Source organism: Sycon ciliatum, chromosome 5 (genome assembly GCF_964019385.1).
Source record: "Sycon ciliatum chromosome 5, ocSycCili1.1, whole genome shotgun sequence".
Taxonomy (NCBI): Eukaryota; Metazoa; Porifera; class Calcarea; order Leucosolenida; family Sycettidae; genus Sycon; species Sycon ciliatum.
The window spans coordinates 21,165,984-21,237,493 of record NC_088647.1 but is presented as its reverse complement, the minus strand read 5'-3'; the positions used below and the strand labels follow the sequence as shown (position 1 = coordinate 21,237,493).

The following is a 71,510-nucleotide window of genomic DNA, read 5'->3' as shown; positions in this document are numbered from 1 at the left end:
ACTTAACTAGACTTTTAATATAGCTAAACATAATTGCGTGAAATGCAATTGCACAGTTGATGATGTTTACGATGATGGCAATGTTTGATGTTGATGTTGATGATGATAATAAGAATAAGATTGCTCTTGTCGGCAGCTAGAGCTTGCTCAATTGTCCGTTGTCAATCCAGGAGTTGAACTTGTCCGGGTAGCCTTTCCACTTGACCAGAGACTGTCCGGGGCGTTTGCGCAGGACTTTCTCCACGCGGAACTTGGTTTTCCTTGGTTTTCTGCAGTTGATGTTCGTAGAAACTGCCCTGAATAGGCTCGTTCATGAGATCTCGAATGTTGTAGGTGGGTGGTTGGGTGGGTAGAACTCTATTCACGACGAACACCTCTTCAGTCCAATTGGTTGTGTAGCCCTTTGTTCGAAATGAGCTTTGCTCACAGCAATTCTCACTTCATCGTTCACAGCATAGCGTCGCCGCGCTGTGCGTGCATCTGGACTTTTGCTGGGGTGATCCTGTACAAACGATGCATTACGCTCCTCGGACGCCTCGGCAGGTTTCATACCAATACTGCGGTACGGTGCTTGCTGGTGTTGTAGTCATGTACAAGTTTGGACTTTGGGTAGCACTTTGATGTAGACATTTGTTGATTTTGCTGTAAAGTGTTTCAGCGTTCTGTTGAATCGCTCTGCAACCACCGCCCCTTGCCGTCGTTATGAGTGCTGTGCATGCTAATACCGTTGTCAGCAAGCCACTGCTTGACTGTTGCGTTGTAGAATTCTTTACCCTCATCGACCCACAGCTTGCGAGGTGAGCGCTTGCTGCTGGTCACGATGCTGCGAAACGCATCTCTGACAAGTGCGCCCGTCTTGTTCTGGAGCGGTACAACCCACCATGCATAGGGACCGAAAAGATCGATGACGGTCAGCAAATGTCGAGTGCCATTGTCATTTTTTTTTTTTTTTTTTTTGCAAACGCCTGCATGTCCACCAGATCTTCACTCCATTATGATAATTATGTCATCCAACTCGTGCACTATCACACGTCTGCGGGGGAAGCGTACACGTCTTGGTCTGTGCATTTCACTGGCTTTAAACGCTCCATCCACACATCATCGTCATCCTCACTAGCACTGACACTACTGAGTACTGTCAGTGCCTGGGGCAGCAGCAGCAGCAGTTGCACCGCTGTCACTCCCAACACCGCCAGTCCCACCACCTGCGGTGCCGTTTGTGATTGAATCACTGTCAACGTCCAGGATCACGGGATCCTTGTGCAACCTATTGTCAGTGAAGTCACAGTTAGTGGCGTGCAAGTACTCGCAAAGTACCTTCAATAGTACCCTGCTCCGAGAACAGTCTCCCTACGAGAACTGCATACCGACCACACACGGCAGTGCATGATAAAATTAAAAATAATAATAATAAAAATATTGACTGGTTATAAAAATGTTATTGAATAAAGTCATGTATTATGATGATGATGATGGCCTGTGTGTGTGTGTGTGTGTGTGTGTGTATGTGTGTGTGTATGTGTGTGTGTGTGTGTGTGTATGTGTGTGTGTGTGTGTGTGTGTGTGTGTGTGTGTGTGTACATCTCCAATAATATACATGTAGCTCAAAGTGAGACAGGCGAGGATAGACATAATAGTTATCAATCAGAGAGCATTTGTGGAATTCCAAAATTCGTGAATGTTGACTGGGTTTGCTGACAACGCTTGTAGTGCACCACGTCAATAGCATGCAGTTCTTGATAAAAGAACTCAACTAGAGTGCAGTGCAGTTCATGACCGTATCCTCTCAGCGACACTTCTTCGCACAAGAGAATGAGCATTGCAACCAACACGATGATCATACTAATGTTGTTACTGGAAGGGGTGCTCTTCACCTTCTTGAACACGCAGGATAGGTTCTTCATGAGGTAGCGTTGAGCAATGTCAGACTTGTCAGTAGCAGTACTAGGGGCTGTCCCATCAGGGGTTGGATCAATTGGAAACAACAGCTTCACTACATCAAGTAGTTCTTTCCGCCCGCAGGAAGCCATGTCCTTGGCAGCAATCCAGATCAAGTTGGTTATGGGGTGACTTTCAACAACTGCTTGGTCATATCCAGGTCTCCATTGAAAGGTTCCACCATGTTCGTCAGCGAGGTTGCGATTCCTAACCGCGCAGCACACCGCATCAGCGCAACCATTGGACAATGTCCGTCCTCATCATGACCTTTCAAAATAGACCACAATCATGTTCATCATCTTCTTCTTCTTCTTCTTCTTCTTCTTCTTCTTCTTCTTCTTCTTCTTCTTCTTCTTCTTCTTCTTCTTCTTCTTCTTCTTCTTCTTCTTCTTCTTCTTCTTCTTCTTCTTCTTCTTCTTCTTCTTCTTCTTCTTCACCAAAGTAATAACAAGGATGAAGACAACAATTACTTGTGACTTGACAATGCCTCTTTGAGAAATGATTGAAAATTAAGATGTCAGTTTATTTTATTTTATACATGTATAACAGAAGCAGCAGCAGCAGCAGCAGCAGGAGCAGGAGCACCCTTCATCCTCCTTCTCCTACACATGGCACTTGAGAAACGATACAGCACACATTTCAACTCCTGAGGAATTACTTCCACACGAGGTTCATAGCACCCGTAAGATTTGATTAGTCTTTGCATCAGCTCATTTTTTCCTCAGAATTAAACTCTCGGATATTCAGCTTAAACTTCTTCACCTGAAAAGGGGTAAGAGGCTTTGTACGGATTAGAAGTTGGCAGAGCCAGTCTTTCGAAAATTGCTGCGGTTTGCAACTCATTAGCTTGCTGGATCGTGCCCACGACACATGGCTCTTTGGAAGATATGGCTGAAGCTTCTGGCAAATCTCGTCGTGGTCAGCACAGATGCATGTCAGAGCTATGGCATAGTTCAGGCTCTTGTAAGTTGTAGCCATTCTCCTTCTTCATGTACTGCAACGGTTCCAGCACACCGTGAAGGTTCAGCAGGACACCGGTCTTTTCCATGAAGCGTACCAGATGTCTATCGACGGCAGTCAATCGCTCCCGAGCGGCATATAACTGAAATACCGCCGCTAAAAGGTACTTTCAACCATATCAGCTCACAGGTCTGGACAATTGGTAAAATGCATTGTTTTTCAGTTGTACCTCCACTACATAACATTACAATTGAAATTGAAGTTAACGTTCGAGAACCTTCGACGGTACGGGTAATTCATTTCTAAGTCTGCTGCAGTGGTGGCGGGGTTGCTATACCCTAATGGTTTCAAAAACATCCCAGACAGTCAATCTTATTAACACCACACCCACCACTTTAAAAGCACTTATGTCGCCGAGAGGCACTTCAAAACCACTAAGTCATTAACCCAATTAAATGGGACACCTAGGCCACTTAAAACCACTTCACGTTTCAAGTGGTCACTTAATTACCACTTATCCAATTATAAGGTCAAGGGGACTAATTAACAACCGACTCCGTCGACGGAGTCGACTCCATCGGTTGTTAATTAGTCCCCTTGACCTTATAATTGGATAAGTGGTAATTAAGTGACCACTTGAAACGTGAAGTGGTTTTAAGTGGCCTAGGTGTCCCATTTAATTGGGTTAATGACTTAGTGGTTTTGAAGTGCCTCTCGGCGACATAAGTGCTTTTAAAGTGGTGGGTGTGGTGTTAATAAGATTGACTGTCTGGGATGTTTTTGAAACCATTAGGGTATAGCAACCCCGCCACCACTGCAGCAGACTTAGAAATGAATTACCCGTACCGTCGAAGGTTCTCGAACGTTAACTTCAATTTCAATTGTAATGTTATGTAGTGGAGGTACAACTGAAAAACAATGCATTTTACCAATTGTCCAGACCTGTGAGCTGATATGGTTGAAAGTACCTTTTAGCGGCGGTATTTCAGTTATATGCCGCTCGGGAGCGATTGACTGCCGTCGATAGACATCTGGTACGCTTCATGGAAAAGACCGGTGTCCTGCTGAACCTTCACGGTGTGCTGGAACCGTTGCAGTACATGAAGAAGGAGAATGGCTACAACTTACAAGAGCCTGAACTATGCCATAGCTCTGACATGCATCTGTGCTGACCACGACGAGATTTGCCAGAAGCTTCAGCCATATCTTCCAAAGAGCCATGTGTCGTGGGCACGATCCAGCAAGCTAATGAGTTGCAAACCGCAGCAATTTTCGAAAGACTGGCTCTGCCAACTTCTAATCCGTACAAAGCCTCTTACCCCTTTTCAGGTGAAGAAGTTTAAGCTGAATATCCGAGAGTTTAATTCTGAGGAAAAAATGAGCTGATGCAAAGACTAATCAAATCTTACGGGTGCTATGAACCTCGTGTGGAAGTAATTCCTCAGGAGTTGAAATGTGTGCTGTATCGTTTCTCAAGTGCCATGTGTAGGAGAAGGAGGATGAAGGGTGCTCCTGCTCCTGCTGCTGCTGCTGCTGCTGCTTCTGTTATACATGTATAAAATAAAATAAACTGACATCTTAATTTTCAATCATTTCTCAAAGAGGCATTGTCAAGTCACAAGTAATTGTTGTCTTCATCCTTGTTATTACTTTGGTGAAGAAGAAGAAGAAGAAGAAGAAGAAGAAGAAGAAGAAGAAGAAGAAGAAGAAGAAGAAGAAGAAGAAGAAGAAGAAGAAGAAGAAGAAGAAGAAGAAGAAGAAGAAGAAGATGATGAACATGATTGTGGTCTATTTTGAAAGGTCATGATGAGGACGGACATTGTCCAATGGTTGCGCTGATGCGGTGTGCTGCGCGGTTAGGAATCGCAACCTCGCTGACGAACATGGTGGAACCTTTCAATGGAGACCTGGATATGACCAAGCAGTTGTTGAAAGTCACCCCATAACCAACTTGATCTGGATTGCTGCCAAGGACATGGCTTCCTGCGGGCGGAAAGAACTACTTGATGTAGTGAAGCTGTTGTTTCCAATTGATCCAACCCCTGATGGGACAGCCCCTAGTACTGCTACTGACAAGTCTGACATTGCTCAACGCTACCTCATGAAGAACCTATCCTGCGTGTTCAAGAAGGTGAAGAGCACCCCTTCCAGTAACAACATTAGTATGATCATCGTGTTGGTTGCAATGCTCATTCTCTTGTGCGAAGAAGTGTCGCTGAGAGGATACGGTCATGAACTGCACTGCACTCTAGTTGAGTTCTTTTATCAAGAACTGCATGCTATTGACGTGGTGCACTACAAGCGTTGTCAGCAAACCCAGTCAACATTCACGAATTTTGGAATTCCACAAATGCTCTCTGATTGATAACTATTATGTCTATCCTCGCCTGTCTCACTTTGAGCTACATGTATATTATTGGAGATGTACACACACACACACACACACACACACACACACACACACACACATACACACACACACACACACACATACACACACACATACACACACACACACACACACACACAGGCCATCATCATCATCATAATACATGACTTTATTCAATAACATTTTTATAACCAGTCAATATTTTTATTATTATTATTTTTAATTTTATCATGCACTGCCGTGTGTGGTCGGTATGCAGTTCTCGTAGGGAGACTGTTCTCGGAGCAGGGTACTATTGAAGGTACTTTGCGAGTACTTGCACGCCACTAACTGTGACTTCACTGACAATAGGTTGCACAAGGATCCCGTGATCCTGGACGTTGACAGTGATTCAATCACAAACGGCACCGCAGGTGGTGGGACTGGCGGTGTTGGGAGTGACAGCGGTGCAACTGCTGCTGCTGCTGCCCCAGGCACTGACAGTACTCAGTAGTGTCAGTGCTAGTGAGGATGACGATGATGTGTGGATGGAGCGTTTAAAGCCAGTGAAATGCACAGACCAAGACGTGTACGCTTCCCCCGCAGACGTGTGATAGTGCACGAGTTGGATGACATAATTATCATAATGGAGTGAAGATCTGGTGGACATGCAGGCGTTTGCAAAAAAAAAAAAAAAAAAAATGACAATGGCACTCGACATTTGCTGACCGTCATCGATCTTTTCGGTCCCTATGCATGGTGGGTTGTACCGCTCCAGAACAAGACGGGCGCACTTGTCAGAGATGCGTTTCGCAGCATCGTGACCAGCAGCAAGCGCTCACCTCGCAAGCTGTGGGTCGATGAGGGTAAAGAATTCTACAACGCAACAGTCAAGCAGTGGCTTGCTGACAACGGTATTAGCATGCACAGCACTCATAACGACGGCAAGGGGCGGTGGTTGCAGAGCGATTCAACAGAACGCTGAAACACTTTACAGCAAAATCAACAAATGTCTACATCAAAGTGCTACCCAAAGTCCAAACTTGTACATGACTACAACACCAGCAAGCACCGTACCGCAGTATTGGTATGAAACCTGCCGAGGCGTCCGAGGAGCGTAATGCATCGTTTGTACAGGATCACCCCAGCAAAAGTCCAGATGCACGCACAGCGCGGCGACGCTATGCTGTGAACGATGAAGTGAGAATTGCTGTGAGCAAAGCTCATTTCGAACAAAGGGCTACACAACCAATTGGACTGAAGAGGTGTTCGTCGTGAATAGAGTTCTACCCACCCAACCACCCACCTACAACATTCGAGATCTCATGAACGAGCCTATTCAGGGCAGTTTCTACGAACATCAACTGCAGAAAACCAAGGAAAACCAAGTTCCGCGTGGAGAAAGTCCTGCGCAAACGCCCCGGACAGTCTCTGGTCAAGTGGAAAGGCTACCCGGACAAGTTCAACTCCTGGATTGACAACGGACAATTGAGCAAGCTCTAGCTGCCGACAAGAGCAATCTTATTCTTATTATCATCATCAACATCAACATCAAACATTGCCATCATCGTAAACATCATCAACTGTGCAATTGCATTTCACGCAATTATGTTTAGCTATATTAAAAGTCTAGTTAAGTTATGGAGAAAACAAAATTATGTAGTATGTAGAAAAATAATAACATCAACATCATCATCATCATCATCAAGATCAAGATCAGTAACTCATTAGACAAATGGAATTGATATGGTACAGGGTGTGACTAATAATTGTGATTGTCAACCACAACCATCATTGTTCAGTCATCCAGCAGTGCGATGCGGTGGTGCCCATGTGCAAGTGTGCTGACACCGTCCGTTCGGATGTATCGTTTGCTGTCGAACGGCGACAAAGACGACTTGGTCATCGTCTCGGTGAAGATACGATGCGAATGGCTGCGCAGGGTGGTCATTGCGTGTGACATCCTCGTCCTGTCGACCAGACACTGACGGTAGTCCGCGATCGTGAATCTTCTCGTCACCGCTCTCTTGACGCCCTTTGCACGCTGACCACTCTCCTCGCCATCGTACGCGTACATTTTGGATCTGAGCGCCACGAACTCTGTCATGAGCTTCCCTCCGAGCTCGTCCTTAAATTTACCTACAACCTTCTTATTACTCTCGCTGTACAGAGGACTGTCGGGGCTAAAGTTGCTGGTGTCGTACTGATCGGCCATACTCTTCATGTCCGCATAGAGGTCCTCCGTGCGGAACAGCAGCACCAGCGAGTCCGTGTCTGTGGACAGCAGGCTCATGCGGTCTCCGTAGCGTGGCTGGAGCTCGTCATAGTAAAATCTGTACATGAGCTCCTTGCTCAGCTCCAGGATGCTCATGCCAACGTACACCGGCTTGTTGAGGTGGACCGCAAGCTTCCTGTTCTCGACGCCCACAAGCCCGTTGTCGAAGAGGACATGGCGGACGTAGGTGGACTTAGCCACAGCTGTGAGAATGGTATCTTCCTCGTCTTCCACACGCAGCAGTCTAATGGAGATCCTTCTTCTCACATTCTCCATTGTCTTCCCAAACACAGCGTTATTCATTAATTTGAAGAAGTCCTTCTCGAAATCGTTCTTCGCCTTCTTCCGAAGCTCCGTGTTCAGCTGGATGTAGGGCTTCATCCACGGAGCTTGGCGGAAACTGAGCACGCGGTGTACAGCATCGATCCTCAGACCTAGACGACTGTACAGCCTGAGGTTACGGTAGTGTGCTACGTAGCGCTGCTTCGGCATGAGGTTCGGGACCAGTTTCGGAGCACTCAGTCCGGAGACAGGATCTGCTGCAATCAAGTCGCGCTGGTATGGCGACATCATACTCTCGGTGATGGTTACACGCTCCGGTGCGGGTGGGTAGTCGTTCAGGCGATCGTGGAACTCTGTGGGCACTGACAGATCACACTCCACCATGTACCCAGTGTCTGCGTCATCTGGCTGGGTGAGGATCTTCTGCAGGAGTTCGTCACTGGGGGCACACCACTGGAATTTTGATGTCGGCAAGTGCTGCGACATGGCCCAGCCGTACAGGTTGTTCGCGTCGAGGTATTGAAGATATGTTGACGCCTGCTCAGGGTCGTGTGAGCTCATGTACTTGTTGTTCGCCCTGGCGTGGCGGTGTGACGCCATTGTAACACCGCCACGAAGACCGCGCTCGACGAACAGATGCATGTCCACGTCGTCCAGCAGAGTGAGCGAGATTCCTGTATGTTTCAGAAGGGCGTCCCACGCGAATCCAGGCAGGGTGTAGTAGTGTGTCGGGTCCAAATCGTACGTGGCCATTGCAGTGCATCTAAATTTCTCAAACACATCTGCAAGAAGGTGCACATCGGTCTTCAGGTAGAGATCATGGTAGTCGCCCATGTCGGTGCATGTGCCGCTTGGGTTATACATTCTAGTTGGATACCCTGCAGATGCTGCAGAGCGCGGGACAAAGGAGATACGCTACTGGATGTCACACAGTCAAACACCCAGGAAGAACAAGTGCACGCTGTCATTCACTTCCAACCCACTCCATGCCAATCAAGCCGTACTGAGAATGGACGATACCATCACAGGCGTGTACAGAAACTACAACATTTATGATTCATTCCGTTTTCTTTACCAAGTGTATTGATAAATTATAATAAAATGTTTTTAATGAATAACGTCATGTATTATGAGGATGATGATGATTTGAGTGTGTGTGTGTGTGTGTGTGTGTGTATGTGTGTGTGTCCACATGTCAAATAATATAGCTCAAAGTGAGTGAGGCAAGGATAGACATAAAAGTAATCAATGTGAGCATTTGTGGAATTCCACAATTAGTGAATGTTGACTGAGTTTGCTGGCAACGCTTGTAGTGCACCACGTCCAGACCATGTAGTTCTCGATCGAAGAACTCAACTAGAGTGCAGTGCAGCTCATGATCGTATCCTCTCAGCGACACTTCTTCACACAAGAGAATGAGCATTGCAACCAACACGATGATCATACTAATGTTGTTACTGGAAGGGGTGCTCTTCACCTTCTTGAACACGCAGGATAGGTTCTTCATGAGGTGGCGTTGAGCAATGTCCGACTTGCCAGTAGCAGTACTAGGCGTACTTCCATCAGGGCTTGGATCAACTGGAAACAGCAGCTTCACTACATCAAGTAGTTCTTTCCGCCCGCAGCAAGCCATGTCCTTGGCAGCAATCCAGATCAAGTTGGTTATGGGGTGACTTTCAACAACTGCTTGGTCATATCCATGGTCTCCATTAAAAGGTTCCACCAGGTTTGTCAGCGAGGTTGCGATTCCTAACCGCGCAGCACAACGCATCAGCGCACCCATTGGACAATGGCCGTCCTCACCATGATCTTTCAAAATAGACCACATGTTCATGATCTTCTTGTTGTTGTTGTTGTTGTTGTTGTTGTTGTTGTTGTTGTTGTTGTTGTTGTTGTTGTTGTTGTTGTTTTTCTTCTTCTTCTTCTTCTTCTTCTTCTTCTTCTTCTTCTTCACCAAAGTAATAGCAAGGATGAAGACAACAACAACAATTACTTGTGACTTGGCAAGGATGCTTTGCGAAATGATGGAAAATTAAGATGTCAGGGGTTTTATACAGCGGCAACGGTACCCTTCATCATCATCTTCCTCGCCCTACACATGGCACTTGAGAAACGGTACAGCGCACATTTCATCTCCGCAGGAATTAATTCCACACGAGGTTCACAGCACCCGTAAGATTGGATTAGTCTTTGCATCAGTTCCTTCTCCTCAGAATTAAACTCTCGGATATTCTGCTTAAACTTCTTCAGCTGAAAAGGGGTAAGAGGTTTTGTACGGATTAGAAGTTGGCGGAGCCAGGCTTTCGAAAATTGCTGCGGTTTGCAACTCATTAGCTTGCTGGATCGTGCCCACGCCACATGGCTCTTTGGAAGATATGGCTGAAGCTTCTGGCAAATCTCGTCGTGCTCAGCACAGATGCATGTCAGAGCTATGGCATAGTTCAGGCTCTTGTAGCCACTCTCCTTCTTCATGTACTGCAACGGTTCCAGCACACCGTGAAGGTTCAGCAGGACACCGGTCTTCTGCATGAAGCGTACCAGATGTCTGTCGACGGCAGTCAATCGCTCCCGAGCCGCATATAGCCGTGGGAGAATGCATCTCTCTGTAAAATTCACCTCCGGCAACAGCACGCTATCAAGAACAAGTCCGCATACAGTACACACAAAGTGCCCCTCGTTCACAACTTGATGATTATGAAAACATTTGCCAATGTTTGGACTAGGAGGAGGGGCATCAGGACAAGGGTCATCGTCATGCTCAATGATGGCGCGTTGACGCTCCTTGTACGCACGCAGTATTTCAAATTGCTCTTCAATATCCATTATGCTAACTGATCACATTTTCCAGTAAACGCTGCATCATATATCAATTTATAAATGAGTCACACCTCCTAAAAAAAAACCCCTATGACATCATACCATAGAGGTAGTTCTAATTAGCCTGGGAATACCTAGAAGTTTCCAGAACACATTCCCAGACAGTGACTCTTGTCAACAACCACACCCACCACTTTAAAAGCAATTATGACGCCGAGAGGCACTTCAAACACCACTTAATCATTAATCCAATTAAATATGACACCTGGCCCCCTTCAAATCCACTTCAGATCTCAAGTGGCCACTTCATTATCACTTATCCAATTAAAAGGTCAAGTGGCCACTTAATTAACAACCGCAAAGTTCAAGTACCCATTCATAACCACTTATCTGTCCCAGGACCCGCTCGGTCACTACTACTGTGCAGGTTCACTTGGAGCTCGAGATGCTCCAGGAGGCGGATCGTTGCTTGCACTATGGTGTGCCGCAACCAGACCGCACACAATAATGAGGCAGGTGGCAATGTACATCACTACCTTCACCGCCCATGTCCGGAAAATGCAGACACTTGGTGTATATGCGGAGTGAATAACACATGCCGAACGGTAGACATGTGTACCGCCAGCCACTTCCGGATGGATGCCGGTCGAGTGACACATGTCCTGCATGGCCAAATAGCACATTGGCTCCATGAGGCTGGCAACATCGCCAGTGGCCGTACCGGGTCTCCAGCTTGCAGGGACCTGTGGTGATATAATCGTCATATTCAAGTGCGCAGCGATGGTAGAGATGACGCAGGATGCGGAGCCAATGGCTGCTTGGATGGTCATTTGAACTGGACATAGTTTATATCCGTAGATCTCAGGTATATGTATGGCTTACTCAGCTATTGCACAACATGGTCATGGACCTTGGGAGTGCACAGGACGTCTACGGCAAGACTAGGGTGAATGTACATGTAGGTCATCAAGTTCTTCCTCGACGGTGAGAACACAAAGACATCACATATTCACTGATTTCCTTCTGCGCTAGGAAAGCAGTTTTCTATACAATATACATAACTGTATATTTGTTTACAAAGAGGCGTCTTTTCGAGGGTAGAGGGCTCAACACGATGCGGAGCACTATGATGATTTCATTGCGTAAGGAACTCAGAGTTGCAACAAACTCTAAGACCTCCTTGTGCCTGTTGTGCATATACCTGTTCTGTATATATTTTATACTTGAAGTACATTTATGCAAATGTACTCGTAGGCGTACCAAGTAAGGCACACCGTGAAAGGCCACCGACAGCCGAGCAGGTTGGTAGTGTGGACCATTGGCTGCACCATTACGGGATTGGCACGACATGCATCCAGCTGCTTCAGCTCGTCTGCCAAGCCCTTGTTGGTAACGAAAGCCTGGTACATGGTGGGTCGGGCACAAGGCACACGTGCATGCAGTACCGGCGTATCCGCCATATCAGTACTAAACAGTACGAGACTGATCTGGTTGCTAGCTATGGTTGCTAGCTATAATATAAGTAGATTCCTTCTGGGTGCGTAGATATTCCAGGATACGTACGATGAAATGCTATCCACAGTAGTAAATTACAGATATGGTTACTTGGACCTGCCGTTGTACGGAAAGGGCCGCGCTGATATGCACATATCATATGGGCAATGAATTGATCCCAGTTATGGATGCGGCAGTAATCGTGCAAGGCCTTGGCTGGACAGACCAAGAAGGGGGGTGGTCCCTCGCGGTGCCCGAGGTGGGCACCAACTTGAGTAGTGGAAGGCAGTATACCACAAGTCATAGCGTACACAAAGGCAAGTGTACATGACATTGCACTCTTGGCACTACGCTCAGCAGATAGCTGGAGCGCGCGTGTCCGTATGTGCTCCAGCCACCTAAGGTCAGACTGAGGCATGGCAACAGTAAAAGTGTTATATGCTTCACCACTTCGAGGTTGCTATCACAAAAGGTGCTTGAGCAATAGGAGTGGCAGTACATTGTTGGCACTGCACAAATGACAACCATTTGATGTTTATTTTTCATTGCTCACAGAGGTGCATCATCCACCTCTGACATCGTGATCATGCTTCCAGAACCATGTATCTACATACAGGTAAACCTGCCTTAACCGGACGCCCGTGGTGCAGCGGAAACTGGTCTGATATGACATTATTCCGCTTGACACAGGGATGCACGTTCGATCCACAGCCCTTTGGTGCAGGAACATTTCCCGGTCAATACGGGATTCTGCTTGGTATAGGAACAAGCAAACACAGGTAGAACTGTACTTGCGAAACAACAATATGAGCATGGCAGAACGGCATTAAGTTATGGGCGTGACTCTGGGCATGAAACAAAGCACTCGCCGGTGCTTGCAAAGCCACGAGACCATCGTTCATCACCAATGAACTAATGGTTAGAGTGTGGCAAGGCCCCCAACAGGGCCTGCCCACTGGCGTGACGGAAGCCATCATATCTACAATGACCGCACAGTCCACCAACATGGGTGGATGCGAGTTAGGCACAGACATTGGAATGGCACTCCTGCTTTTCATGAAATTGCCCTGACCACACCAGGAAGGCACGACTCAGGGCAAGAAACAAAGCACTCGCTGGTGCTTGCAAATCTACGAGTCCATCGTCCATGGATAATGGATGGATGGATAGAGTGGTTAGAGTGCGGCAAGGCACGCGACAGGGCCTGCCCACTGTAGAGACCATCGTCCATCGACAGTGGACGGATGGTTAGAGTGTAGCAAGGCACGCGGCAGGGCTTGCCCACTGGTTCGACCATCGTCCATCCGCAGTGGATGGATGGTTAGAGTGGCTAGAGTGTGGCAAGGCACGCGACAGGGCCTGCTCACTGTAGACTATCGTCCATGGACGGTTGACGTATGGTTAGAGTGCGGCAAGGCACACGACAGGGCCTGCCCAGTGGTGTGACCATCGTCCATCGACAGTGGATGGATGGCTAGAGTGTGGCAAGGCACGCGACAGGACCTGCCCACTGGTGAGACCGTCGTCCATCGACAGTGGACGGATGGTCTGAGTGTGGCAAGACACGCGACAGGGCCTGCCCACTGCCGTGACAGAAGCCGCCGCATATCCGCGTCGTCCATCGATGGGTTTGGATACCAGATACTTGTAGGTACAGAGATTGGCAAGGCACTCGTCAAGGCCTGCCCAATGACGTGACGGAAGCCGTCTGTTGATGTTGCTACGCGCTAAGCGCAGAGGCTTGGCAAGGCACTCGAAAGAGCCTGCCGAACTCGTGAAGGCCGCCCTGACCCAACAGGGAAATCGTGACTCGGGGCATGAAACAAGGCACTCGTCGGTGCTTGCAAACCCACGGAACCATCGCAGCGTCGCCATCAGCATTGGCCGCCGAAAAGGCCGAAATTTCCATATCGGCACAAACTAGTTACTTCAGCACTTACCTACACGGACAGCACGTCGATCCGGTAGGAACTCTTACTAGTCCTAGGCCTGGACTGCGAGCTTCAGCTTCGGAGTCATTATTACACAATAGACACTGCCATAGCGGCAGTAGAAGACTTACTGAGTCTCAAGGATACTAGACAAAGGAAAAAGGTAACCTATCAGCAAAGAAGCGAAAGAAAAGGCCAAAGAAAGCAAGAGGTGCTAGGTGCAATCAAGGCGTGCATTTGCATTTTTATCTTTAAACCGCTGGAAATTTATGGAAAACTAGAGCGATTTGAGGCCAAACACACTGTCACATTCGAAGCCGAAGCTCCGAAGTGTAACCAGTTTTCCAGAATACTCACGATTTACCGTACAAAAAGTGGGACAAAAATTATGGCCGAAATGTCACGTGTCCGACTGGCAAAACTTTTGCGACCGATTTTTGCGGGAAATTCAAAATCTTCACCACGTGGTGATTTCCGAACCTGCTGACGGCTTCCTGACAACAATTTGAGTAATTTCACTTTGGTTTTCTGCACGATGGGGAGAGGAAAGGAGCTCAGTAAAGATAGTAGGGAATTTGTTGTTCAGATGAACAAGGAGGGTCTCTCGTCGCGATCTATAGCTGGATTGACGGGTCTCTGCGATCGTACGGTACGCAGAATTATTTCTGCGTTCAAAAAAACTGGCAAAGTCGATACGAAGCCCCACACTGGCCGCCCAAGGAAGACTACCCCCAGGTTTGATCGCAGGCTGAAGGTGCTTTCAATGTGCAATAGGTTCAAGACGGCAACAAAACTGAGAGCTGAGTTGGCGCAGGAGGGTGAGAATACCGTCTCAGTGCGAACTGTGCGTCGCAGGCTGCAAAACAGTGGATTGCGAGGGTGTGTGGCGGTGAAAAAGCCTTTTATTTCCAAGGTGAATAAAGTAAAGAGGCTGAAATTTGCTAAAGCCCACAAGAATTGGACGTGTGAGCAGTGGAGCCGAGTTCTGTGGACGGATGAGTCTAAGTTCAACCTGGTAGGGTCTGACGGGGCTGTCTACGTCAGAAGACGACCAGGAGAAGCCCTCGCAGACTCGTGCACACGCAAAACGGTGAAACATGGAGGCGGCAACATCATGATCTGGGGAGCGATGTCCGCCAAAGGCAGAGGCCGCCTGTACAAGGTCGACGGCAAATTAAACGCGCAGCAGTACTTGGGAATACTGCAGAACGTGATGCTGCCAAGCATGCAGGATGCGTTCGGCGATGCTGGTGGCATATTCATGCAGGATAATGACCCGAAGCATACAGCGCGCGCGACAAAGCAGTGGCTTCAGGAGAACAATGTCGCCGTTATGGAGTGGCCACCGCAGTCGCCGGATATGAATCCGATAGAAAACCTGTGGCACATCCTTGGCCTGAAGCGCCATGAGCTGCAGACCAGGCCCACCAGCACAAACCAGCTGTGGGATGTCTGCAAGAGTTCATGGAACCTCATCACTGCCCAAGAATGCGCGCGCATAGTCAACACCATGCCGGCGCGCATGGAGGCAGTGATCAAGGCCAAGGGTGGAGCCACGAAGTGGTAAAACTGCGTGAGTTTCATCAGATCAGGATTTTTTAGTGGTGCTAGCCTTAATTTAGTTCAATCCTAGCTGTATTTAGGTAGAGTAGGCAACCTTACCGTATATACTGGATTTCGGCCATAATTATTGTCCCACGTTTTGCCCTATTATCTTCACGTAGATCTGCTTTTACTAGTTGTAAACCATATAACAAGCAAAACTTGCCTTTTCTATCAGGTATCTAATGTCTTTATCACGTTAGCTAGAGTCTAGGTAGTAACAATCAACTGAATCACATTTTAGCATGGGTGGGACAATAATTCTGTCCACCACTGTATTCTGTGATTCGTGTGCTGATAGGTTATTAGCCTAACCTTTAAAGGGGAAGTTAAGGCAAAAATCAAATTTTCACCAGTTGTAGTCTTCGGGGTGCTGAGTCGAATGGTCTTGGTCCGAGAAAGCTGAGACGCTCCCTTCCTACTTGAATCCCAATCGAACTCGCGCACTTCCACCGAAACTGGGTGACTGCGCCCTACTAGATGGGGATTTGTATGCAAAATGTCACTAAAAGCGCCATTTCGTTCTTATAAAAGCACGGATGACCGCGATTGGCCCATATGTTGTAGTCTTTTGGACGCTGAGTCGACTGGTTTTGGTCCGAAAAGGCTGCGATGCAGCGTTCGCCCCTAATTCCCAATCGAACATGGTTGAACAAGCGGTCACGTGCTCCTGCGTACACCAGTCACCTGGTCACCGTGCCTGCAGGGTACAACTTACTAGCCTGTTTTGACCTTTTTTGGGTGCAGTCCTGTCACTCGAGTTGAACCTTGGTGTGAAAGTTGTCGCCTGCTGGCGCGGTGACCAGGTGATTTTGGCACCCAGGAGCACGTGACCGCTTCTTCAACCATGTTCGATTGGGAATAAAGGAGGAACGCTGCATCGCAGCCTTTTCGGACCAAAACCAATCGACTCAGCGTCCAAAAGACTACAACATATGGGCCAATTGCGGTCATCCGTGCTTTTATAAGAACGAAATGGCGCTTTTAGTGACATTTTGCATACAAATCCCCATCTAGTAGGGCGCAGTCACCCAGTTTCGGTGGAAGTGCGCGAGTTCGATTGGGATTCAAGTAGGAAGGGAGCGTCTCAGCTTTCTCGGACCAAGACCATTCGACTCAGCACCCCGAAGACTACAACTGGTGAAATTTTAATTTTTGCCTTAACTTCCCCTTTAATAGCAATGAGCGTCAACGCAATATGAGTAGCGGCAACTCGCCTGACGCATTATACTTGTACACTAACCGACCCAATATCATTATCATTCGGTAGTAAACATACTCTCTGTGCTGCTAGTACTCAGTAGTACCCGTCAACAATATCACTGCAATGATCAGCTGTCATACTCTGCACTGCCTGGGCATTGCCGACGCTGTCGGTCTGTGTTGCATGCAGAACTAGTAGAAGATAAGAGGGCGGTGACGCCAAGCCAAGCCAAGCTCAACATCACACATGTACATGACTTGTTCATGAAGCCGGGAAAGTAATCTGGAATTCTACGTGGTCTATCATCATGCCAGAACTATACACACTGCGATCATGTTTACTCTCGCTCTGAGTCTGAGCTCCATCGCATTCTGGACAACAGGTCGGACACCATGGATACAGTGCCCGTCCAGGCTATGCACCGCCGCACAGCCAGCAGACATAAGGATCATTTTCTCGTGTTGTTAATTTCAGAATCAACAGCAGCTAAAAGTATACTAAGTATAACGTCATGAGAGATCAGTGAAATCACTGCATTGCCAGTGGTGAAGCGAGGAGTGTTCTGAACGCCGAAGAGAGCAGCGACTGCGTAGTGCGAGATCATCAATAACAGTTGCCCTCTAAGTCTTACTAGTCTTAGTTGGAATGAGCGGGTCATGTAGGATGTTGTTCTCCCCCTCCCACGGTAATGAATGATGGCAAGTGTTGAGGCACGTTTGAATTTGCAGCAGACTGCTAATTGATTCAAAAAGACACTGATTGTATTGGAGAGTAGTTTCCGGAGTATTAGCTGTACTGTGTACAGAACCACCATCTAAGGACCGGAGTTCTGCACGGTCCCCTGTAGACTGAGATTACTAGTATCCTCCACCAGGACAGCGCATACGAGCAGGCGGTGATCATGGACGGCGCTGCTGGACGAGACCAGCCTGAGGGAGTGAGGGGCATCTTGGCCTCGCTGGACACGAATTCACTGGGCTACCTGGTACAGGACGATCTGGCTATCATGTGCGAGCAGATGCAGGTCGATCAGGGCCAGGTGGAGTTTCTCATCCAGCTGCTGGACCGCGATGGGGATGGCCAGGTAGGATACTAGTACTGGTAGCTAGGCTCTGTGACTCGTGGAGCAAAAACCTTCATCGCGTTGTAGTTTGAACTGGTTTTAGCCCTATAGCACGAGGTTAGGTTCGCTCAACCTACCCTTCACACCACCACAGTCCACCACCACTCCTACTACTACCACATAGACACATTCTCTCAGTTGTTCATTATGGTACTTACCAGTATAGTAGGCACTCAGCTAACGTAAGCCCGGGGAAGTGAGAGAGGTGGGAGTGGGGCTAGCTGATCCTTTGCTAGGTTCCGCATAGACCTGCATCCCATCATACTGTATAACATGTTATGTTAGGTGTCAGGCACCTGATGGATTGCACATGTGCGTGCGACTTCGAATATTTAGAAATTTACCAGTATTCCGTTCATATCAGCATTATTTTGTTCACACTCTGATCCACTCTGATTTAGCCACCCGCACTAGTACCAAGTACAAGTATTACATTCACTGGGGGCAGGGGTAACTGCAGTTGGATCCCAGGACGGATACCCTGATGCCGTCAATCCTTTTTCTGCACCTTGTCCTCACCCACTTACAGAGGTGTGGTGAGCCCACAACTGGGATCATTTTCAAGTCCACCCAGAGTTTTGGGGATTTCAGGGGTTGTGGGCCGTTGGGCGGTTCAATAGCCAATTGAGTCATCTTTCTAAGATTCATTTTGAGTCTCTCTCCCCTCTCCCGGGGCAACCCACGTGACTAGTTTTGGCAGTGAGCAACAAGTACAAGAACAAGTGTGTGTACATGGTGTGTGTGTGTGTGTGTGTATGTGTGTGTGTACATGGCGTGTGTGTGTTGCGAGGGAGGGAGGGGGGTCCCACACACATGTTATTTGTCCTTTACGACTGGCAGGTATCCCTTGCAGCTCGGTCACTGTCGCACAGCCCAGTACTGATTAGCAACTGGACTCTCCTCCTTCTTGTCTCTCTGCCTGCTGTTACAAATGTAGGTCTGTCAGCAAAGCTGGACGAAACAGAGTCTTTTGGCGTCTACGATGATCGACTGTACATGGTGAAAAGCAGCAACTCCCCGATGTCCATTCCGTGCGACCTCTTCAACATTCTGCGCCACTGGGGGTTTGACCCGTTCATGATCGACTCTATGGTCGCTTCGCTTCTGAATGACTTAGATCGCCTGTACCGGGCGCAGGATGCGGGATTCCCTTTCGGACGGTCGACGAGCTGTTCGACGCGGCCACACCGGACGGCACGTTTCGGCACATGCGGCGCTCGGACGCCGCGTGGTACACGCGCAACCTGTGGGGCCTGTCGGCTTTGTGAACGTCAACTACAACCAGGACGGCGACACGCTGAACACGTTTGTCATGGCCGTGACCCTGGCCGGTGTGCAGGCCGTGACCCTGGCCGGTGTGCAGGCCGTGACCCTGGCCGGTGTGCAGGCCGTGACCCTGGCCGGTGTGCAGGCCGTGACCCTGGCCGGTGTGCAGGACGGTTTCTGGGCGGTGGAGGGCGGTAACCACGAGGTGTGTAGAGGACTGCTTGACAAGGCTGACGTTGCACTGCGTCACCAGGCGGTCACCGCAGTCCAGCGGCTTGACCAGGCGTCGCCGTTCGCCGAGTTCCAGGTGAGCGCTGGCTCTGGCGAGGCGGACGTGTTTGATGCCGTTGTCATCCCAACGCCATTGCAGCTCTCCGGAATCGAGCTGAACGGCTTTCCGCACAGTGCGAGCACAATGCACCGCGGCGAGTACCAACGCACGGTGGTTACGTTTGTCGTTGGTCAGCCAAGTAACGAGTACTTCGGACTGGATTAACTTCAGCCGTGGCTCCCTTCAGCTGTATTGGCATACCTGGATCAACCATACACAAAGAACCGGCGGAGAATGAGTCCGTGTGGAAGATCCTCTCACGAGAGCCGTTGGACAATGTCACTCTGGACAAGCTGTTTCGTGCACGACAGCATGTCACCGTGCGAGAGTTTGCCGCCTTTCCCAAGTACACCAGCGCACCGGCCGAGCTGCCGTCGTTCGTTCTCGATCAGGCCGTCTTCTACACGAGCCTAATCGAGTGGGCGGCATGTGCCATGGATATGAGCTCCATATCCGGCCGCAACGCCGCGCTCCTGGCCAACGCGGCCCTCTCACGGCACAGCTGCTTGGAAAGTTGACACCGCAGCTCCGACTCTGAGCTGTCATGCGCAGCCCCACCGGGCGGGTAATGCCGGTGAACGTGCTGAACGCTGGTTCGTTGTTCACACGGTCAGTGCATGGCAGTCACCGATACTCGATTCCCGACGAGCCATCTATGCACCAGGGAATGCAGTATAGTAAAACTCCTCAGACCCGGGCAGGTTGGGACCGAGCACTGCCCGCCGTAACTCGGAATTGCCCGTATCTCAGAACTTGCATAGTTACAGCATGCAAGTAACATTTTTCCTCTTCTTCGAATCAATAGTTTTTCGGACCGTTTTTTGTTGAAGGGTCAAATTTTGCTTTTTTTGTTTTGCACCAAAACAATTGTGGCTCTACTGTAGTGTAGGTGGGTCAGAAAGGTGTCCGGTACACGGACATGCCCGGATCAGGGACGTCCGGATCTGGGGAGGTTTACTGTACACGCCCTAACACAGCTGCATTTCAACAAGCTGCCTACAGAAAAAAATGTGCGCTGAGTATCCATGCACTAAGCGTGGCCTGGAGTTGGCAGAAGAGATCGTCACAGGCTGGCTGTGTTTTAGCCCCAGGTTATAATGTGCTCGCATCAATGTTCAAGGATGAAAGTGTCGGATGCCTGGCTGCAAACTGGTTGGTCCTAAGACCATCCTTAGCAGATGATTCATGCTGCAAGCTACCACTCCGATGCTCTGATTTCTGCGTTCAAACTTGCCTCCTTTCTTCGAATTGGTGTCAAGGGGAGAAAGTCTCCTGGTAAGATTCTTGACTTGATCTTGTTTTGGAATTGTCTAATGGCAGTAAGTTCATACAGGGGAGCAGCCTCCACTACTGCTTACATACCACAGAGCGCTGACTACCTTCAGTCTTGACCTGTAACCCCCCCCCCCCCCCCGTACTCATGTACGTTACTCATACCTCTCTCTCTCTCTCTCTCTCTCTCTCTCTCTCTCTCTCTCTCTCTCTCTCTCTCTCTCTCTCTCTCTCTCTCTCTCTCTCTCTCTCTCTCTCTCTCTCACGCACACACACACACACACATACACACACACACACACACACGCGCGCGCACACACGACTTAATTTCGGGCATCAGGATGAAACCAAAGAATTCAATTCTAACAAATAAAGTGTAAATGGCTGCGCTAGTCCATGAGCAATTCAGCAAGTTTGTGCATGTAACATGCCATGTATGTTGCACAACAATCATGTATAGCATATTATAGCATGTAAAAGCAAAATGTCTTGAGCAGCTCAGTAATGTGCGGGTATGAGTGGGGACAAGGCAGCTGTATAGAGCTAGAGATTTATAAAAGAAAGAAGCCATTTTTCGCTCACAAAGCAATAGGTCATCCTATGTACATTGAAGTTCAGAAGCATACCATCACTACAGTTAAGCTGTTTTGTGAAGCTTTCTTTAAGCTTTAGGCGGAATAGGTCACAGTGATCATGTGTGACAGCAAGGACTTACATGTAGGTATAATGCACTAAAGATAAGGCATAGGCTGCCCAAAGCCGGGTATACAGTGTTTCGCGAAATACAAAGATTTGGAGAAAATTGAGTACATGCACTCTCTTTCAAAAATTAATTTTAAATTGTACTAGTGCTAGTATCAGGCAGCAGTTGATTGTCTACAGTATTGTGACTTGATCACCTTCTTCCCACAGGGTAACATACCAGCAGCATGTCCCGGTGACACCGTGAAGTACCTCCCTGCTGTCAGTGCGCTCGTGATGACCGGTTAACGTTTGATTGTCACGGTCGAGCTCCAGAGAGATGATATCACCGGTTCGCCAACGCTGTCCAAGTCGACCACCATTACATTTAGGATCTGGTACATACCCACACCAGCCAAATATCTCCGCCTTTGTGTCATGTACTGTCTCCAGTCGTGGCTCAGCTAAGGAGCAGGCACAAATGCGCACATTACTATACTGACTTGTCTGGTCTATTCTTATTCGAATACAGCTTGTACCATGCTTGGCTGTTAATACTGATGAACATGTAGCCCTGGTAGGACCCCCTACACTATTCCGTATTGTGCGTTCGTTGTTGCTTATAGTAATATCTTCATGGCAACGGTTCGGATTGAAAGTCGGCGGAATATTGATAACCTTTGGGCTGCCCTGCACGTGCGCTTCTGCATATTGTACGGATACAGTGAGCGGACCTTCAGTTGAAAGCTGTGTGCGTCCCAGCTCAAGGTATTCTCCAGAAATTTCTTTCAGCAGTGTAGTGGGTAGTTCCATGCTATCTTCATCGTGAACAGAAATGTTGAAACGAAGACGATTGATACACTCCTGAGACAGGCCTGACGGCACATTTCCCTTGATCACAATCTTCAGGTTCGCATTCACACGAGCATTTTCAATGTGAGCTGCTAATCCGTCGGTGAAGTCCGCAAAATCCTGGATGGTGCCGATATTGCCAATCTGACCAGCGACTTCTGGTGCGTTATCACGACCGAATACTATCTGACTTCTTGCGCATGGCTCGAGATCATTTCCTTCCACAGCTTTCCTGCGATCAACTGCATTGTTCAGCCAATGGGCCATCTTCACAAAGTCAGTGTCGTCATCGCAGTTTTGCGAGAGCTCTGACGCAGCGTGATGTACTTCAAGGCCGTCTTCTAGCCGGGCCACCTGGCTTTCCAGTAGCGCATGCTTCTTGTTCCTCAGTTGGTCCACCTCCTCCAGGAGAGTCTGCTCTCTTGCATCCAAGGCCATCTTCAGCTGCTTGAATTGTTCCAAGATCTCCTTTGAGGCATACTCCGCAGCTTCATTCACACACTCCATCTCCATCTTTACCTTATCCAGTGCAGTGGAGATCAGCCTGTCCCCATCTGGCAAGCAACTGCTGAAGTTTGTGTCGACAGTTTGGCGCATATCCTGCACAGCATTCTGAATGGGCACAAGTTGGTGTTTCTGTTCAGGTTTGCTGTGAGCGCCCGTGTCCAGACATTGCTGACATGCCAGCTGGTCACATGGAACACAGTATTTGCTCAACACCTGAGTGGGGTGAAAAGCACAATAGTGCTGTAGTTTAGTGGTTCTTGGGACATTCTTCTCTTGCTCAGCAGTCAGTGATGCCACTTTATGATTACGTGTTGCCCTAAAGAGTGGGTGGCCAGCTGCATGAGTTTCACAGAGATATACTCCACAATTCACACAATTAGCCGTGGCAGGTTCATCTTCAGCGCAGTCGTCACACAGTACCGGTTCCGGCTCACTGCTAGATGCGCTCTGTCCTGGTGTCGTCGGCTTTGGGTAATTGTCCGGTAATGAAGACGCCGGTGACCTTGGCGTTGGCGTTTTGGCGAAGCACTTCGGACAATGAACTCGTCCATCAAATGTAACGAGCTTCTCCAGACACGCTACACAAATTGCGTGCAAACAAGATACCAGCTTCAAACGTCTCGCCTTGCTGCCACAAGACGCACAGCACAACCGATCAGACATTATTACTATTATTGTTATTCCTCTACGAACTCCTCGGGATCGAGCTTGTACTTGTAGCAAACTTACTTACTTGCAGTTGGTCGATGACATTTTTTTTATCTCTGCTACACTGCACCCAGCACTGACTGTCTGTGGTATGCAGCTGTGTACTGGCCCATACTAGCCCATACTGGGCCATGTACTACGGGTCGGTCATAACAACGACATGTCGACACATGTACACAGGATCTAGTCTAGGCGTGACCATGGTGACAGGGCACATTCACACACACATTCACTCAGTCAATGCCATGCAATGCGCACTAATAGTAGTGAGGTTTTGCATTCCGAAATTCGGCAAAAAGATTCGGCACGCGGGAGCGAGGTCGAAAATGCACACGAAGATTCGGAGTGTTTGTTCGGAAAAAGCTCACTTTGCCGAAAATATTTTTCGGATGCATTTTCTTGTAGAAGAGCGCTAGCGCGTGATTTATTCAAAGAGGTTTCTTATCTCGGCATCGCTTCGCAGGCGTCTTTGGCGACATAGCATCGTCAGCTACCTCTGATTGCTCCTCTCCACTGCCTGTCGATTCTCTTTCGCCTGGAGTGTCCTCACCGTCTTCTGTGTGGCTGAAAAGACTATGGCGACACGCATAAAATTTGACTTGGCCATGGAGTTGGTTTTTCTGAGGCGACTGAGGAGGCAGGTTTGGCCCTCGACTCTTTGGGCGATCAAAGTTCGTTGGAATCAGCAAGAAAAGGAGCACGGTACAGGTCGTTGCTGATGCTGGGGCTCACGAAATGAAAACACATCATTTTCGACTTGCAAAACAAACGTTGGTGCGAAAATTCGACATTTTGATGTTCGACAAAAGACCGAAGAACGCCGAACCGAAATTCGGAATGCAAAACCTCACTATTAATGGTCATGCCTCATCATCATGCATCATGACATGGACATGGTCGTGCAGCCGGCAGCCGAGTACAGTCGGCGCATGCGTGTGCTGGATTATGACAGTAAAAATTATGACATGGCTGGTGTCGACCAGCAGCAGCTAGCTTTGGTTGGTTGGTTGGTTTTTATTTCACTTCGCACATTCAAACGGGAGGACGACCCAATAAAATGACGGCGAAGGCTTAGCCTAGAAGTGGCTATGGAAGAACATAGTAAAGGCTATGGAAGCACATAGCATTAGAAGAGAATAGGATACTAATAACTGCGAGTAAACGGGGGGGGGGGGGGGAAGAGAATACAATGTATCTGTGATACAACGTGACTGTGAGGATTACTGAACTGCACGGGGAGGGAGAGCAGAGCGATCAGCAGCAACTCGAACTACTCCCTACAGGCGTATGGTACACATGCATGCTTAAACTCAGGTAGCCGGGTAATTGTGCGGACCTCACCAGGGAGAGCGTTCCACAGCAGAGCACCAGCAACAGAAAATCTCCGCTGACCGCGGCGGCTACGGTTTGCCTGACTCAGTACGAGTCAGTGCCTTGTGCTGGGGTCAGAAGCTGGGCGAGCACAGGGCTGGTGCGGTGCGGGCGTGGATGCACCGCCAGATGGTGTCATCAATATTTTCTGCCTGTAGAGCTCGCTGACACGGTACAGGGAGTGAGCAGTGTCAGTGAGCAGCGGCTGCATGGCTGTCCGGGGCGGGTTGCCATCGATACAGCGGATGGCTCTGTTTTGCGCGGTTTGCAGTCGTTTCAGTTGACCCTCTCGCATTGCGGCTGAAAAGCAGCAGGAGCCATAAAGCAGGTCGGGCATTATGACCGCCTTCACATACACCTGACGAGAGCGTCTTGATAGGCTTCGGCGTGCCCGCCACAAGGCGCCAATTTTCTTGGCAACCTTGGTGACCACATAGTTTACATGGGTGTCCCAATCTAGGCGATTGTCAAGGTGAGCGCCGAGGTAGCGCGCAGAAGACGCTGACGGGAGGAGACAGTCGCCGCTTTTGACTATTACTTCCTGTACATGCTGCTGGAGAGAGATAGTCAGAACCTGGCTCTTGGCGGCGTTCAAGATGAGGCCTCGGGACTTCAGCCAATCGGCCAGAGCAGTTGCCGCTGTGGTGAGGGTTCTGGACGCTTCCGCCGCTGAGGCCTGGGAGTCGTACAGGGCTATGTCATCTGCAAATTGTACACTTGGCACAGCTTTCTGCCTGTTTATCAATAAAGCCATCTCCACCAAACGCGCTCTGCTCTCTGGCCGACCTCACACACCAGCAACATGACTCTAAGTAGTAAGTTGTACAAGTAGATACTGACAAAAATTAATAGTTTTCCCTTCTTACAGCGCTGTTTCCACCACTATAGTATCAATGTACATGTAGGTCTCATCAGTGAATTCCTGGAAGATGTTTCAGTCCAGCACCTGGAACAAGGATGTTCTGTCAATCATGTATTTTTAAAGTAATGTCAATATTCACCTGTGAGTGTGACCGCAGCTACATAATTGCAGGACAACACAACGATTGGGTGATCGCATCGAGCAGCACATCCCCAACAAACTCGTATGGATAGTTACCATGGTTACAGTAACGACGACACTGGTTAGGGCAGGGCCAGGGAGAGGGTGACCAGTCTTAGGCACTTCAGTCACGTGACAAGACCTGTCAAATTTTGCTAAGGTGAGAGTGCGTACTTGCGTGGTATCAGTCAAGTCCCTGTGCAAAACTGTACAGGTACACGCCATGCTTCGTTGTGCGGGCCTGTAGTTCAGTGCATCGTGCTGCTCTGGCGTTCAGCTTTCAGTAGAGCCTACATACGTCATAGTGCGTACATTTTTACGACTGGCAGGCCATGTACACTTCCAGCAAAGAGTTTTTTCACAAGGAAATGTTGTTAGTACGCGTTGGAAACGTTGCCTATCGTCTTCAGCGTCATGTTTCCATTCAGAAACAGTTGAGTTCTTGTTCACCAGGGTTTGCGCATAGCTGCGCAAGGAGGAAATATGGACGTAGATAGTGAGGAGAAGGGCTTGAGGCGGAGGAGAAAGATGCGTCGTCGTCTTACCTGAGCCAGTTTTCAAAGCGTTCTGAAAGCCAATGTTTGACCCTGTTGTGCTTGAACGGCTACTGATGTTTACGTCTTTACGAACAATCAAACGGCACAGTGGCTACAGGAGAAATCCGCCGATGAGTGGGACACTTTGATCGACGCATCCAGACGCGCTGCACCAAAATTCTGTGAGAATTTCGAGGCTCGCCAGCAGACAATTCATGACTGCTGTATGGAGCAAGTGAAGGAGAAGGAGGCAGGTAGCACACGCAAGAAAGAACAACATCAAAAGAAAAAGGAGACTTTGACGGAGATCACGGCTGTAGGTGGACTCTGGATCTCGAAGGAGGCAGCACAGGAGCAGCTCTCAAAAATGTTCTGTGTCACTGACGAACGCCTTGCTCTCAATTCGCAGCTTCACTTCTGCAAGTTTGTTCTGCTGCAGAAGCCCGGTCCGAAGTAATTTAGTTTGCACTTTCTACTGGTACAAAGGGGCTGCCAATAGAGAAACTGGTTTCCAACATCGAACCTCTGTTTGAAGTGGCGTTAACGTGTGCACGCGCGTTGTGTATGCAGAAATTCCGCTTTCAATTCATTTTGCGTATGCTATCTCTGCGTGCTTACCTTCTGAGTGCCAGAAGAATGTCTTTTATAGCATTTAGCAGCAGCAGTGGCCTGCTGGTGAACTCTATGTCGATATTAGCTAATTTCACAGCAAACCGAAGCTGTTACTATGGGGTTGCCATGGGTTACTACGGGTTGCTATGGGGTTGCCATGGGTTACTACGGGTTGCTATGGGGTTGCTATGGTGAATGTGGTAACAATTGCCGTATTCTGGACTATTGTGAACTTTGATCAGTATTTTGTTGATCCATAAACGGTTGTTGGTGTTTGTGAGAGCCGTGTGTTTGAAAATGCCACTCTGAAGTTTTGCAACTATATCCACTGATAACACTTTGGAGATGCTGTTGGTACCACAAAATGTATTGCTTTGGCCTTATGCAATTGCCTCTCTTCAACCCTTCATATCTCACTTGTGTCTTTGTGGATTTCAATGAAATTTTGTGTGTGACCTCGTGATATCCACCACTGTCGATTTACGATGCTAAACCTGGGAGAAACCCGACTGGAAAAAACCGGCTGAAGTGAGCGGCGGCGGCAGTCAAAGACATCACCGTCATGACGTCACCGTCAACAAAGGGAGGAGAAATACCAACACCGCGTACCGATCAAACCACCAGCAACTGTCACGAGATGAGGGACCCATGAGTGTGTGTGATCCCCGGTAGCCTAATCGGTAGGGCACTGTCCCGGAAAGACAGGGGTGCTGGGTTCGAATCCCGCTCGTGGATCCTTCTTTTGCAACAGAGACGAAGTGACCGGCTGCGTCTCCGCAACAACGCTCTGCAACAAGCGGCTGATACAGGATTGACATGTGGAGCAGTGTATGACTCCTCGCCCGGCAGAGAAGTCGCCAGAGGCACAACTGCCCTGCATTATACTTTTATAGCAACCGCACGAATGGACCACCGGACACAGACAATGAGAAGGACTGTACTTGGCGATACTCTGTCACCTGACATCGTCACGGGCCAGCCTAATTAGCTAAGTGCAGTCTGCAAACATGGCACCCATTCTCACTTCACAAATCAATTGCGTGCGCGCAACAAAATACCTTGCTGTGCTGGAGGCAGTGTACATTGCCAAGCTGAAGCCTGAACTGCGCGTGCAAAAGAAGTATGTGCGAAAGTAACTACTAGTAGTAGTACTAGTAGTTGTCACTGTTTTGACATTGTAGTGCATGTACCGTGTGTCCCCACTGTCGTTTGATACTATTTTTGTAGTAATATTCATTGTTTCACTATGTAGTTGGCGCCACTAGCGCTATCTTTTCAAGTGCTATTTGGTCTATGCTCTGACCGCCAAAGTGCCGGTTATAAGGACTTGCTTGCTACCATATTACTGAAGTAATCATCATTGTATTCGACTTGAAATGGTACGAAAGGCCTAGTCGAAACTACATGTACATGTACATGGATTCTGTGATTCGTGTGCTGATAGGTTATTAGCCTAACCTTTAATAGCATAGAGCGTCAACACAATATGAGTAGCGGCAACTCGCCTGACGCATTATACTTGTATACTAACCGACCCACCTAAATATCATTATCATTCGGTAGTAAACATACTCCCTGTGCTGCTAGTACTCACTAGTACCCGTCAACAATATCACTACACTGCAATGATCAGCTGTCATACTCTGCACTGCCTGGGCATTGCCGACACTGTCGGTGTGTGTTGCATACAGAACTAGTAGAAGATAAGAGGGCGGCGATGCCAAGCTTGCCAAGCTAAACACCACACATGTACAAATGGAAATGCAGACACCTACACCTGCATGTACATGAAGCCGGGAAAGTAATCTGGTCCATCATCATGCCAGAACTATACACACTGTGATCATGTTCACTCTCGCTCCGAGTCTGAGCTCCATCGCATTCTGGACAACAGTTCTGACACCATGGATACAGTGCCCGTCCAGACTATGCACCGCCGCGCACAGCCAGCAGACATTTATAGGATCATTTTCTCGTGTTGTTATTTTCAGAATCAACAGCAGCTACAAGAGTATACTAAGTATAAGGTCATGAGAGATCAGTGAAATCACTGCATTTTGTGGTGAAGCGAGGAGTGTTCTGAACGCCGAAGGGAGCAACGTAGTGCGAGATCATCAATACTAGTTGCTCTCTTGGCTGGAATGAGCGGGTCATGTTACAGGATGTTGTTCTCCGCCTCCCACGGTAATGAATGATGGCAAGTGTTGAGGTACGTTTGAATGTGCAGCAGACTGCTAATTGATTCAAAAAGACACTGATTGTATTGGAGAGTAGTTTCCGGAGTATTAGCTGTACTGTGTACAGAACCACCATCTACGGACCGGAGTTCTGCACGGTCCCCCGTAGACTGAGATTACTAGTATCCTCCACCAGGACAGCGCATACGAGCAGGCGGTGATCATGGACGGCGCTGCTGGACGAGACCAGCCTGAGGGAGTGAGGGGCATCTTCGCCTCGCTGGACACGAATTCACTGGGCTACCTGGTACAGGACGATCTGGCTATCATGTGCGAGCAGATGCAGGTCGATCCGGGCCAGGTGGAGTTTCTCATGCAGCTGCTGGACCGCGACGGGGACGGCCAGGTAGGATACTAGTACTGGTAGCTAGGGTCTGTGACCTGGTGACTCGTGGAGCAAAAACCTTCATCGCGTTGTAGTTTGAACTGGTTTTAGCCCTATAGCACGAGGTTAGGTTCGCTCAACCTACCCTTCACACCACCACAGTCCACCACGGCCACCACTCCTACTACTACCACATAGACACATTCTCTCAGTTGTTCATTATGGTACTTACCAGTATAGTAGGCACTCAGCTAACGTAAGCTCGGGGAAGTGAGAGAGGTGGGAGTGGGGCTAGCTGATCCTTTGCTAGGTTCCGCATAGACCTGCATCCCATCATACTGTATAACATGTTATTTTAGGTGTCAGGCACCTGATGGATTGCACATGTGCGTGCGACTTCGAATATTTAGAAATTTACCAGTATTCCGTTCATATCAGCATTATTTTTGTTCACACTCTGATCCACTCTGATTTAGCCACCCGCACTAGTACCAAGTACAAGTATTACATTCACTGGGGGCAGGGGTAACTGCAGTTGGATCCCAGGACGGATACCCTGATGCCGTCAATCCTTTTTCTGCACCTTGTCCTCACCCACTTACAGAGGTGTGGTGAGCCCACAAATGGGATCATTTTCAAGTCCACCAAGAGTTTTGGGGATTTCAGGGGTTGTGGGCCGTTGGGCGGTTCAATAGCCAATTGAGTCATCTTTCTAAGATTCATTTTGAGTCTCTCTCCCCTCTCCCGGGGCAACCCACGTGACTAGTTTTGGCAGTGAGCAACAAGTACAAGAACAAGTGTGTGTGTACATGGTGTGTGTGTGTGTGTGTGTGTGTGTGTGTGTGTGTGTGTGTGTGTATGTGTGTGTGTGTACATGGCGTGTGTGTGTTGCGAGGGAGGGAGGGGGGGGTCCCACACACATGTTATTTGTCCTTTACGACTGGCAGGTATCCCTTGCAGCTCAGTCACTGTCGCACAGACCAGTACTGATTAACAACAGTTACTGGACTCTGCTCTTTCTTGTCTCTCTGCCTGCTGTTACAAATGTAGGTCTGTCAGCAAAGCTGGACGAAACAGAGTGTTTTGGCGTCTACGATGATCGACTGTACATGGTGAAAAGCAACAGCTCCCCGATGTCCGTTCCGCGAGACCTCTTCAACATTCTGCGCCACTGGGGGTTTGACCCGTTCATGATCGACTCTATGGTCGCTTCGCTTCTGAATGACTTAGATCGCTTGTCCGGGCGCAGGATGCGGGATTCCCTTTCGGACGGTCGACGAGCTGTTCGACGCGGCCACACCGGACGGCACGTTTCGGCACATGCGGCGCTCAGACGCCGCGTGGTACACGCGCAACCTGTGGGGCCTGTCGGCTTTGCGAACGTCAACTACAACCAGGACGGCGACACGCTGAACACGTTTGTCATGGCCGTGATCCTGGCCGGTGTGCAGGCCGTGACCCTGGCCGGTGTGCAGGACGGTTTCTGGGCGGTGGAGGGCGGTAACCAGGAGGTGTGTAGAGGACTGCTTGACAATGCTGACGTTGCACTGCGTCACCAGGCGGTCACCGCAGTCCAGCGGCTTGACCAGGCGTCGCCGTTCGCCGAGTTCCAGGTGAGCGCTGGCTCTGGCGAGGCGGACGTGTTTGATGCCGTTGTCATCCCAACGCCATTGCAGCACTCCGGAATCGAGCTGAACGGCTTTCCGCACAGTGCGAGCACAATGCACCGCGGCGAGTACCAACGCACGGTGGTTACGTTTGTCGTTGGTCAGCCAAGTAACGAGTACTTGGGACTGGATTAACTTCAGCCGTGGCTCCCTTCAGCTGTATTGGCATACCCAGATCAACCATACACAAAGAACCGGCGGAGAATGAGTCCGTGTGGAAGATCTTCTCACCAGAGCCGTTGGACAATGTCACTCTGGACAAGCTGTTTCGTGCACGACAGCATGTCACCGTGCGAGAGTTTGCCGCCTTTCCCAAGTACAGCAGCGCACCGGCCGAGCTGCCGTCGTTCGTTCTCGATCAGGCCGTCTTCTACACGAGCCTAATCGAGTGGGCGGCAAGTGCCATGGATATGAGCTCCATATCCGGCCGCAACGCCGCGCTCCTGGCCAACGCGGCCCTCTCACGGCACAGCTGCTTCGAAAGTTGACACCGCAGCTCCGACTCTGAGCAGTCATGCGCAGCCCCACCGGTCGGGTAATGCCGGTGAAAGTGCTGAATGCTGGTTCGTTGTTTACACGGTCAGTGCGTGGCAGTCACCGGTACTCGATTTCCGACGAGCCATCTATGCACCAGGGAATGTAGTATAGTAAAACTCCTCAGACCCGGGCAGGTTGGGACCGAGCACTGCCCGCCGTAACTAGGAATTGCCCGTATCTCAGAACTTGCATAGTTACAGCATGCAAGTAACATTTTTCCTCTTCTTCGAATCAATAGTTTTTCGGACCGTTTTTTGTTGAAGGGTCAAATTTTGCTTTTTTTTTGTTTTGTGCAAAACAATTGTGGCTCTACTGTATTGTAGGTCGGTCAGAAAGGTGTCCGGTACATGGACATGCCCGGATCAGGGACGTCCGCATCTGGGGAGGTTTACTATACACGCCCTAACACAGCTGCATTTCAACAAGCTGCCTACAGAAACAAATGTGCACTGAGTATCCATGCACTGAGTGTTGCCTGGAGTTGGCAGAAGAGATCGGCACAGGCTGGCTGTGTTTTAGCCCCAGGTTATAATGTGCTCGCATAAATGTTCAAGGATGAAAGTGTCGGATGCTTGGCTGCAAACTGGTTGGTCCTGAGACCATCCTTAGCAGATGATTCATGCTGCAAGCTACCACTCCGATGCTCTGATTTCTGCGTTCAAACTTGTCTCCTTTCTTCGAATTGGTGTCCAGGGGAGAAAGTCTCCTGGTAAGATTCTTGACTTGATCTTGTTTTGGAATTGTCTAATGGCAGTAAGTTCATACAGGGGAGCAGCTTCCACTGCTGCTTACATACCACAGGGCGCTGACTACCTTCAGTCTTGACCTGTAACCCCCCCCCCCCCCCCCCGTATTCATGTACGTTACTCATACCCCCCCCCCCCTCTCTCTCTATCCCTCTCTCTTTCTCTCTCTCTCACGCACACACACACACACACGCACACACACACACACACACACACACACACACACACACACACACACACACACACACACACACTCAGATTCAGACATGCCCATGGCTGAAGTGATGATAACGAACAGCTATTGTTAGACATAGCAACTTGTGCACACACACACACACACACACACACACATACACACACACACACACACACGCGCGCACACACACGACTTAATTTCGGGCATCAGGATGAAACCAAAGAATTCAATTTTAACAAATAAAGTGTAAATGGCTTCGCTAGTCCATGAGCAATTCAGCAAGTTTGTGCATGTAACATGCCATGTACGTTGCACAACAATCATGTATAGCATATTATAGCATGTAAAAGCAAAATGTCTTGAGCAGCCCAGTAATGTGCGGGTACGAGTGGGGACAAGGCAGCTGTATAGAGCTAGAGATTTATAAAAGGAAGAAGCCATTTTTCGCTCACAAAGCAATAGGTCCTCCAATGTACATTGAAGTTCAGAAGCATACCATTACTACAGTTGAGCTGTTTTGTGAAGCTCTCTTTAGGTGGAATAGGTCACAGTGATCATGTGTGACAGCATGGACTTACATGTAGGTAACATGCACTCAAGATAAGGCATAGGCTGCCCAACGCCGGATACAGTGTTTCGCGAAATGAAAAGGTTCTGAGAAAATTGAGTACATCCATACATGCACTCCCTTTTAAAAATTAATTTTAAATTATTCAAGTATCAGGCAGCAGTTGATTGTCTACAGAATCGTGACTTGACTTAGCTAAACTGAACTCAAGCTAAGGCATAGGCTGCCCCAGGTACGTATGCAGTGTTTTGCGAAATGCAAAGGTTCTAAGAAAATTGAGTACATGCATGCATGCACTCTCGTTTAAAATTTAATTTTAAATTATACAAGGGCTAGTATCAGGCAGCAGTTGACTGTCTACAGTATCGTGACTTGATTACCGTGTTGACACAGGGCAACATACCAGCAGTGTATACCGGTGACACCGTGAAGTACCTCCCTGCTGTCAGTGCGCTCGTGATGACCGGTTAACGTTTGATTGTCATGGTCGAGCTCCAGAGAGATGATATCACCGGTTTTCCACTGCTGTCCAAGTCGACCACCATTACATTTAGGATCTGGTACATACCCACGCCAGCCAAATATCTCCGCTTTTGTGTCATGTAATGTCTCCAGTCGTGGCTCAGCGGATGAGCAAGCACAAATGCGCACATCACCAAACTGGTGACTTGTCTTGTCTATTCTTACTCGAATACAGCTTGTACCATGCTTGGCTGTTATCAGTGACGAACAAGTAGCCCTGGGAGAACTCCCTAGTACACTCTTCCTTATTGTGCGTTCGTTGTTGCTTATAGTTATATCTCCGTGGCAACGGTTCGGATCGAAAGTCGGCTTTATATTGATAACCTTTGGGCTGCCCTGCACGTGCGCTTCTGCATATTGTACGGATACTGCGAGCTGACCTGCAGTTGAAAGCTGTGTGCGTGTCAGCTCAAGGCGTTCTCCTGAAATTTCTTTCAGCAGTGTAGTGGGTAGTTCCATGCTGTCTTCATCGTGAACAGAAATGTTGAAACGAAGACGATTGATACACTCCTGAGACAGGCCTGACGGCACATTTCTCTTGATCACAATCTTCAGGTTCGCATTCACACGAGCATTTTCAATGTGAGCTGCTAATCCGTCGGTGAAGTCCGCAAAATCCTCGATGGTGCCGATATTGCCAATCTGACCAGCGACTTCTGGTGCGTTATCACGACCGAAAACTATCTGACTTCTTGCGCATGGCTCGAGATCAGTTCCTTCCACAGCTTTCCTGCGATCAACTGCATTGTTCAGCCAATGGGCCATCTTCACAAAGTCAGTGTCGTCATCGCAGTTTTGCGAGAGCTCTGACGCAGCCTGATGTACTTCAAGCCCGTCCTCTAGCCGAGCCACCTGGCTTTCCAGTAGCGCAAGCTTCTTGTTCCTCAGTTGGTCCACCTCCTCCAGGAGAGTCTGCTCTCTAGAATCCAAAGCCATCTTCAGCTGCTGGAATTGTTCCATGATCTCCTTTGAGGCATACTCCGCAGCTTCATTCACACAATCCATCTCTTTCTTTACTTTATCCAGTGCAGCGGAGATCAGCCTGTCCCCATCTGGCAAGCAACTGCTGAAGTTTGTGTCGACAGTTTGGCGCATCTCTTGCACAGCATTCTGAATGGGCACAAGTTGGTGTTTCTGTTCGGGTTTTCTGTGAGCGCCCGTGTCCAGGCATTGCTGACATGCCAGCTGGTCACATGGAAAACAGTATTTGCTCAACACCTGAGTGGGGTGAAAAGCACAATGGTGCTGTAGTTTAGTGGTTCTTGGGACGTTCTTCTCTTGCTCAGCAGTCAGTGATGCCACTTTATGATTACGTGTTGCCCTAAAGAGTGGGTGGCCAACGGCGTGAGCGCTGCACAGGTTCGTTCCACAGTCTGCACAGCTAGCCGTGGCAGGTTCATCTTCAGCGCAGTCGTCACACATTACCGGTTCCGGCTCACTGCTTGATGAGCTCTGTCCTGGTGTCGTCATCTTTGGGTAATTGTCCGGTAATGAAGACGCCGGTGACCTTGGCGTTGGCGTTTTGGCGAAGCACTTCGGACAATGAACTCGTCCATCAAATGTAACGAGCTTCTCCAGACACGCTATACAAATTGCGTGCAAACAAGATACCAGCTTCAAACGTCTCGCCTTGCTGCCACAAGACGCACAGCACAACCGATCAGGCATTATTACTATTATTGTTATTCCTCTACGAACTCCTCGGGATCGAGCTTGTACTTGTAGTTGTAGCAAACTAACTTACTTCTACTTGCATTTGGTCGATGACATTTTTTTTAATCTCTGCTACACTGCACCCAGCACTGACTGACTGTCTGTGGTATGCAGCTGCCTATACTAGCCCATACTATTACTGGACCATGTACTACGGCCCGGTCGGTCATAACAACGACATGTCGACACATGCACAGGATCTAGTCTAGGCGTGACCATGGTGACAGGGCACATTCACTCACACATTCACTCAGTCAATACGACAATAGTGAGGTTTTGCATTCCGAATTTCGGTTCGGCGTTCTTCGGTCATTTGTCGAACATCAAAATGTCGAATTTTCGCACCAACGTTTGTTTTGCAAGTCGAAAATGATGTGTTTTCATTTCGTGAGCCCCGGCATCAGCAACGTCCTGTCCCGTGCTCCTTTTCTTGCTTATTCCAACGAACTTTGATCGCCCAAAGAGTCGAGGGCCAAACCTGCTTCCTCAGTCGCCTCAGAAAAACCAACGCCATGGCCAAGTCAAATGTTATGCGTGTCGCCATAGTCTTTTCAGGCACACAGATGACGGTGAGAACACTCCAGGCGAAAGAGAGTCGACAGGCAGTGGAGAGGAGCAATCTGACGTAGCTGACGATGCTATGTCGCCAAAGACGCCTGCCAAGCGATGCCGAGATAAGAAACCTCTTTGAATAAATCACGCGCTAGCCCTCTTCTACAAGAAAATGCATCCGAAAAATATTTTCGGCAAAGTGAGCTTTTTCCGAACTAACAGTTGAGGGTTTTACGTCGGGCCCTAGACGACGGCTACTTAATCTTTGGCCAACCGGACAACGAAGAAGTTGTGACCAAAGAGAATGATTTTATTTCTTGCGCATGCGTTTGTAGAATGACGTAATACTCAGTGAGTCAGGCCAGGTCGCTACAGTACTCCCCCGCCAGTGGTGAGGTCGGGAGGAGCGAAGCACGATAAACAAGAAACAAGAAAGAGAAGAGAAAGGAAACACAGCATGTACAAGGCGGAAAGGCAAAAATATAATAATAATTATGATACATATGTACAAGCGAGAGCGCTGCATGTGTGAAATTTGTTAAAGGGGAAGTATACCCTAAAATCAAATTTTCACCAGTTGTAGTCTTCTGGGTGCTGAGTCGAATGGTCTTGGTCCGAGGAAGCTGCGACGCTCCCTTCCTACTTGAATCCCAATCGAACTCGCGCATTTCCACCGAAACTGGGTGACTGCGCCCTACTAGATGGGGATTTGTATGCAAAATGTCACTAAAAGCGCCATTTCGTTCTTATAAAAGCACGGATGACCGCGATTGGCCCATATGTTGTACTCTTTTGGACGCTGAGTCGACTGGTTTTGGTCCGAAAAGGCTGCGATGCAGCGTTCCTCCTTTATTCCCAATCGAACATGGTTGAACAAGCGGTCACGTGCTCCTGGGTGCCCAAATCACCTGGTCACCGCGCCAGCAGGTGACAACTTTCACACCAAGGTTCAACTCGAGTTCAACTCAAGTGACAGGACTGCACCCAAAAAAGGTCAAACAGGCTAGTAAGTTGTACCCTGCACTGCACGGTGACCAGGTGACTGGTGTACGCAGGAGCACGTGACCGCTTGTTTAACCATGTTCGATTGGGAATAAAGGAGGAACGCTGCATCGCAGCCTTTTCGGACCAAAACCAGTCGACTCAGCGTCCAAAAGACTACAACATATGGGCCAATCGCGGTCATCCGTGCTTTTATAAGAACGAAATGGCGCTTTTAGTGACATTTTGCATACAAATCCCCATCTAGTAGGGCGCAGTCACCCAGTTTCGGTGGAAGTGCGCGAGTTCGATTGGGAATAAAGGAGGAAGGGAGCGTCTCAGCTTCCTCGGACCAAGACCATTCGACTCAGCACCCCGAAGACTACAACTGGTGAAAATATGATTTTAGGGTATACTTCCCCTTTAAACAACGTGGCACAAATGCCGAAACAAAAATCAGAAAAGCAGGAAAGAGAGAGATGCATGACAGAGGCGGGTTAACGGGTCAGAGGTGTGTTAAAGGGGAAGTTAAGGCAAAAATTAAAATTTCACCAGTTGTAGTCTTCGGGGTGCTGAGTCGAATGGTCTTGGTCCGAGGAAGCTGAGACGCTCCCTTCCTACTTGAATCCCAATCGAACTCGCGCACTTCCACCGAAACTGGGTGACTGCGCCCTACTAGATGGGGATTTGTATGCAAAATGTCACTAAAAGCGCCATTTCGTTCTTATAAAAGCACGGATGACCGCGATTGGCCCATATGTTGTAGTCTTTTGGACGCTGAGTCGACTGGTTTTGGTCCGAAAAGGCTGCGATGCAGCGTTCCTCCTTTATTCCCAATCGAACATGGTTGAACAAGCGGTCACGTGCTCCTGCGTACATCAGTCACCTGGTCACCGTGCCTGCAGGGTACAACTTACTAGCCTGTTTGACCTTTTTTTGTGTGCAGTCCTGTCACTCGAGTTGAACCCGAGTTGAACCTTGGTGTGAAAGTTGTCACCTGCTGGCGCGGTGACCAGGTGATTTGGGCACCCAGGACCACGTGACCGCTTGTTCAACCATGTTCGATTGGGAATAAAGGAGGAACGCTGCATCGCAGCCTTTTCGGACCAAAACCAGTCGACTCAGCGTCCCAAAGACTACAACATATGGGCCAATCGCGGTCATCCGTGCTTTTATAAGAACGAAATGGCGCTTTTAGTGACATTTTGCATACAAATCCCCATCTAGTAGGGCGCAGTCACCCAGTTTCGGTGGAAGTGCGCGAGTTCGATTGGGATTCAAGTAGGAAGGGAGCGTCTCAGCTTCCTCGGACCACGACCATTCGACTCAGCACTCCGAAGACTACAACTGGTGAAATTTTAATTTTTGCCTTAACTTCCCCTTTAACGTGACAGAGGTGGAGAGCATGTCAGAGGCAGAAAGAAAGAAAAGAGGAAACGTACGCATGACAGAGGAGTGTTCAATGATCATGTCAGAGGCGGCTGCATGTTGCAGGCTTGGCGGGATACCAGCAGGAGCGCTGCACTGATGCGAGGCATGCGAAGTGAGGCGGGGACAGATGGAGGCGAGCGCAGCTCCATGGGGTCCGGTGCCGGGCGTGTGCCTGCGTGCGTGCACAGTGAGTGAGCTGGTACGACGGGTACTGGTTGGTGGAGGTGGCCAATTTCCAGCTTGAGGCCAGGACGAATACGGACGACGACGACTGGACGATGCCGTGGCAGGATAGCGGGGTATCCAGGTGGGCCGGGGAGGGTGGCAGGGGCCACAGCAGCTCCGAGGCGGATCCAGTGATGGTGAGGCTCAAGTTTTACGTCAACAGCCGGCGATTGACGGGATCCCGAGAGTTGAGGCGAGCAGGAAACTGCGGCGGGCCGAGCTCAGGGATGGCATGCTCAAAACTCCGAAGAGCGCAGCGTCAGGGGTCACCAATTTAGGGTTTTACGTCGGGCCCTAGACGACGGCCACTTTGGCCAACCGGACAACGAAGAAGTTAGTTGTGACCAGGGAGTCGTCCAGGGAGTCGTCTATACGACTCCCTGGTTGTGACCAGGGAGTCGTAAAAGCCCGGGAGAGGACACGGCACACATTCCCAGAAAACATCTTTGCCTCGCGCTGCCGGGGGAACGCTGCCAGGGAACGGTGTTGCGAGCCCAGGAAATTATTATTTTCGAAAATTGTGATGTCTTCTTGAAATACTAATTGGGACATTCTCCGATTTCTCTTAGAGCACGGAGACGATTGCTCCGTCGAGTCTTCTGATCTCTATTTTCATCCTCAATTCTTCCAGCTGCCTCACTCATTCTCTCTCAGTTTATCGAAGTTAATTTATTCTGAGGCGATGGAAATGCAAGATAAATCCCTAATTGTACTTCAATTTTATTTGAGTTGGGGTGAACGAAATGAGATTTGTGGAAAATGACGCCACTTCCCGTGTTAGCCGCTGGTCGTATCATAAAGCCCATACTCCATTGCAGGTGATGGGCGAACGTTCGTGTTGAGATCCGCTGAGCTTCCTCGTACTCGTTGAGTTGAATTTGTGGCAGAAATTGCACTGAATTGCAGTCAAATGGTTGTGAATGAAACGAGATTTGTGGAAAATGACGCCACTTCCCGTGTTAGCCGCTGGTCGTATCATACAGCCCATATTCCATTGCAGGTGATGGGCGAAAGTTCTTGTGGAGATCCGCTGAGCTTCCTCGTACTCGTGGAGTTGAATTTGTGGCAGAAATTGCACTGAAATTGCAGTCGAGTGGACTTCTGTGCGTGTGTTGTGAGTGAATCGCAACGGCTCCCTTCCTTCAGCATCGTCAAAACGCAACATAGAGCATTATTACGCACTCGTTCCATGATTCATGATATTGCCTGGATTCTTTTAAAAACAATCAATGTGTGTTCCCTATCTATCTACATTGTACATGGTTGCAGGTCGTTATTTATAAATCTTGATAATTTCAACACTTTTCTACTCGTATACTGAGTACGCGGTGACTTTAGCCGTTTAGGAAACGGAAGGCTCAGCCTCCAGGTTGGCCAGAAAGGTTCTCAGTGAATCTAACCGAAGTCTTGGCGAGTGTACAAAAGGTAAACCTATCATTTGTACTTCATAACGGAATTGTGCACAAAAATGCGCACACACGCACGCGCGCACACACACACACAACACTGTACAAGCACATGTGCACATACACACGCCTCCCCCCCCCCCCCCACACACACACAGACACACTCAACTCCCCACCCCCTGTACCATGTGTACTGAGTCTGACAGACAGACACACAATCATGTTTATGCTTCTTATTCCTTCGCCACCAGTTTCGGATCAACAACGAGTTGTAAAATATTGGTATTTTAGGACTCCCTGCCCTGAAGACGAGCACAGCGCCGTGGATCGAGCAGATCCGGCCGCGCCGGCCTAGCGTGCTTCACTTTCTGGCCGAGGCAAACATCGTCCGCGTGCGCGCATCCCGTGTCCTCTCCCGGGCTTTTACGACTCCCTGGTTGTGACCAGGGAGTCGTAAAAGCCCGGGAGAGGACACGGGATGCGCGCACGCGGACGATGTTTGCCTCGGCCAGAAAGTGAAGCACGCTAGGCCGGCGCGGCCGGATCTGCTCGATCCACGGCGCTGTGCTTGTCTTCAGGGCAGGGAGTCCTAAAATACCAATATTTTACAACTCGTTGTTGACACCATTATCCGAAACTGGTGGCGAAGGAAGGATAAACATGATTGTATGTCTGTCAGACTCAGTACAGGGGTGGGGAGTTGAGTGTGTGTGTGTGGGGGGGGGGGGGGGGGGAGGCGTGTGTATGTGCACATGTGCTTGTACTTTTGTGTGTGTTTGTACAGTGTTTGTGTGTGTGCTTGTGTGTGTGCGCGCGAACGTGTGTGTGCATTTTTGTGCACAATTCCGTTATGAAGTACAAATGATAGGTTTACCTTTTGTACACTCGCCAAGACTTCCGTTTCCTAAACGGCTAAAGTCACCGCGTACTCAGTATACGAGTAGAAAAGTGTTGAAATTATCAAGATTTATAAATAACGACCTGCAACCATGTACAATGTAGATAGATAGGGAACACACATTGATTGTTTTTAAAAGAATCCAGGCATTATCATGAATCATGGAACGAGTGCGTAATAATGCTCTATGTTGCGTTTTGACGATGCTGAAGGAAGGGAGCCGTCGCGATTTACTCACAACACACGCACAGAAGTCCACTCGACTGCAATTTCTGACACAAATTCATAAATCCACGAGTACGCCGAGGAAGCTCAGCGGATCTCCACAAGAACTTTCGCCCATCACCTGCAATGGAATATGGGCTGTATGATACGACCAGTGGTTAACACGGGAAGTGGCGTCATTTTCCACAAATCTCGTTTCATTCACAACCATTTGACTGCAATTCAGTGCAATTTCTGCCGCAAATTCAACTCCACGAGTACGAGGAAGCTCAGCGGATCTCAACACGAACGTTCGCCCATCACCTGCAATGGAATATGGGCTGTATGCTACGACCAGCGGCTAACACGGGAAGTGGCGTCATTTTCCACAAATCTCGTTTCATTCACAACCATTTGACTGCAATTCAGTGCAATTTCTGCCACAAATTCAACTCCACGAGTACGAGGAAACTCAGCGGATCTCAACACGAACGTTGGCCCATCACCTGCAATGGAATATGGGCTGTATGATACGACCAGCGGCTAACACGGGAAGTGGCGTCATTTTCCACAAATCTCATTTCGTTCACCCCAACTCAAATAAAAGTGAAGTACAATTAGGGATTTGTCTTGCATTTCCATCGCCTCAGAATAAATTAACTTCGATAAACTGAGAGAGAATGAGTGAGGCAGCTGGAAGATGAGGATGAAAATAGAGATCAGAAGACTCGACGGAGCAATCGTCTCCGTGCTCTTAGGGTGCGTTCTTAAATCCTCTCGGAAAAGTTGGAGACTCTCCGAAAAGTTCGAGAGCTGTTCTTATATCCTCTCCGAATTTTAGGAGGCTCTCCAAAGCTCTCCAAGCTCTCCAAGCTTCAGAGGTGGTTGAAACTTGGAGATTCCCGCGGTTTGGGATCAGCGCATGCGAACTAGGCTAAAAGCCACGTGTTGATCATGAGTGTACGCATTTCCCTTTTCGCATACGCACAGCGCATACTATATTCGCGGCACTCAAGATCGCGGCCCCTTTGGCGCTTCATTTTGCTTGACATCTGCAAAATATCTCCGAATTCTTCGAGACCCGTTCTTGAAGAATCCCAGTTTCTTCGACTTCTCTTTTCTTCTTCTCCCAGAAGCTAGAGAATTTAAGAACGCACCCTAAGAGAAATCGGAGAATGTCCCAATTAGTATTTCAAGAAGACATCACAATTTTCGAAAATAATAATTTCCTTGCCTCGCAACACCGTTCCCTGGCAGCGTTCCCCGGCAGCGCGAGGCAAAGATGTTTTCTGGGAATGTGTGCCGTGTCCTCTCCCGGGCTTTTACGACTCCCTGGTTGTGACCAAAGAGAATGATTTTATTTCTTGCGCATGCGTTTGTAGAATGACGTAATACTCAAGTGAGTCAGGCCAGGTCGCTACAACAGTCTGTAACACTCCGAATCTTCGTGTGCATTTTCGACCTAGTACTCGCTCCCGCGTGCCGAATCTTTTTGCCGAATTTCGGAATGCAAAACCTCACTAACGCCACCAATGCATGCCTCATCATTGGAAAGGCTTCCTGTCTGAAGCCTTTCCATACTGGTACTCGATGTTCCAGTTTTGTGACACGAGAATGGCACGAGAATTAGTGTACCGCTGAGTGTACCGCTATACACGTGGTCGACACGTAGTCGACACGTTGTTGATACTTTTTTGACACGTGACCCCTTCAACGGTCTGCTTTGTGCCAATGACACTCGGTAAACGCCGATGTCGCGTACGACAAAGACGACTATCCCGTACGCGAAAGAGTTGAGAACTGCATGACGTGGACCTGACGGCAAGGACAACTGCGAGGAGGCCCCTTTCGGTACCCCTGACGGGAAGGAGAACTGCAGAAGTCGACGAAGTCGAACGAGGAGGCCCCTTTCCGTACCCCGTACTGCAAAGTGCCATTGATGGATGCCTTTTGCACCTGGAACGACCCCTTAAACGCTGTCGCGGCGACTATCCCGTACGCGAAATAGTTGAGAACTGCTGACGTGGACCTTTTGCACCTGGAACGGCCCCGTAAATGCTGTCGTGTCGGCGGAGTGAATGTGCAGGGTGAGAAGAATTGCTGCAAAGACGTCCCCTCTAGGCCTTTGGAGACATCGTCGGCGGACTGAATGCGCAGGGTGAAAAGAATTGCTGCAAAGACGTCCGCTCTAGGCCTTTGGAGACATCGTGGGAACTCCTTCCGGTACGAGTACTATACAAACTGCTGACGTGGCCGTGGACATATGTACATGGAGACATGGTGGGACTTCATGTACAGGTCGTCCCTCGTTAATACATAATCTCTGGGACTTGACAAATGTTATGTATTAACGGGGTTTATGTACTAAACGAAAGTGTACATAACTTGCTTGTATACCAGAATTTTTCACTTTTTTCAACTTTTCTGAGTGTTTCTTGCTACCATGACTAGGCAGCGAGATATTCTTGATTCCCTCGATATAACATAAAAATTATGTTATAACGGTCACATTTAGCGAAGATTCTACAGTTGACATGGTACATGCCCAGCCGCACCTGTAGTACAGTCACTCGGCAAAAAAACAGAGCTTTGTCGGTTTGTGATGTGCGCTCTGATTTCTATGCCTATTGCGTCCACAAGTAGAAACTAGAACACGTACACGATGTGCCTCCACTGGAAGGCCAAAAGATCAGTAAATTATGTACTATTGAGGTAGGTGACATGCGGGTACGGAGAAATGTTATGTACTAACGGGGTTTATGTACTAACGGATTATGTACTAACCGACAAAATTTGTATGGAAGTGACCACGTTTCGTCCGGGACTTGAGATTTCTTATGTACTAACGGGGTTTATGTACTAACCGGACTCGTATTAACGGGGGACGACCTGTACATGGATACATGGTGGGAATTCCTTCCGGCACCCCTGTACATGTACCGCAAAGCCAACGGTGGGGAAGGAGAAGTGCAGACGTGCAGGAAGACGAACGAGGAGGAACCAGGACGAGCGAGCAATGGCAGGACTAGCTGGACCGTAAGTAATAGCTGAATTGTGCATAACAACTTGACATCCATGCGGCACTCGCCACTTGCCACTGCATATTTCTTGTCCCCTAACAATGTCTCTCCTCTGCCCCCTGTGTGTCCACGGCCCTGTTGCTGAATTAGCCCGATGAATCGAATGTCTTCCGCAACTGGAACGGCCCAGTAAACGCTGTCGCGTCGCCGACTGAATGCGCAGGAGGGAAAATATTGCTGCGAAGACGTCTCCTCTAGACCACGGTAAGGCAACCCATTGATATGTTGCCAGTTACCTTCTACTAACACGTTTTCAGGTGGAGAGTGTCTTGTACTCACGTTATCAGGTCGAGAGCGTATTGTAGTCACTCTCTCTACTTCATTACGTTTAAGGTGTACGTATAATTTCTCAAAAAATTAATGGTCCACAGTCGTGTCGGAAGGGTACGGTGGGACTGAAGATCTGTTACCTTCTAACACGTTATCACTATATCTGATTATCAGGTCGAGAGCGTATTGTAGTCACTCTCTCTATTCCTGAACTTCATTACGTTTCAGGTGTACGTATAACTTTTCCAAAAAATTTAATGGTTCACGTCTTCAGATAGAGAGCGTATTGCACCCACTGTCTAGTCTCTGTAGTGCATTGAGATTTTGTTGATCGCACATGAAAATGGATACACAGACAAAGCAGGCCAAGTACATGGCGAGATGTCGCCAGAAGAACGTCTTCAGATAGAGAGCGTATTGCAACCACTGTCTAGTCGATTTTGTGGATCGCACATGAAATGGATACACAGACAAAGCAGGCCAAGTACATGAGAGAGTGGACGATGTGCGGATCGACACGGCCTGCGGGTACTTCATTAAAGTTACCCGTGACATAACTAGGATAAATGTTAATCACGCAAAGACATTGCCAAGTATGTGAGCACTTTGGACTTGACAGAAGAGTGCACGGGCGACGTTGACAAAACATACCGCGGTGACTGTCCCCATCATGACAGCAGGGCACATCGCACGCAGCATCGCAGATCGTGTCGAATTGCGCATCATAATATTGCAAAATTGCTTCAGGCTCATTTCTGAGAAACAGTAGATCAACGGTAGTTATGATAATTATGTGCATTCTCTTTTCCGTGCACTGTAATGATGTACATGTACATGTAGGATACATGCAACAGGCTACTGGCAATGTGTAAAAGTGGTGGTTCACAGCAGGAAGGGGTGTACGAGTTTGCTGTCGCAGCATCCCTGCTTTTCTGCTATTTCTTCTCCATGTTTTGTAGGTTTTGCACAAGAACTCTCCAAGTTTGAGTTGCGATATTGGCAACTTTTGAGCTTTTTCTGAAAATATGGATGCGATTTCAGCAACTAGCACTTGTTTTGGCACGGTTGCGAAAAGCATAAGTTGCGAAAAACTATGGCATCTTTGGGAAAGGGCTACTCATAGCCTACCTCACGACCTTCTGCTTTCTTTCTTCATCACTTGTATCTTGCAGGTATATCATCCCGTGACGACCACATTGAAGTCTGAATTTGAAGTGTGAAGATGCTTCAGCAACCACATCGTACTTTTCCATTGCTTTCATTGTGCTTCTACTGTGCATGTGTGTAACTTGTGGGGTAAACATGTGATGACATTGTATGCTGGCGACACGGTCAGATGTTGTCCATGCGTCTAACGTACACCTTCATGTTATGCATTGAAAAGGATTTGCCACTTGCGATCCTGGGACGAGTATCAGGTCAGCTTTGTCCTGTGTGGGCTGTATCAGATTGCTGTTCACTTCTCTATCTGTTGGATGTGTGACTTTCTGCAAGTTTCTGGTGTATGATGGCCACTTCCTTGCTTGTCACTTTGTATGATATTACATTCTGTATTCGCTGCTTCCATGGCGTGGTCTGCAAACTGCAATCCTTGGCCAAATGTCATGTTTGCTATGTTGTGCTTTGGCCGTCAGCTTGTCTGCACGCTGTAGTTGAATTATTTTTGTTTCACAACCGACTTCCTCAAGTCAGTGGCCACTGCTTTGCATGGCATTATATATGAATAATTTCCTGTTTGTGTTGTGTGCATGTGCGTGGCCACGTGTGTGTGCCGTGTGCATACGCATGTTTGTGTATCTGTGTGCGGGGTAGCGAGGCGGGGAGGGCTGGTATGTATCAGTGTGTTATTGCAGTCTCATGGCTACATACAGTACATCGCGCGCGCGTGGTCATCATGTTTACCTTCGGGGTTGGGGTGGGGAGGGAACGGAAAAAGAACTGAAATTATCCATATAAAACCGCTCTGTGAGCGGTTCTGAAAAACCTTTACTGGTACTGCCCCGTCGTAAAAGTAAGAAATTAGAACTGGCCCATTGTCCCCCCAAATGTGAACTGATCCACCTAAATCGCGAATGACGGGACCCGAACGCACCAGTAGCACGAGGTTCCTACCTGTGGATGCGTTGGTCCGGACTATAGGCCATGTACTGTACTAGCGGTAGGTGGTGTTACCCTATGATCCCCCCCCCCGACCTCGTGCTACTGGTGCGTTCGGGTCCCGTCATTCGCGATTTAGGTGGATCAGTTCACATTTGGGGGGACAATGGGCCAGTTCTAATTTCTTACTTTTACGACGGGGCAGTACCAGTAAAGGTTTTTCAGAACCGCTCACAGAGCGGTTTTATATGGATAATCGATAGTACAGTAGGGACTTCAGTCTGTTCAGACCACGTGACTTCATGGCCCAAAAGGCAAAAGCGTGCAAATCGAGGCCTGCACAAATCGTGTGATGTCAAGTCGTGTAAAGAAATGTGGAACCGTTTTTCGAAATGAAGGAAGTCTTGTACAGTTGGAGAAAGTTTCGGTTCGTCTTGTTGGAGCTTGCCTTTGTTTGGGACCAGCAAGAATGGAGCTGTTACGTTCATTTTTGACGGAGATACGTATGCGGATGGAAGGGAAAGGTGAGAAACTATATGATCCGTCCGGGTCCCCTTCTTGAAAATGTGATATTCGTATTCTACGACCTCGAATTAGTCCAGATACATGTAGAAGGTAGTCTTTATTGTTTTCACCTTCCAGAAGACCTATTTCTTGCATTATTCCTCTTTGTACTTTGCCGTGCACCGCCGCCATAGTCAGTATGGAAAGCAGCGAGAAGAATCCTGCGCTAAATGACGCTGATGTACAAATTGAATTGCTTTTGGCTGTTTCGGTCCATGCCCCCATTCTTGTCTCCAATGCTGTTATGCTCGATCTGGTTGAGCTCGGCAAGAATAGCTGAAAGAGTGCCGAACTGGGAGATTTGCTGTATATTCTTGTTGCTATTTGCTGCATCTCTGCTGATGTGCGTGCTACGATTACCCCAGCCAATACAATGTCCTGTACATGTACATGTACATGTTGGGCTTAGTCAGTGCCTCTTCCGTGATCATTCTTTTTCTTGACACCAACAGTCCGAAGCTATCTCAGGACTGTATTATCAATGTCTCCTGTTACTTACCACTACATTGTAAACCATGATATTCAGCTATTTCATGCGGAGAATCAAGATTGTTTTTGGATCTGGTGTGCGGTTGCTATGCGTTGCTAAGGAAAGTGGGTTCTCTCAGTTTGACATAATCTCTCTGATCTCAAATGTGTGGGACGTTTGTCGGAAAAATCCGGTGATAGGCGATGACTATTTTGCTTGTAACTTTAGTTTCCTTTGTCCGATTTAGAAAAACTAAAGACCAAACTCCTCAGGAAGCTCTAACCTATCCAAAAAGCAAAACATAAGCCACAGAAAACCGATTTGAAAAAATGGTCTGAAGTCCCTATCAATAGGCACATTGCCTTTGGATCATTTCATAATAATAATAATAATAATTTTATAATAGCAATAAAGAGAACAAATTAATTTTAATTTTCTTGTCACATTCATCAGTGGAAAGTCGTGACTGAAGAGAAACCATGCTGAATACATTCAATGATGTGTTACGAGAACAAAATGCAGTGCCAAAATAGAATAACAGAACATAATGTGTCACTAGAGCGCGCAATGTCGTCTTTGAGGAATACTCTTTCTATTGCTAATGAGTGATAAGCACGGGCTTTGTGCACCCGATTCTGGATGGAAGTAGGGCACACTCCATTTTCCTTACAGCGCTTCAAAAAGATAATATTATGTGAAATGTTTCTAGCCAAGTAGCGTTTGCGCAGAGCATCATTCAGGGTTTCAACCTGACTCCTAGAGTATCTCCGTTTAAAATATGCACATAATCGACGTGGAGACAACAATTTTATAATAGCAATAAAGAGAACAAATTCTGCAGTCATCGCCACACTACAACGAAGTCATGAAAGTTTACCAGAATTAATTTTAAAGAGTCGGCGTGGAGAAAGCAATTTTATTAGTGCAATTAGGAGTATAATCGATGCAGACATGGCCAAACAACAACGAGTTCATGGAATTTTTAAGGATTTTTATGTTATTCAAAATCGATTTTCGTGTTCCGCTCATCAGTGAATAGTATCGGAACTGAGGGTACTGTGTACAAAATAGAACATTTTATAACAGCATAATTAATTAAAAGTGTGAACAACAAAGGAAGTGCTACAGCATTACATAATAGGTGTCAAACATAGTGCTAACGTATATAACTGAGTGCAGCCACAAAGCAAGAGGTGATACAGTGCAACATGACACAACATTTACATCTGATAACCAGCTACGAGAACAACTTTAGCGCGACTACATGCTTCTTTTGTTTACAAAGAACAGGATTATGCACACGAATACATACAGCTTCCAGAACCTTCAACTGCTTAACATAACTTGCACGGCACAAAACAGAAAAGTGAGAATCATCGTACACACTACGACAATCTGGACGTGATAACAAGTGACAAAATACAGCTGACTTTTTGCTCACGTCGCTCTCTGCCGTCTCATCCCGCTCCTTTCCTTCGATCTCCTCCGCCTTATCCTCGTCCTCCGTCTCATCTTCATCATCATCGTCCTCATCACCACCATCATCATCATCAGTCACTTCCTCATCATCCGTTTGATGCTCAGTCTCACTGCACTCCTTATCAGCCTCCAACATGGCTCCATCATCTCCACCAGCATCACAAGTCGTTTGACCGCTGCTCCGCGTTACCGTTGCTGGGTTCTCTGCTACTGCACACCCATTTCCACTGTCCATTTTGCGTGGGCCAAGTCCATTCCGTGCATAAATTTCAAGTGAATAGTTTGCTGTGCTTCTTCTGGGTCTATGGGTGAGGATATTGGTTTCATTTTGGTTTGTCGATGATCTCCCTCTCTGTCCAGACACAGTCGGCACCGTGGATCCCAGCACCGGGGGACCACCGTCTCGGTAGTCACCAAAGGTAAAGGGGGTGGCTCAGGCGGAGGCAAGGGCAACTGCCGAGGTGAAGGTTCAGTGTCTCTCGGTGGCCCCTCCTCCATTCCAGGACGATGATGTTGTGCTAGAGTAGGCTCCGCTGCCGTTTGCAGTGGGTCGAGAAGTGGTGGCCAGGTCAATGATGGCAAACCCACCCCAGCCCCAGCCACCCACGGCACCCCAGGTGGTGGGGCCGGTGGTGGCACTGGAACAGCCGGCGCATGGCCACACCGTCCACCTGCCGATACATTATGTCGTTGAACGAGAACTCTACGCCAGTAGTGACCAAGGACATTAACTTACGGAAGGCTGTCTCCGACAACCAAGGAGTATCTACCGAATCATTTCGATACAGTACATCAGCACAAATATCGATTGTCTCATCCAATGGTACGTTCGTGAACAATGATACTACGTCAAACGAACACATATGAGCACTAGCGGGAACCTGATGAGAGCGCAAGATATCTACAAACTGGAAACTGTCTTTCACTGTGCGCGTACAGTAATAACTTTGTACGACCCCGAGAATAACACAGAGCCACTTAGAAATGCTGTACTGTGGAGATGAAACCATTGATAGTATCGGTCGCAAAGGACAATTGGTTTTATGTATTTTTGGCAAGCCATAAAGTCGTGGACGGACGGAACCCATTGGCTTGATTTTAAGAAACTCGCCATTGGTAATTTCCTTTTCGGCTTTTAGTCGCTTGAGATACGTAACTAGGTTCTTCTCTACTTTTACGGTGTTGTCATGAGTCGCGACTGGGCCTAATTTTGAGAACTTCGAGGTATCATCAAGGATGACTGCCATTTTAGAAAGGTATTCCTCTCTAGTGAGGATGACTGTGGCCCGTCCTTTGTCAGGTCGGGTGATAATGATCGCATTGTTTTTAATGAGTTCCTGGCGAGTTTTAAGATGTTCACGAGATAAGGAGAATGTGCTGCGATCAGGAGGCTTCTCGGCATGCTCCTCCGCTATTGCCCTAACACTGGCAGTGCATACGGCTTGTTGGGCATTAGATACTGGCGTAAGGTTGATGAGTTTTTTGTGAAATAATTCAAATTCTGTTAGGATGACCTCTTTCTTGTTGCTGCTTGGAGGAATACCGAAGTCCGTGCCTCGGCAAAGCAGTTCCTTTTGGACGGTAGTAAGCTGGATGTTAGCGCGGTTAATAATTGTATCCGTATTCATGTGGAGCGAACCAAATCGCTTTACGCGTAACCACTTGTAATTCTTCTCATACTTTGCAATCAACTTGACTTGTTGTTTATTGTCATTTGCAGCAATTAGGGAACTAAATCGAAGGTAGTCATGGACTGAAAGGAACGCGCGAGCAGCACGATACAATCCTCTAAACTCAGACTGTACAATACGAAGTGTGTCCGAGGACCGGGCTATATCCTCTTTCAGAAACACTCTTTCTATCTCTAGTGCATGATATGCCCGAGCCTTGTGCAAGTTATGTTAAGCAGTTGAAGGTTCTGGAAGCTGTATGTATTCGTGTGCATAATCCTGTTCTTTGTAAACAAAAGAAGCATGTAGTCGCGCTAAAGTTGTTCTCGTAGCTGGTTATCAGATGTAAATGTTGTGTCATGTTGCACTGTATCACCTCTTGCTTTGTGGCTGCACTCAGTTATATACGTTAGCACTATGTTTGACACCTATTATGTAATGCTGTAGCACTTCCTTTGTTGTTCACACTTTTAATTAATTATGCTGTTATAAAATGTTCTATTTTGTACACAGTACCCTCAGTTCCGATACTATTCACTGATGAGCGGAACACGAAAATCGATTTTGAATAACATAAAAATCCTTAAAAATTCCATGAACTCGTTGTTGTTTGGCCATGTCTGCATCGATTATACTCCTAATTGCACTAATAGAATTAATTTTCTAGAGTATTCCTCAAAGACGACATTGCGCGCTCTAGTGACACATTATGTTCTGTTATTCTATTTTGACACTGCATTTTGTTCTCGTAACACATCATTGAATGTATATTTAATCATTGTTCAGCATGGTTACTCTTCAGTCACGACTTTCCACTGATGAATGTGACAAGAAAATTAATTCTGGTAAACTTTCATGACTTCGTTGTAGTGTGGCGATGACTGCAGAATTTGTTCTCTTTATTGCTATTATAAAATTGTTGTCTCCACGTCGATTATTTGAATAATAATAATCATGAGGGTTGGCCCGATTCTGCGCGTTTTTTTGGAAAAATTGCAATGCAAAATGCGGCCAAATCTTACCAAAATGCATATCTCTTTTTTATGCTTTTCTAAAATTTTCTAAAAAATTCAATTTTTTTTAGCCAAACCGCGGAAAAAATGCGTTCGTTACCATGACAACAAAGCTTCATTTCGCGTTCCCTGCAAATTTCGCGGCCAAAGTTGCGAAAGTTCGTGCGAAGTTTCTCACTTCGTGACGTAGAGCGAAAGTTTTCGCACGAACTTTGTGTTCTGCACATTTTCATTTCGCGTTCCCTGCAAGTAAAGTTTCGCGGCCAAAGTTGCGAAAGTTCTTGCGAAGTTTCTCATTTCGTGACGTAGAGCGAAAACCCCAGGAAAACCGCCCTTTTCTGGGTCGAAACCGTGCAGAAACAGGCAAAATCCGAAAATGCAAAAGTGGGGTAGATTTACCCCAAAATGCAAAAAAATTGAAAACAGAATCTGGACATCCCTATCGTGCAGCCGAGTACAGTCGGCGCATGCGTGTGCTGGATTATGACAGTAAAAATTATGACATGGCTGGAGTCGACCAGCAGTCCGAGTGCCAGCAGCAGCTTTGGTTGGTTGGTTTTTATTTCACTTCGCACATTCAAACGGGAGGACGACCCAATAAAATGACGGCGAAGGCTTAGCCTGTAGAAGTGGCTATGGAAGAACATAGTAAAGGCTATGGAAGCACATAGTATTAGAAGAGAATAGGATACTAATAACTGCGAGTAAACGGGGGGAGAGAGAATACAATGATTATGTATCTGTGATACTACGTGACTGAGGATTACTGAACTGCACGGGGAGGGAGAGCTCAGAGCAGAGCGATCAGCAGCAACTCGAACTACTCCCTACAGACGTATGGTACACATGCACATACACATAAAGGGGAACTCCGGTCCAAAATCACCCCCATTTTTTATTGCGGAATCCATTAGAGTATGTCGTAAGTGGTAGAATGGCGAAAACCGGAAGCTTCTACGACAAGGATAACATACCTAAATTACCAATTGCAATTTTCCATATTTGGCACGAGGGGGCCCCCGCCCACCCTGTGACGTAAAACGTTCTCAGTGACCTCCAAATTTTTTTATTCAAATGGTAGACCTGCAGAAATTTTGAAAAAGGTATTCACTGTTTTTTCTTCAATCAATAACCCTTGTACTAGTATTCATTCGATCATCATGTTGGAGGAAGAGGAGACCACGGGAGGTGTGGAGGTGGACGCCACTTCGGATTCAACAACACCGAGGCCTTTTAGGTTCGAGCCGAAGCGCGCATCAGCGTCTGCGAAACTGTCTACAAGTAATATTTCTGAGACTACAAAACAGATGAACGTGAAGAGAACGCTTTGGTTGCAAGTGCTCGCGTGAGAAGCACTGCTTGATGCCGTTGCGGACAATGCAGCATGATGTGGAGCGAGGTCGAGTCGACTTGTTGCTGGGAGGTTCCTGCAGCTTTCAGTAAACGCGGCGAGCAGGAAGGGCTGCAGTGCGTCACGCAGCACTCAGAGTTTGCTGTTGTTTGCCTGCAAAAATCAGTGCTCGAGGTTGCATTGCTTTCCTTCGAAGAATTTCGGGCAAGGTGTGGACCGTGGTCAAACAGGTGAGGATTCACTGAATCGGTTTCATTATTTCCTTTCTTTCCATGTTTCATGTACCGGTACAAAGTAGATGGGAAGTGTTGTGCAATGATTTTGTGTACAGTATTCAAATTCACCAACTTCCATCACACAATCATGAAGTTCTATTGCACCCATGCCAATATAATTATACTGGTACAACGATGTCTTTCATTCATACTATTCCTAGCACTGTCAGTGTTTCAACTGTGTGTAAAAGTGATGTAAATTTGAAAAAAGGCCAAAGTGTCTTTAGTATAGCAGCCCATAGAAATATTAATTCGAATCCGAAACTATTTACACTGAAACTATTTACTTTTACACAATCATGAAGACACTCGTGGTATGTGTGTCTACATCTCTCCAACTGTTTTGTGCAGGATTTGGAGACGTGTGGCGTATAGACAATACACATGGTTCACCCATGGATACGTTGGACGCAAGCAGCGGCGTGTGATACCGTCTTGCGTGGTATCGAAGATAAAGCAGCTGTACCAGAAGCCAATGCAGATGCGCACTGGGGCTTTGAGGAAGCAGTTGGACATGATGATGATGATGATGATGATGATGATAATGCTTCTTGGCCTGGTTGACGTTCACATAATCATTGGTACATGTGCATGCAGAAAACAGTTGACAGACACGATTTATAACTATTCTTGACTCGGGCAATATTTGTGTTTTCGGGTGGGCGCATGCTTTGCACCAATGCAGCTGCATGAACAATCTGGTAAAGTTGACAGATACAATGGCACAAGACTGTACTGTGTTCGGGAGCATGGGGTTGTGCCGTTGCGAATGCTGAGAATGGTTGTATGCACATCGTTCAACAGGTCCTTCAAGAAGTTGCAGGACATTGTCGTGCAGCTTCTTGGCCACTTTGTGCTCTTGGTGTATTCCAGCCTGTACCTGAGCACACCCTCCTTGGTTTTGGCGTGCACTCTCTCTATATTGGCATTGTGGGACAGACATGCCGACTGTACCCGTGCTCTCATGCCATTGTACGAAAAGTGGACACGTTTTGGTGCCCACTTCAGTATGACAGCATGGACAATTTCCAGACTACAAATCATACTGTACCTTGTATTTGTGGCAGTGTAGCTGCAACCGGAAAGTAACGCAATGGAAACTTACAGATAAAGAGAACCGAAATAACACACATGATAACGTTCCATGTGCATTACATCAATTCTCGACTTCACTGACTAGGATTTTGAGTAGAGGACTTTGAGTTGGACTGTAGTCGTTTAGAGCTACGTTCTGGACGGCACAAAATCATGCCGTTCACTTACCTCATCGTGCTCACGTTCCTGGAAGTAAATCGAAGATGGTCGGTCTGCTTTTGCTGGCAGCAGAGGTAGAGGAGCTACTAACTATTAGTATGACATGCACCGCCAAGTTTCAGGATGGCAGAGACCCTGGCTTCAAGCGTCGCTGCTGCTTCTGCTTATAGCCACCAATGCTTTGTGCAAACTCTTGTTGGAAATCTCTTTCATAGCACATCTCAGTGAAATGCTCAGTGCAGACACGATTATTTTTCGTCGGAGAAAAATCCTTCCAACATACTCTCCATAGCCAAGCTGTCGTCAGGTTCGCGTCAGCCAGAGGAAAGCCATGCTACGACAGCCCGCAGGCGCCTCTTTCTTCGTGACATTGTTGCATCCAGAGACGCAGCAGCGAGTCGTGACAATAAATCGGGCATGGCACAGAACAACAAGCACTTCAACAATGGCCAAGGACTTTTCATTCTTGCTTCAATTATTTGAAAATTTCATCTGAGTGGACCGGGCTGAGAACGTTTTACGTCACAGGGTGGGAGGGGGCCCCCTCGTGCCAAATATGGAAAATTGCAATTGGTAATTTAGGTATGTTATCCTTGTCGTAGAAGCTTCCGGTTTTCGCCATTCTACCACTTACGACATACTCTAATGGATTCCGCAATAAAAAATGGGGGTGATTTTGGACCGGAGTTCCCCTTTAAGGGGGCAGCCTACCCATAAATTTCATATGGCATTCAATTGACCGTAACTTTGGTGTTTCTCAATGGATTTGAGTGAAATTTTGACCACACACTCCTGCCACTATACTGGCCCTCAGGACATGATTTACAAGTTCTTGCGCCTCACTGACAGGCTTTCCAGGCCGGAAAAACTCAAATTTCCGGCATAGTGCCACGGTGTGCGAGCCACCCAGGAGCCAAACAAATGCATTTACAATTTTTTCACATTTTCGTGCTCATTCTGTTCGTGCGCGGGACCCAAACCTAGAACAAGTCCAGAAGCAGCCATGGCATGGGTGATGGGGTAGGGCCCCTCAACGAGGCCCTGGAATCTGTCACAACGGAACGAGTGGGCGTTCTCTCACACACTCCCACAGACCCAAGTCAATTTTTGAATTTTTTTAAGGTTTAGCACGTGCTGCGAGGTCGTACCTTTGATACAACATCCAGTGCTGGGACCTCCACAGCAAGCCATTTCCACAGCGCTGCACACCAAATCCAGGATACCCTCAGAAACCGGCAAAGACTACCACTCACGTCTCACTACTGCCTAGTACTGAATCCTACCTGACTTCTTGACACGACTCAAACTAAGTTACTTGCCAAAGTCACTAAATCAACGTCAACTACAATAATCAAGCCACATATCTGCAACGTCACGAGGGTGCTGGCAAAAGTCCTGCTGCACGGCGGCGGGCGAAGCCCGCCGCCGTTAGGGGTGCGCGGATTATTCCCGGAATAATTTGGGAATACTATCGTCGAGAAAATTTTGGGAATTTTAGGGGAATTCTATCGATCTTTTGCCAGATCCATTGATCTTCAGAAGAGTTTTGGGGGAATTCTGTCAATATTGACCTGCTAGAGAACAAGCACGCATCCATGGACGCACGTACATGTACATGCAGCAATACCCGGACACGACATAGTACTATTATTATTATTAATTCAACATCTCCTGGCTCGTCAGAAGACTGCCAATATATATGAGAAGTCGGGTGGTAGCTGTGTACAGTCGGATGTAGATCTAGTAGTGGTGGCCAAAAGTCTTGTCCGCAGGTGGATTTCTCGGTTATATTCAACAAAATGGCACAACAAGCTGTACACCTGTCATTTTCTAGAGCAGATACAAAGTTTAGAGGAGAATATTCAAAAATATTTCCCAAAAGTATATTTTCTGTGTCCCAATCCCTAAGTATGGCAATGTGCGGCCGGACATCACTTTTGGCCAATATTGCACAATCTACAATACGCGCGTAGAGTCAACTATTTCTCATCTTAACTGTTCTAATCCCTACAGAAACTAAGGCCAGACTCTCTGGAGTCAGCCTGTACCAATTTACTGGGCCTCCTTTGTTCTTGATCATAGCCGCCATGCGGCGCGGCATCGATTCGACGAGGCGGCGGCAGATATCCAGTGAAATCGAATATCATGCCTGCTAGCACTCAGTGAAGAGCTCACCATCGTTGTTTGCCCTCCTGCTGCCCTGGCGGTGCTGGCTGAGCATTTCCCATAGATTCTCGATGGGATTCAAATCTGGTGACTGTAGTGGCCACTCCATCACCGTCAAGTCTTGCGTCGCGCGCCATGCTTTGGTTGCCTTGGCTGTATGTTTGGGGTCATTGCCCTGCTTAAAAATAGCCTGTTCAACAGCAAAAAGGTCAGTCATGGACGGCAGCATGACATTTTGCAGAATGCCGATGTATTGGTTGGCTGTCATAATGCCCTCGACCTTGAAAAGCCGTCCAACGCGCGTCGCCGACAAGCATCCCCATACATGATATCTCCATCTCCATGCTTCACAGTACCACGCAAACAAATCAGGCTGTGTTGTTCTCCAGGCTTCCTGCGAACAAACCTCACTCCATCAGAGGCATGGAAGTTGAATTTTGACTCATCAGTCCACAGCACACGACTCCAATCTGCCACTGTCCAATTACTGTGGGCCTGGTCAAACTTTAGTCGTTTTTTCAAATTTTTGGCCTACATGAAAGGCTTTTTCACTGCGATGCAGCCCTTCTGTCCTGCGTTCTGCAGCCTCCTGCGCACCGTTCGTCCAGACACCCGTCAATCCGTCTGCTCGGTCGTCTCAGCTCTCAGTTTCGGGCTGGTTTTGAATCTATCTGCCATATGGAGTGTCTTTAGACGATGGTCGTAGCTGGCCCTGGTCACCCTGGCCAGAACAGTCTAGTTTTCAACACGTCCATTGACATGATGTTTGGCAATGACTCTACGGCACGTACGCTCGTTCAGGTTCAAAATTCTGGCAATCTGACTAGATTTTTCACCATTCTGACTCAGCTTTACAATGGCCAGCTTCGTGCTAGCATAGAGCTCTTTCCTGCCAGGCTACTACTACTACCAGCAACATGACTCTAAGTAAGTTGTAGATACTGACACAAATAATTATTAATAGTTTTCCCTTCTTACAGCGCTGTTTCCACCACTATAGTATCAATGTACATGTAGGTCTCATCAGTGAATTCCTGGAAGATGTTTCAGTCCACCACCTGGAACAAGGATGTTCTGCCAATGATGTATTTTTAAAGTAATGTCAATATTCACCTGTGAGTGTGATCACAGGTACATTGGCAGGACAACACAACGATTGGGCGATCGCATCGAGCAGCACATCCCCAACAAACTCGTACGGATAGTTACCATGGTTACAGTAACGACGACACCGGTTAGGACAGGGAGAGGGTGACCAGTCAAAGACATCACCGTCATGACGTCACCGTCAACAAAGGGAGGAGAAAACCAACACCGATCAAACCACCAGCAGCAACTGTCACGAGACGAAGTGAACGGCTGCGTCTCCGCAACAACGCTCTGCAACAAGCGGCTGATACAGGATCGACACATGTGGAGCAGTGTATGACCCCTCGCCCGGCAGAGAAGTCGCCAGCGGCACAACTGCCCTGCATAATAGCAGCCGCACGAATGGACCACCGGACGCAGACAATAATGAGTAGGACTCGGCGATACTCCGTCACTTGGCATCCTCACCGGCCTGCCTAAGTGCAGCCTGCAAACATGGCACCCATTCTCACTTCACAAATCAAGCGCGTGCGCGCAACAAAATACCTTGCTGTGCTGGAGGCAGTGTACATTGCCAAGCTGAAGCCTGAACTGCGCGTGCAAAAGAAGTATGTGCGAAAGTAATTAGTTCTGTTGTCACTGTTTTGACATTGTAGTACCGTGGTCCCCACTGTTGTTTGATACTATTTTTGTAGTAGTATTCATTGTTTCACTATGTAATTGGCGCCACTAGCGCTACCTTTTAAAAAGCTATTTGGTCTATGCTCTGACCTCCAAATATGTAGTTGGTGCCACTAGCGCTATCTTTTACAGTGCCTAGTCGAAACTACATGTACATGTACATGTATTCTGTGATTCGTGTGCTGATAGGTTACTAGCCTAACCTTTAAAGGGGAAGTTAAGGCAAAAATTAAAATTTCACCTGTAGTCTTCGGGGTGCTAGTCGAATGGTCTTGGTCCGAGAAAGCTGAGACGCTCCCTTCCTACTTGAATCCCAATCGAACTCGCGCACTTCCACCGAAACTGGGTGACTGCGCCCTACGAGATGGGGATTTGTATGCAAAATGTCACTAAAAGCGCCATTTCGTTCTTATAAAAGCACGGATGACCGCGATTGGCCCATATGTTGTAGTCTTTTGGACGCTGAGTCGACTGGTTTCGGTCCGAAAAGGCTGCGATGCAGCGTTCGCCCCTAATTCCCAATCGAACATGGTTGAACAAGCGGTCACGTGCTCCTGTGTACACCAGTCACCTGGTCATCGTGCCTGCAGGGTACAACTTACAGCCCGTTTGAGCCCTAGTTTTGACCTTTTTTGGGTGCAGTCCTAGATCCTGTCGCTCGAGTTGAACCTTGGTGTGAAAGTTGTCGCCTGCTGGCGTGGTGACCAGTTGATTTTGGCACCCAGGAGCACGTGACCGCTTCTTCAACCATGTTCGATTGGGAATAAAGGAGGAACGCTGCATCGCAGCCTTTTCGGACCAAAACCAGTCGACTCAGCGTCCAAAAGACTACAACATATGGGCCTATCGCGGTCATCCGTGCTTTTATAAGAACGAAATGGCGCTTTTAGTGACATTTTGCATACAAATCCCCATCTCGTAGGGCGCAGTCACCCAGTTTCGGTGGAAGTGCGCGAGTTCGATTGGGATTCAAGTAGGAAGGGAGTGTCTCAGCTTTCTCGGACCAAGACCATTCGACTCAGCACCCCGAAGACTACAACTGGTGAAATTTTGATTTTTGCCTTAACTTCCCCTTTAATAGCAATGAGCGTCAACACAATATGAGTAGCCGCAACTCGCCTGACGCATTATACTTGTACACTAACCGACCGAATATCATTATCATTCGGTAGTAAACATACTCCCTGTGCTGCCCGTACTACCCGTCAACAATATCACTGCAATGATCAGCTGTCATACTCTGCACTGCCTGGGCATTGCCGACGCTGTCGGCCTGTGTTTCATGTAGATCTACAACTAGAAGATAAGAGGGCGGCGACGCCAAGCCAAGCTAAACATCACACATGTACAAATGTAGACACCTGATTTGTACATGACTTGTTCATGAAGCCGGGAAAGTAATCTGGAATTCTACGTGGTCCATCATCATGCCAGAACTACAATGTATACACTCTGCGATCATGTTCACTCTCGCTCTCTGAGTCTGAGCTCCATCGCATTCTGGACAACAGTTCTGACACCATGGATACAGGGCCGTCCAGGCTATGCACCACCACCGCACAGCCAGCAGACATTTAAATTATAGGATCATTTTCTTGTGTTGAATTTTCAGAATCAACAGCAGCTACAAGAGTTTACTAAGTATAACGTCATGAGAGATCAGTGAAATCACTGCATTTTGTGGTGAAGTGAGGAGTGTTTTGAACGCCGAAGAGAGCAACGACTATATATAGTGCGAGATCATCAATAATAGTTGCTCTCTTGGCTGGAATGAGCGTGTCTTGTAGGATGTTGTTCTCCGCCTCCCACGGTAATGAATGATGGCAAGTGTTGAGGCACGTTTGAATTTGCAGCAGACTGCTAATTGATTCAAAAAGACACTGATTGTATTGGAAAGTAGTTGCGGAGTATTAGCTGTACTGTTCACAGAACCACCATCTAAGGTCCGGAGTTCTGCACGGTCCCCTGTAAACTGAGATGTAGTATCCTCCACCAGGACAGCGCATACGAGCAGGCGGTGATCATGGACGGCGCTGCTGGACGAGACCAGCCTGAGGGAGTGAGGGGCATCTTCGCCTCGCTGGACACGAATTCACTGGGCTACCTGGTACAGGACGATCTGGCTATCATGTGCGAGCAGATGCAGGTCGATCAGGGCCAGGTGGAGTTTCTCATGCAGCTGCTGGACCGCGATGGGGATGGCCAGGTAGGATACTAGTACTGGTAGCTAGGCTCTGTGACTCGTGGAGCAAAAACCTTCATCGCGTTGTAGTTTGAACTGGTTTTAGCCCTATAGCACGAGGTTAGGTTCGCTCAACCTACCCTTCACACCACCACACTCACAGTCCACCACCACTCCTACTACCGTAAAATCCCGCCAGAGCGCCCCTACCTCCTCGACGCTTCAGGTGGGGAGGGGCGGATGGGCGAGTCCTACTTGCCGCATTCAGTGCTACATGAAAAAGTACTCACCCTACGAAAACTGTTCGTACATCTCGTACACCGACCAAAGGTCAAGAGCCAGGAGTCGGACAGACCCAACAAAACGCAGGGTTTGTGCGATCCCTGGTCAGGAGGGTGGGCACTGTTGCGTACATTTCCAACGGGGTCGGGCACGCGTCTGCAGTGCAGTACGGCATCACAGACTGCGACAGAGTCATACGAGGATACAATCAATCACGTCCCTGACAAGAAGTCAGGGAGGGGCGGATGGGAGAGACGGGGCGCTCTGGCGGGATTTTACGGTACTACCACATAGACACATTCTCTCAGTTGTTCATTATGGTACTTACCCGTATAGTAGGCACTCAGCTAACGTAAGCCCTGGGAAGTGAGAGCGGTGTGAGTGGGGTTAGCTGATCCTCTGCTAGGTTATGCATAGAACTGCATGCCATCATACTGTATAACATGTTATGTTAGGTGTCAGCCACCTGATGGATTGCACATGTGCGTGCGACTTCGAATATTTAGAAAGTTACCAGTATTCCGTTCACATCAGCATTTGTTCACACTCTGATCCACTCTGATTTAGCCACCCGCACTAGTACGAAGTATTACATTCACTGGGGGCAGGGGTAACTGCAGTTGGATCCCAGGACGGATACCCTGATGCCGTCAATCCTTTTTCTGCACCTTGTCCTCACCCACTTACTGAGATGTGGTGAGTTGATAAGTGGGATCATTTTCAAGTCCACCCAGAGTTTTGGGGATTTCAGGGGTTGTGGGCCATTGGGCGGTTCAATAGCCAATTGAGTCATCTTTCCAAGATTCATTTTGAGTCTCTCTCCCCTCTCCCGGGGCAACCCACGTGACTAGTTTTGGCAGTGAGCAACAAGTACAAGAACAAGTGTGTGTGTACATGGTGTGTGTGTGTGTGTGTGTGTGTGTGTGTGTGTGTGTGTGTGTGTGTGTGTGTGTGTGTGTACATGGCGTGTGTGTGTTGCGAGGGAGGGAGGGGGGTCCCACACACATGTTATTTGTCCTTTACGACTAGCAGGTATCCCTTGCACCTCGGTCACTGTCGCACAGCCCAGCACTGCTCAGCAACTGAACTCTGCTCTTTCTTGTCTCACTGCCTGCTGTTACAAATGTAGGTCTGTCAGCAAAGCTGGACGAAACAGAGTCTTTTGGCGTCTACGATGATCGACTGTACATGGTGAAAAGCAGCAGCTCCCCGATGTCCGTTCCGCGCGACCTCTTCAACATTCTGCGCCACTGGGGGTTTGACCCGTTCAAGATCGACTCTATGGTCGCTTCGCTTCTGAACGACTTTGATCACCTGTACCGGGTGCAGGACGGCGGGCGTCACTTTCGGATGGTCGACGAGCTGTTCGACACGGCCACGCCTGACGGCACTTTTCGGCACATGCGGCGCTCGGACGCCGCGTGGTAGGCGCGCAACCTGTGGGGCCTGTCGGCGGCCACCGTGAGCCAGCTTCTCGGTGCCTTCGCACACGTCAACTACAACCAGGACGGCGACACGCTGAACGCGTGTGTGATGGCCGTGACCCTGGCCGGTGTGCAGGACGGTCTCTGGGCGGTGGAGGGCGGTAACCAGGAGATGTGTAGAGGACTGCTTGGTAACGCCGACGTTGCACTGCATCACCAGGCGGTCACCGCAGTCCAGCGGCTTGACCAGGCGTCGTGGTCGTCCGTCGAGTACCAGGTTAGCGCTGGCTCTGGTGAGGCAGACGTGTTTGATGCCGTTGTCATCGCAACGCCATTGCAGCATTCCAGGATTGAGCTGAACGGCTTTCCGCACAGCGCGAGCACAATGCACCGCGGCGAGTACCAACGCACGGTGGTGACGTTTGTCGTTGGCCAGCCGAGTAACGAGTACTTCGGACTGGATGCGTCGAGCACGACGTCGTTTCCCACAGCCATTGCCGTATCAACTCCAGCCGTGACTCCCTTCAGCTGTATTGGCATACCTGGATCAACCATACACAAAGAACCGGCACAGAACGAGTCCGTGGAAGATCTTCTCACCAGAGCCGCTGGACAATGGCACTTTGGACAAGCTGTTTCGTGCACGACAGCATGTCACCGTGCGAGAGTTTGCCGCCTTTCCCAAGTACAGCAGCAAACGGGCGGAGTTGCCGTCGTTCGTCCTCGATCAGGCCATCTTCTACACCAGCCCCATTGAGTGGGCGGCCAGTGCCATGGAGATGAGCGTCATATCCGGCCGCAACGCCGCGCTCCTGGCCAACGCGGGCCTCTCGCGGCGCAGCTGCTTGGAAAGTGGACACCGCAGCTCCGACTCTGAGCAGTCATGCGCAGCCCCACCGGGCGGGTAATGCCGGTGAAAGTGCTGAATGCTGGTTCGTTGTTCACACGGGTCAGTGCATGGCAGTCACCGATACTCGATTCCCGACGAGCCATCTATGCACCAGGGAATGCAGTATAGTAAAACTCCTCAGACCCGGGCAGGTTGGGACCGAGCGCTGCCCACCGTAACTAGGAATTGCCCGTATCTCAGAACTTGCATAGTTACAGCATGCAAGTAACATTTTTCCTCTTCTTCGAATCAATAGTTTTTGGGACCGTTTTTTGTTGAAGGGTCAAATTTTGCTTTTTTTTGTTTTGTGCAAAACAATCGTGGCTCTACTGTAGTGTAGGTCGGTCAGAAAGGTGCCCAGTACATGGACATGCCCGGATCAGGGACGTCCGCATCTGGGGAGGTTTACTGTACACGCCCTAACACAGCTGCATTTCAACAAGCTGCCTACAGAAACAAATGTGCACTGAGTATCCATGCACTAAGTGTTGCCTGGAGTTGGCAGAAGAGATCGGCACAGGCTGGCTGTGCTTTAGCCCCAGGTTATACTGTGCTCTCATCAATGTTCAAGGATGAAAGTGTTGGATGCCTGGCTGCAAACTGGTTGGTCCTGAGACCATCCATAGCAGATGATTCATGTTGCAAGCTACCACTCCGATGCTCTGATTTCTGCGTTCAAACTTTTCTCCTTTCTTCGAATTGGTGTCAAGGGGAGAAAGTCTCCTGGTAAGATTCTTATCTTGATCTTGTTTTGGAATTGTCTAATGGTAGTAAGTTCATACAGGGGAGCAGCATCCACTGCTGCTTGCATACCACAGAGCACTCACTACCTTCAGTCTCGACCTGTAACCCCCCCCCCCCCCGTTCTCATGTACGTCACTCTCTCTCTCTCTCTCTCTCTCTCTCTCTCTCTCTCTCTCTCTCTCTCTCTCTCTCTCTCTCTCTCACACACACACACACACACACACACACACACACACACACACACACACACACACACACACACACATGACTTAATTTTGGGCATGACCCACCATCAGGATGAAACCAAAGAATTCAATTCTAACAAATAAAGTGTAAATGGCTGCGCTAGTCCATGAGCAATTCAACAAGTTTGTGCATGTATGTTTACACAACAATCATGTATAGCATGTCACATTGAAAGGATACTTTCTTGAGCAGCCAAGCAATGTGCGGGTATGAGTGGGGACAAGGCAGCTGTATAGAGCTAGAGGTTTATAAAAGAAAGAAGCCATTTTGCGCTCACAAGGCAATAGGCCCTCCGATGTACATTGAGTTCAGAAGACTCCTTGAATAACAATTACAAGGGAACTGTTCAGTAGTTTGTGGTATGCCGGCACTGAAAACATACTTCGAAGTTGTATAAGCATGCTACACCAATCAAGATGAAGATAGGTCACAGTGATCATGTGTGACAGCAAGGACTTACATGTAGGTAACATGCACTCAAGATAAGGCATAGGCTGCCCAACTCCAGGTATACAGTGTTTCGCGAAATGAAAAGGTTCTGAGAAAATTGAGTACATCCATGCATGCACTGTCTTTTAAAAATAATTATTAATTTTAAATTATTCAAGTATCAGGCAGCAGTTGATTGTCTACAGTATCGTGACTTGATCACCGTGTTCACACAGGGCAACATACCAGCAGCATGTACCGGTGACACCGTGAAGTACCTCCCTGCTGTCAGTGCGCTCGTGATGACCGGTTAACGTTTGATTGTCACGGTCGAGCTCCAGAGAGATGATATCACCGGTTCGCCAACGCTGTCCAAGTCGATCACCATTACATGTAGGATCTGGTACATACCCACGCCAGCCAAATATCTCCGCTTTTGTGTCATGTAATGTCTCCAGTCGTGGCTCAGCTGAGGAGCAGGCACAAATGTACACATCAGCATACTGACTTGTCTGGTCTATTCTTATTCGAATACAGCTGATACCATGCTTGGCTGTTAATACTGATGAACATGTAGCCCTGGTAGAACCCTCAACACTCTTCCGTATTGTGCGTTCATTGTTGCTTATAGTAATATCTCCATGGCAACGGTTCGGATTGAAAGTCGGCGGAATATTGATAACCTTTGGGCTGCCCTGCACGTGCGCTTCTGCATATTGTACGGATACAGTGAGCAGACCGGCAGGTGAAGGCTGTGTGCGTGTCAGCTCAAGGCGTTCTCCTGAAATTTCTTTCTGCAGTGTAGTGGGTAGTTCTATGCTGTCTTCATCGTGAACAGAAATGTTGAAACGAAGACGATTGATACACTCCTGAGACAGGCCTGACGGCACATTTCCCTTGATCACAATCTTCAGGTTCGCATTCACACGAGCATTTTCAATGTGAGCTGCTAATCCGTCGGTGAAATCAGCAAAATCCTGGACAGTGCCGATATTTCCAATCTGACCAGCGACTTGTGGTGCGTTATGACCGAATACGATCTGACTTCTTGCGCATAGCTCGAGATCATTTCCTTCCACAGCTTTCCTGCGATCAATTGCATTGTTCAGCCAATGGGCCATCTTCACAAAGTCAGTCTCGTCATCGCAGTTTTGCGAGAGCTCTGACGCAGCGTGATGTACTTCAAGGCCGTCTTCTAGCCGGGCCACCTGGCTTTCCAGTAGCGCATGCTTCTTGTTCCTCAGTTGGTCCACCTCCTCCAGGAGAGTCTGCTGTCTTGCATCCAGGGCCATCTTCAGCTGCTTGAATTGTTCCAAGATCTCCTTTGAGGCATACTCCGCAGCTTCATTCACACACTCCATCTCCATCTTTACCTTATCCAGTGCAGTGGAGATCAGCCTGTCCCCATCTGGCAAGCAACTGCTGAAGTTTGTGTCGACAGTTTGGCGCATATCCTGCACAGCATTCTGAATGGGCACAAGTTGGTGTTTCTGTTCGGGTTTGCTGTGAGCGCCTGTGCCCAGGCATTGCTGACATGCCAGCTGGTCACATGGAACACAGTATTTGCTCAACACCTGAGTGGGGTGAAAAGCACAATAGTGCTGTAGTTTAGTGGTTCTTGGGGCGTTCTTCTCTTGCTCAGCAGTCAGTGATGCCAATTTATGATTACGTGTTGCCCTAAAGAGTGGGTGGCCAGCTGCATGAGTTTCACAGAGATATACTCCACAATTCACACAGCTAGCCGTGGCAGGTTCATCTTCAGCGCAGTCGTCACACAGCACCGGTTCCGGCTCACTGCTTGATGCGCTCTGTCCTGGTGTCGTCGGCTTTGGGTAATTGTCCGGTAATGAAGACGCCTGTGACCTTGGCGTTTTGGCGAAGCACTTCGGACAATGAACTCGTCCATCAAATGTAACGAGCTGCTCCAGACACGCTACACAAACTGCGTGCAAACAAGATACCAGCTTCAAACGTCTCGCCTTGCTGCCACAAGACGCACAGCACAACCGATCAGACATTATTATTATTATACTTATTCCTCTACGAACTCCTCGGGATCGAGCTTGTAGCAAACTAATTACTTACTAACTAACTTGGTCGATGACATTTTTTTAATCTCTGCTACACTGCATGCACCCAGCACTGTCTGTGGTATGCAGCTGGCCCATACTACTTTACTACATGTAGACCATGTTACATGTACATGTAATGTCATGATGTGGACGGGTCGGTCATATTCACAATTATTACAACGACGTCATGTCGACACAGGATATTCTAGGCGTGACCATGGTGACAGGACACAGTCACTTAGTCAAGCGAAGGACTAAAGCCGTAAACTGTACTACATGTACATCACTGTCATCAGTACATGACTGTACTACCCACCAAAAAAATCTTTTCGTTTCACGTGTCAGACACGCCCGCGTGCGCGTAGGCACGGGTGTTTGCAGTGCATGAACTCTGGCCAGTCGTCCCCGTACGCAAAATGCGTACGCATTTGGATCTACCGTACATTTCCTCGTCTTTTGGGCGAATCTGAGCGGCACGACGCTGTCGAATTGGGCCTGAATTTGCCCTGAACCAGCCGCTATCGAAGTAAAATTAGGTGTTTTGAAGACCACACGGCAACACTGCGGCCATGTCTTCTTTCCTGCGTCGTTTGTTTGAAAATCGGAGTGTTTTTGAGCTCGTAGTTTCGTCTCGTTGTGGAATGGCCGTGCGTACATTCTTCTTGGAATTACCAAAGTCACACCCCCGTTTCTTACATTACTAGGAGTTTTGCCGGCAGCCACGATAGTTTTTATCCCTGCTTCCATACATCCTTTCATCGAACAGCCAAACGAAACTTTGTGGCGCGCCTTAGTTTTTTGTGGCGCGGGGTCTCAAGTTTGTCACTTCGAGTTGTACACAACAGCCACATCATCTCAAAGGACCAAAAAAACCAAGTGAGCAAAGTATTTCAACGTTGCGATTTTGCCTGGCCTACTGTGAAGATGGAGACTTCTACTCGGTAGCAGCTACTCGTATCACTAAGCTGGGAGGGAGAGCGTGGCGAGTAAAATGTTGGGATGAAAAGAGCCACATTCTCTCTCGGAAAAGGTCGTCGTTCCCACACACGTACACTTGCTCTACCCAGATCTGCAGAAGGCTAGATTTTGCATGCACGTGCGAGATTCGCATCCGCCGCGCACATAGGCAGAGTCGAAATTTTTGTACTCTCGGATTTGCCGCCATCTTGACGAGTGGCCGCTGCGAAACACCCGTGTAGGGCCTACGATCACGCGTGCACGTACGACTCGACTCACTACCTTTCACGTCAAGCATGTTCGCGCCACATGGCCGGCTGGATCATAGCGCGTACATGCAAAAATGATTCAAGACTTGCAACAAGTCCAGGCGCTAGGCCATAATATTACTATTAGGCCGAGCTGCTACTGTCAGTACTGACTGTTGTGAGAGTACTGACTCTTTACTCAGTAAGGCCACCCTTTGTTAATTCATTGTTTAACGTCCTTTTTTTCGCGAAAAGGTACGCGGGAGGGCGGAAAAAAAACAAAAGCCCATTCCAAAAACTGGAAACCCCAATCAAACATTTTGCCCAGTAAAGCATGTGATATATACAATATATCTGGGTCTAACGGCACTTGCAGGCATAGAACAACACTCTTTGATAGTACATTGGAGCACATGCCTGATGAATCCAACAAAACAGGTACATAGCATGGAGTTAGCATGTCATGAATTCATTACATCTGGATTTTTACTAGGACACACACCGTACGATATTTAAAAGCCAACAAAAAAAGAAAAAGAACACAAGACAAAGGCATGCCCGGAGGCAAGATTACAAGTTTAAGGTCATGATCGGAACACTGTGAAACTACACAATCATGTATTTACAACTAATTACTTCGCATATTATTGGTACTACTACTTTCTTGTTTTTTTTCCGGTCGGAGACAAAAAGGTACGCGGGCGCGGACGTTAAACAACGAAAAAAGAAAGGGTGGCCTAATGGCAGCTGACTTTATTTTCGGAGAAACACTACTGGAGTGTTATTGTAGTAAAAAGTAACAATGAATGGCGATAGCATCTAGGAAGGATCGCTACCCTAACGTGAAGGAAAGGCCTTGCGCGGCTGCTCTACGAAGTGTTGAAGAAAGACTCAAAGTTAGTTGCTGGACGAACAACTCGCTGGTGCCGGAAAACTTTAAGTCAATGCCAAGGTAATGGTCAATTGGTCATGCCTCATCATCATGACAATGCCATGGACATGGTCGTGCAGCCGGCATGGCAGCCGATAACAGTCGGCGCATGCGTGTGCTGGATTATGACAGTAAAAATTATGACATGACTAGACTCGACTGGATCCGGATTCCGGAGTCGACTAGCAGTAGGTAAGGTCCAGCGGATAATGCCGGCATTATATTCGGCATTATAAGACTATCAGAGCATTATCATGATTATGGAGCATTAGGAAGGAACAAGACGAGCATTATGTGAGGTTTGAGCGGCATAACGAGTTTTATAGTGGATAATGTCGGGAAATCTCATGGGTTTTGGCAACAATCGGCTAAAGCCACGACTGCATGAGGTGCAACGCCATATATTGTACCGGCACATGACTTTGTGAGTGTAGACACCGTCACACGTAACACCTTCAGCGCTACATTTACCTGACTACATAGTATTACAGTAATGTCATTGCTACATAAAGTCGTTATGTAGCAATGTTAGGTAAATGTGATGTACATGTAGCATGCCCAATGTTGCAACTGAGGCTGCTTATGCTTCGAAGTGCACAAAATCCGTAACGATGATTTACGAGGAATTGTTTTAGAAATCATGGAGAGCCATGGATGATGGAGGAGACTACGTAGATCTACGCGAAGTGAATATCAAACAGAGGAAGAGGAGTTTCCTGTTAATAAAAAGTGTTATGCCATAGGCTCTGGCCATAGCATGTCTAGCGATACTGAAGTAAACACTAATCCATTGATTTGGACCTGCATGAAGGAGCGTCTATAAACGGATAGAGCTTACTCCAAAATTAATAACTGCCTTTGCCGAGTCCAGCTCAGCAGGCTCGAAAAGAACTAGAATTTCTCATGGACGCAGCACCAAGTCGATTTGAGTGCTCAGCAGCGCATGTTTTACTATCCAGGTGAAGCACATACAGTTCGTCGTGGACGATTGTAATGCAAGGCCTATAGTCAAGTGATTTGTTAAGCTTAAGCTTCGCAATAGCTTTGCGCACTCCAGCTGTGGTTATTATCGGAGCACGAAACGCATTCGGGAGGCAAGGGTGTTGGTCTAAGGACGGCAATGGTATGCGCGGGTCGTCAACAACCGCCACTGATGCAAATTGCTCGTTCAAAGCTGCAGCTTTAGCTGCAGGGTCTGCTGCCAACTTTCCATTTGATGCGAGGTCAGGTATTCCAGGGCTATTTCCCGAAGATCTCTGCATGCGAATGAATTTATGCAATGAAGGGTGATTACTGGTATCGCAAATCAGGACCTGCAGTTTTCGGATATACTCACGGTGACATTTCCGGGACAGCGACCTCACAATATTTCGTTGCTTTTTAAACAGATATTTGTTGACAGGACTTGGGTACTTCCTACTCCGACTGTGAAGTTCCGCCTTGTGACGGATAGCACCTTTCAATTCCGCATTAATCCAGGGCGGACGTTGTTTCGACAGGCGTGATCTCCCTTTATCCCTGATGGAGCAACGGTCATAGTGCTGCACACTAACGTGCTGCGTAAAGATGCGGTCTAGAACAGTCTGAATATTTGCAAGTGATTCGTCCACATCTGACGTAACAACCGTATGCCAGGCAACTGCCGCTAGATCATCATTAATACCCGCCCACGTGGTAGGTGTCACTCTCTTAGAATTGTACTTACGGGCAGAAGATGACTGCACAAAATCCCTGGATGAAGCACAAGAGGGAAGCGGGTCCATGGGGATATCAAACTGGCATGAAACGAGGAGGTGATCCGATGCACCCAGAGCACAGGCTGTGTCTATGGACGACACTAGTTGGCTACGATTGCTGAAGATGAGGTCCAAGCATGCCTGGTTGCCTGAAGGTGCGGTGTGCGTGTTTGTGGCGACCAGTTGGTGAAGACCAAAGCAGCCAAACTCTCGTTGTATTGCAGCACCAGCAGGGCATGTATGGTCTGTTGAGCACCAGAGGCTGTTTTTTCCATTCAAATCTCCAGCAATGATGACGTGAGAGGACGATACAGGAATCATCCTGAGAGAATCACCAATCATGTCGCAGTAGCGAGTTATGTCCAAGCTCCTGGTTGAAGGCGGTCGATACGTACAGCAAACGACAATTGGTTCAGTACGGCTTGACCTGGGCGTGAGCTGGACCCATACAGCCTCACACATAGGACGGAGTAGACCCGGCCGATATCGTATGGATCTAAAACGGTGTTCTAGAACAAGGATTGCAACACCA

At 48.1% G+C, this 71,510-nt stretch overlaps 5 protein-coding genes and 2 long non-coding RNA genes across 7 annotated transcripts; 4 read left to right on the top strand and 3 right to left on the bottom strand.

Moving 5' to 3' along the window:
• Positions 1-7,064: 7,064 nt before the first annotated feature.
• Positions 7,065-8,687, bottom strand: LOC135816896 (uncharacterized). The gene has a single exon (XM_065329996.1). The coding sequence runs from the start codon at positions 8,685-8,687 to the stop codon at positions 7,065-7,067; it is 1,623 nt and encodes a 540-aa protein (XP_065186068.1).
• Positions 8,688-19,132: 10,445 nt separating this feature from the next.
• On the top strand, positions 19,133-20,109 carry LOC135816894 (prenylcysteine oxidase-like). The gene is made up of 2 exons (XM_065329995.1): positions 19,133-19,730; positions 19,814-20,109. The coding sequence occupies exons 1-2, from the start codon at positions 19,133-19,135 to the stop codon at positions 20,107-20,109; spliced, it is 894 nt and encodes a 297-aa protein (XP_065186067.1).
• Positions 20,110-29,149: 9,040 nt separating this feature from the next.
• LOC135818008 (prenylcysteine oxidase-like) lies at positions 29,150-64,622 on the top strand. The gene is given in 3 exon segments (XM_065331325.1): positions 29,150-29,755; positions 62,432-63,444; positions 63,446-64,622. Coding segments are annotated over 2 exon segments (798 nt in total). The 5' UTR covers positions 29,150-29,755; positions 62,432-62,835; the 3' UTR covers positions 63,635-64,622.
• Positions 29,573-31,889, top strand: LOC135816893 (prenylcysteine oxidase 1-like). The gene is made up of 4 exons (XM_065329994.1): positions 29,573-29,755; positions 30,211-30,259; positions 30,785-31,490; positions 31,577-31,889. The coding sequence occupies exons 1-4, from the start codon at positions 29,573-29,575 to the stop codon at positions 31,887-31,889; spliced, it is 1,251 nt and encodes a 416-aa protein (XP_065186066.1).
• LOC135818007 (E3 ubiquitin-protein ligase TRIM45-like) lies at positions 33,078-35,699 on the bottom strand. Its single transcript, XM_065331324.1, has one exon. The coding sequence runs from the start codon at positions 35,636-35,638 to the stop codon at positions 33,806-33,808; it is 1,833 nt and encodes a 610-aa protein (XP_065187396.1). The 5' UTR covers positions 35,639-35,699; the 3' UTR covers positions 33,078-33,805.
• Positions 41,220-42,129, bottom strand: LOC135816672 (uncharacterized). Its single transcript, XR_010553451.1, has 2 exons — positions 41,705-42,129; positions 41,220-41,522 (listed from the first exon to the last, which is right to left on the bottom strand). It is a non-coding gene; the product is annotated as an uncharacterized LOC135816672 (long non-coding RNA).
• On the top strand, positions 52,966-54,378 carry LOC135816671 (uncharacterized). The gene is made up of 2 exons (XR_010553450.1): positions 52,966-53,603; positions 54,000-54,378. It is a non-coding gene; the product is annotated as an uncharacterized LOC135816671 (long non-coding RNA).
• Positions 64,623-71,510: the final 6,888 nt, after the last annotated feature.

Bases quoted from the DNA above. Each gene is read 5' to 3' on its own strand.
- LOC135816896 (XM_065329996.1), bottom strand. From the start codon at position 8,687: ATGTATAACCCAAGCGGCACATGCACCGACATGGGCGACTACCATGAT.
- LOC135816894 (XM_065329995.1), top strand. From the start codon at position 19,133: ATGCGGGATTCCCTTTCGGACGGTCGACGAGCTGTTCGACGCGGCCAC. The intron at 19,731-19,813 runs GTAACGAGTACT...CCATACACAAAG, and splicing joins GTTTGTCGTTGGTCAGCCAA to AACCGGCGGAGAATGAGTCC.
- LOC135816893 (XM_065329994.1), top strand. From the start codon at position 29,573: ATGGACGGCGCTGCTGGACGAGACCAGCCTGAGGGAGTGAGGGGCATC. The intron at 29,756-30,210 runs GTAGGATACTAG...ACTCTGATTTAG, and splicing joins ACCGCGACGGGGACGGCCAG to CCACCCGCACTAGTACCAAG. The intron at 30,260-30,784 runs GTAACTGCAGTT...TTACAAATGTAG, and splicing joins TACATTCACTGGGGGCAGGG to GTCTGTCAGCAAAGCTGGAC.
- LOC135818007 (XM_065331324.1), bottom strand. From the start codon at position 35,638: ATGCCTGATCGGTTGTGCTGTGCGTCTTGTGGCAGCAAGGCGAGACGT.